Here is a 62,336-nt window from a genome sequence, read left to right as displayed (position 1 = left end):
GTTACTTGGCCCTTCATCCTGTTGAAGTATGTCATCCATTTCAGCATATCCCTTAAATAGATGTGAGACGACACAGCGATTCGTCCTCTGTTTCAGTAAACCTAGGTCCCTCCTTACTTCCTGCTCAAACTGAGGACCTAAACATTGGTCCAACAGTTTTTCCATCCGTATGACCTTTAAGTGAAGGACGTCTTTTTCCCGCTTTACTTGAAACAACTCGGACCTCAACAAGCTTACCACCTTGTTCAACTCATCAATATCACCACATGAAGAAGGAATTGACTCTGCCGAGACAACAGCAGGGCGATCCTGTGGCCAACTCCAATATGGCTGTCTCATTTTCTCTTCACTCGGACATAGCGCCCGCAACTGAACTGACTGTTTCAGAATACAGACAAGAGTCATATTAAATCATTCTACTTAATAAATTCATTCAATCTTATCAATAGTTCCAAGGGCTGCAAACCAAACCTCTTTGCTCTGGAAAAAATAATTGTTCAACTTTCTCATCTCCGGAACAGACGTAGTAGTTCTCCATCGCAAAATACGCGGGACAGCGGTCGGATCAACAACCTTGCAGTAATTCAGGTCCGCCATTCTAGGAATTAATTCATATACCCAAATCTACACAATTCAAAGGACAAAAGTCATTATTTATGTTTTAAAGATAAACAAAACATAACTGACATGAACATTATTACCATGTACCTGGAAAGCATACGTGAAACCTTTAAAACTCCAGCCACTCCTTTGTGCTTCACCATGCTTATCCTTCTTGCCCTTCTCATTTCTCCGGCTTGTTCCCGTTGCCTTACTTTTCCCCTTCCCTCTTCCTTCTTCATTTTCAAAGCTTTTCACATACTTTGTTGGTGCAGAAAATAGACTGTCTTGGTTTTTGTCAAAGGACACCGAACCCCACGGATACCTGTTGAACGCATCCAAGTCCTCTACAAGGGTCAGGTAATTTAGATTGATGTTCAAATGTTTGTCCCTTCCCAAAACCACTACCTCAGCAAAGTAAACAAGAGCTAGCTTGTAGATGTCATCTTCCTCTGTGCACCTCAGAAATGCTTCTTCTAAAGCATTGCATGTAATTCATTCGTCTATAAAATATCTTTCCCGAAGTCTGATTCCATCACTCTCTCCACTGGAAACTTCAGGCACTTCCCCAAAACGAAGCCCCGTGATCAAACAGAAATCCTGACGAGTGAACTGAGCAACGTCACACCCTAATAAGAAACTCAGTCCATCCAAGTCTTTCACACCCTGCCCCACTACTCTACGCAACACAACCCCATGCACAATCTGCCCGCTAAACTGAATCTTATCTATATTCAGAAGATGGCCAAAGCATGATGTCTTGAATTGTTCTAATTGTTCCGCACTCAACTTCGCTCGAATTGCAGCTAGAGATGAATTTGCAGCTAGAGATGAATTTGCATGTGAGCAGTTGTTCATCCGTGACGAATATGCCTCTGCCTCTGGCCATACCAGCTCCACGTTGGATCCCATTTCCTCAAATACAATGTCAAATAACGTGAACACATATACTACCATGTATTTGCACAATCACAACTAGTCAACCAGGCACATTACAAATTTTACAAAGTACATGAGCATAGGGATTACTGATCACAGGCTTTAACATCATCAACGCAATGTGACACATTTTGTGCAAATACATGTTAATGCAATGCTTATGTGAATTAAAAACAATTTCACCTGTTTTATTTATGGATCCATACTCGTGTGAGTGCAATCTAGGCAAGTTCTGCACTTCACACACATGACAATTATTGTCATCTCATACACAACACAAAATAAATAAATAAGAAATATAGTGGAAGGAAGCAAAGCAAAGCATCTACCCTGCTATCTGCTTGCTAAGCAATTGTCAGATTTCATCTTTCTTTCTAGCTTTTTCTTCAGTCATCCACAATCGTCATAGATCAACCTTTATTTCAAATGCTTTGCACTTTTATTCATGAGTTTATTATTATCTGTTCTCATTTATCATAGGCAAATTTAGTAACAAATGAAATAATATTTATTTCAAAAAATATATAAATTCTAGCGCCAGAGAGGTACTCTGCACTCTGCACTGCTTCAAATGTGGAAGTTTTTGAGGTCCTCCTCCAATTCAACACCATTATCTTATTCATATCATTACTGACATGTTATTGACATGTTATTGACATGTGATTGACTTTATTTTCATTCGTTTTTTAACATATACCCAAGCAACAATTAACATGCAATTCAAGCACAAAGAAGAGATGCCAAATCCAACAACATTGATGGTACAAATTTGGGAAAACCATCACTCTAACCCTAAACTCAAATTCCATAAATTACTCATCAAATGCTTTGCACTTCTATTCATGAGTTTATTATTATCTTTTCTCATGTTTCTCAGGCAAATTTAGTAACAAAGGAAATCATATTTATTTGAAAATATATATATATACATATTATAGCGCCAGAGAGATAATCTGCACTATGCACTGCTTCAAATGTGGAAGGTTTTGAAGGCCTCCTCCAATTCAACACCATTATCTTATTCAGATCATTATTGACATGTTATTCACTTGTTATTGACTTGATTTTCATTCTTTTTTTAACATATACCCAAGCAAAAATTAACATGCAACTGAAGCACAATGAAGAGATGCCAAATCTAACAAAATTTATGGTACAAATTGGGGAAAACCATTACTCTAACCCTAAACTCAAATTCCATAAATTACTCACCAAATGCTGGTTATTGAAAGCCGTCTGTGTGGGGTGTTTCTGTTTCTTTGCTCCACAAATGGAACCTACCACTTCCAACGAATACAGCTTCTCTCTTTCCCCTTCCACTGCTTCGCCCCTTCACTGATTTGGAATCCACACTTTTCCCCTTCTACTCAAAATAACTACTTTTGCAAGGTCCGGAGAACGTGAGTGGCCAATCGTTGCCTTCAACTGTCGTTAGCCGTTGCCTTCATTGGGTTTCTCAGACCTCTGGGTTTTAGAGAGAGAGAGTTTTTTCAGGACAGACTTCGAACTTGCTTCTTCTGCTTCTTTTTCGGACGGGTTTCCCTCTTCTTCTTCACTTTGGACGTGTTGGATATTCAATTCGGGTTTGGGTTGCCCACCTACCCAATTGTGAAACTTTATCTCAATTCTCCCCAGCCCTTGGATTCATCTAATGGCTATAAAGGGAACCCCTTATAAGTTACCCCTTATAAGTTACCCCTCATTATAGTCTGAGCGTTAATACGACGTCAGATCCCGAGCTGTTGGGCCAATTGCTTTGTCCAAGGCCCAAGAAAGAAGTTGGAAATGACAACTGTGGGAGGAGGAAAAGGGTAGGTTTTGAACCACTCCAAAACGGGGTCGTTAGTTTGCCCAATGGGTTTGCAATATCAGGAGCAGATCGTATGGGGACGTTTTGGGAATTCTTGGGAATGGAAGGCTGATCAGGTGGAAAAGGGATGACTAGGGTTTGGATTGAAGTTGGGTGTGTAGAGAATGGGGTTGAGATAGTGGAGGTTTTTGGGTGTGACTAAAATGGTGATGGTTGGGCCACGAAAAGCGAGCTGGTGTGTTAGGGTCATGTAATCGGTTAATTTTAGGGTTTGCTCACCAAAGAAAAGCCTCGGGAAAATGTCCCTCGCACGAGCTCAGATGTCCATGCCATATTGAACTGAGATTGACAAAGATAAGGATGAAGATGAGGATGCTAACCACAAGCGCACGACCAGGTAATCGTTCCTTTATCTTTATGCTGAAAAGAAGTGAATTTCATTCTGATGCTGATAATAATTGTTTGTTCAAATAATCTCGCGGGAGAATATTATCTTCTAGATCATTCAACCTTCGATCTTCCTTCTATCTCTTCCTCGATTCCTGTAAAAAAGATTGGAGTAAATAGACCAAACCCGGGGGTGTTGGCCAAAGGCCCAATTTGAGGGTTTGTAGGAAAATAATAGCTAAGTTAAGGGTACAGAGTTGTATGTATAGTATAAACCGGGTGGCAGGAGCCGTGTAGAGAAAATATGGAGAGTGGAGAGGGAGAGAGAGCTTCGGGTATTTTTCTTGAGTACTAGGAGTAGGTTTTTTGAAGTACCTTGAATGATGAATGAGGTTGTGTATATATAGGAGCCTCGGGACTAGGGTTTCGTAGAGAATATGCTGAGTTATTCTCTACCCAAGTTCGTAGGGATCGAGTCGGACTTGATAATATCTGAATTAATGATATTATCTCTTTTTAAGAAGATAATATCTGAATTAAATGATATTATCTTCTCTTTATTAGGATAATATCTGAATTAATGATATTATCTCTTTAAATAAAGATAATATCATATTAATTAAGATATTTATCCCAATTAATTAACTAGCCAGATAAACTGGTTTAATTAATTAATTTAAGAGATAATTTTCTTTTCCACGTGGCGTGCCCTGATTAGAGACGAAAATATATGTTCCCACAATAATGTTAGTGATATGGAGACTCTGATTCAAACACGATGCAAATCTGGAACACTTGAGTCAGAGGAAGCATTGGGTTACTTCAATTCCATGATTCAAACGAAACCCATTCCCTCTAATTGGACTTTTAAATGTTTGTTTGGGGCACTTTACAAGATGAAGCAATATTCTGCCCTAGTATCTATGTATAAACAGTTGATGGGTTGTCAATTCCAACCTGATGTCACTGCAATGAATATTTTCATGAATTGCTTGTGCCGTCTGAACAGGGTGGACTTGGGTTTCTCTGTCTTAGCACTTACCTTTAAATATGGTCTTGAGCCTGATGCTTATTCCCTGAATGCTTTGCTTCAAGGGCTTTGCAAGAATAGCGCCCTGTCTGAGGCAGTGGAGTTGTTCCGGAAAATTGAAGAGAAAGAATACCCAGATGTTGTCACCTACAATACTCTAATTTATGGATTGTGCCAATCAGGCAAGTGGGAAAAAGCCAAGAGCTTCTTGATTTGCATGGTTGACAGTGGAATTCCACCAGATGTATATACCTACGGTGTACTAATCAGTGCTCTTTGCAAAGAAGAAAGAATTCAAGAAGCGCTTGCTCTGTTCGAGGACATGACTGGGAAAGGCATAAATCCTAATGTTTTCATTTTCAATTCGTTAGTTTCTGCTTCATGCAAGTGTTGCAAATGGGAAAAAGCCGCACAGTTATTTCAAAACATGATTGATTGTGGTTCCTTGCCTGATATTGTAACATTCAACGCTGTGTTGGATGCTTTGTGCAAGGAAGGGAAAATGACCCGTAGAGGTCAAATGCCTAATCTTGTGACTTACAACTCCTTAATTAATGGATTGTGCCAGTCTGGCCAATGGAGAGAAGCCACAAAGTTGTTGAATAAAATGATGGGTGAAAGAATCCCACCAGGTGTTGTAACCCTTAACATTGTTATAAAATATCTTTGCAAGAACCGAAGGACCATGCTAGAGCTAATGGCTGATGGAGGTCTAAAAAACCTGACGTTGTCACTTACAACTGTTTAATACATGGCATGTGCCATACAGCTCAATCGGTAGAAGCCACAAGGTTGTTTGATGAAATGGTAGGTCGAGGGATCTTACCTGATGCCATAACGTAGAGAACACTTTTGGATGCTCTCTGCCAAGTAAGGATGACAGAGGAGGCTCGCAAAGTATTTGAGGCAAAAATTAAGTATGGTATGGAGCTTAGCACAATATCTTGCAGTATGTTGGTTAATGAATATTGTTTGCTTGGCAGGATGGATAAGGCAAAGAAGGTCTTTAATTTCTTGGTGGCTCTGGGTCATGTGCCTGATATTGCTTCTTGCTATAATGCCTTGGTGAATGGTTATGTGCAAGATAAAAGAATGGGTGAAGCTTTGAGGCTTGCTAAAGAAATGATCCAAAAAGGATTGAGGCCTGATATAGAGACACAAAAATCTTTGAAAGGTTTCCGTTGTAGAAGGCATGTTGCATCTGCATAATAAGCTTTTGACTCCTCTAATGTGAATTATTTCATGCTGAATCTCTTTACATGGTATGAAATTTAAATTGTACATAGCGGTCATATGCCATTAAACTTCTAATTGATGTTATTGGATTCCTTAATTTCATGGAACATGTTAGATGGATTTTGATATCCTAATTTTAGGGATTATGCTGCCTGTCTAGTCAGGATGCAATCCAAATAAAACCAATTCAACTATACTGCATAACGACATACTTTATTTTCCGCTACTTGCTGTCTGGAGTTGAAGACACCTCCCTTACCTTCTTGGCAACGGCCTGGGCATGGAGTTGCGAAGGCCAATTGTGATGGTGGTTGTCCTCGGTTCAATCAGGTTGCACTTTTGGGTAGGTGTTTCGAGATAACCATGGTTGGTTCAAGGCGAGGGGTTGTCAGGGGCTCAGTCCATGTGATTGTAGTGCCATGTCTGAAGTGTAGGCTATTAGAAGAGCTTTGGAGGTGGTGACTCGACATGGGTGGAGGAAAGTTATAGTAGAATCCGATGCTAAAGTGCTAATTGATGCTCTACATGGTAAGTCGCTCGTTTATGCTCTCGTGCGGGGCTTGTTACATGATATAAGGGCTCTTTCCAGGAAGTTGGTTGCTGTTAGTTTTGCGTTCATTCTGCAATATTGTAATATGGCAATCAAGGTGGTGGCTTCTTTTCCTTCCCAACTTGGTCAGTGTTAAGTGGCTGGGGTTGCCGCCATTTTGTCTTCTCCCCACACGCTACTTAATTCCAATCATTAGTACACACTGCAACATGGGTGATTGGGAAGAGTTACTTTCTCTATTTGAAAAGGTGATAGATCAAGGAGTCTAGCCAAATGTAGTCTCTTACAAAACTCTAATTTGCATGGTTGTTGTAATAAATAATAAATTTATTGTCTTTTGATTAAGAATAATAGTAATTTTCTTCTTATTATCGATATTGTTTTGCTCTGTGTTTCGTTACATATTTTCCCCTTTCTAAACTTTTTTGTTATCTCTCCGTGTGAAAAATTTTCTGTTGGCATTTCCTTAAGATGTAGGCATTTTCCAGTAACTTCTTCAGCACATTTCACTCTTTAAAGATTGTACTTTTTGTATTTTGTAAGGAAATGCTTAACAAATAGAGATTCAATGGAATCAGCTAAAGATGGTGGAAGAATATTAGAGGTAGGGGGATCGTCTTTTGCTCCTAAAATTTGGATAACATAGTTCAATCAATAAAATAAAAATAAAAAATCTATCTTCCCTTATCTTAATTTAGCTTATAAAACGTTACTTGGAAAAAAATAATAATAATAATAATAAATAAAAAGGTCACTTACTGAGAAAAGCACCCTTTTAAAAATAAATTATATTAAATTTTAGTTTTGCATTTTTTCAAATCAAAATAAAAAATTTACAATGGTGAAAAGCAAATTTAACATTTTGTTTTCCTTTCATCATTTGGTATGACAGTTGTTTTATTGTCAGCTTTTGGTTAAACCAAAAGCTGGTCGTTTCCTTTTTCCTCCACTTCACTCCCCTTGGTTTTTCTTTTCTTCCCCCTCCCTTTCTCTCTCCTCTTCCCCGCAACTTCCTCACCTTTTCATGAATTCAGATGCAAAGCAAAGAAAAAGCTTTTGCATTTGCTCACCCCTTGTAAGCAACATTCCTAGGAAACCAAGAAGTCCTGTTGTGAGCTCCCCATCATGTGAAAACGTGTCATAATTACAGGAGAAAATTTATCATTGTAAACTGGAAGTAAACTTCCCCATCTTTTCATGAATTCACATTAGATGCAAAGCAAAGTGAACGTCTTTTGCATTAGCTCACACCCAAACTCTTCAAGTAATACCAATCTGTTTTCTAACTATAGCCAAACACTAAAATAATTAGAGGTTTTTATATCTAGGTCCAAAATGATTATCTGTCATTGAATTTAGTCCACGTATTTTTTATTTTAGATATAGGTTCTTTGACTTTTATTACTTTTTTATTGTGTTGATTTTACTGATCGTTCTGATCGTGAATCGAAAGGACCCAAAAAAGACGAGTTTTTATCAGTAATAGCCACTAAAAAAAGTTGAGGTTTACTATAATTACTTTTGCATAAGAACAAGTAATTCTCTTACCAAAATATTGGCTTTCAAGATTTAAAAAAAAAAAGGAAAAGCAGAATGATTCCCCACTAGAAAAAGTTGAGGTTTACTATAATTACTTTTGCATGAGAACAAGTAATTCTCTTACCAAATATTGGCTTTCAAGGAAAAAAAAAGAAAAAGGAAAAGCAGAATAATTCCCCACTAGAAAAAGTTGAGGTTTGCTAATTGCACTCGCTCGACAGTTGCTTTCCTTTATATGACATGTGTTTACTTTTTCTTTTTTTGAGACTTTTCCTATTGAAAGGGGCAATAACATACTAAATTCACACACATAATTCTAATCTAAATTACTTTTTTGTCCATTCATCTTCCTTTCTCCAAGGGTTTTTTTTTTTCGAGGTAAAATTCTCTCTGGTCTCTGTTATGCATATAACAGCAACAATGAAAATTATTCTGAGAATATTTTATTCCCATATTATTATTTTTGGTTTAGATTAATTGGTGAGTTTTGTAAAACTTTTAAAACAATTCAGAGGTAATATCTTTAAGTTTTAAAAATCATTTTCCTTTATTGCCCATTTATTGACCATATAACACTTTTGGTCAGTTTTTGGTTTCTCTCTCAGCTCTCTCTCAACTCTATCTCATAGTTCTCTCTTCCTCTCTCAACTCTCTCTCTCTCTCTCTCTCTCTCTCTCTCTCTCTCTCTCTATGACCACGCCTCTTCTCACGAAGAAGAAGATCAAGAACAACCTACAAAACCCACAGCTTTGCCTTCAAAACCCAGTTCTTCCTGTTCCTCTCTGTTTTCTTCTCTACCCAAATCCAATTAAAAGGGTGACATTTTGAGCTATTTCCCTATAATGGAATCGTGCAAGGCCCCCAAATCCACCCCCTTTTGACTTAAAACAACAAATCCACAAACCCTAACCAGTGAGAGAGGGAGCTATTTCAATGGCGATACAGCCCTCGAGCTCGAGCAAAAGACATGCTTTAGGTGAAACGACTCAAAGCACTTCTTTGGTAAGCTTCCAATTCGCTATTTTCCCACTTCTGTTATTTGGATTAGAGGGACCTTATGGCATAGAAATAGCGACAACTTCTGTTATTTGGATAAGTTTATGTTGGTAGCTATTTTCAGGGCATTTGGGGACCTGTAAAGACATGTATTCAGAGCCAAGCTTATCTTTGTGCAATTCAGGTATGATCATAGAGTACAGATGTTATCGATGTAGCATTCACATGTAATGGGTAAAGCTCAATTTTTTGGTATGCAATCATATGGATGAATTTAACTTGATGTAAATTATATGTAAGAAAGTAAATTTTTGAGTATTGGTATCCAAATGTATGGTCCCTCCTCCTCCTTCCCTCTTCTCTCTTTTTTTCATCATGATGGGGATCAGGGAATTAAGAGTCTTGAAGACTGTTGGCCTCTTAACGCAATCCTTGTGTGTCATCCAAATAGTTAGTTTGGTTTTGGCTTAATTTTTTTGTTTGGGATTGAGAACGTTAACAGGATTTTAGATGGACATCTCATTCATCCTTCCTGTAACTACATTTCATTAATAAATCTGTGAGTGTTAGAAGAAAAATTGAAGTAAAAGAATATATTAGTGTGAGGTTGTGCTACATGCAATCAAGTTCACCATGAGGCCATTAGTTCACAGTAAAATACTGGAGGTCTTTGCCTGCCAACAATTGCAGATTTAATTTTTTTTTTCATTTGACAGATGCTGGTCCACACTCGCAAGAGATGTGTCATTTAGTGGTCTAATGGTATGTTGAATAGTGATAGTTTGTATGCATCACCCTTTTTCTTTTGGCCTTTCCCACAATTGCTTGGTAACACTGGGAAAATACGACTGCAACTCCGAATAGTCAAAATTTATTCTAATAGTATTGCTACTTCTTAACATGCACTCCCCCACACTTGGTTATTGCTAGATTTTGTCCCGAAAAGGAAAGAAATACCCTGTTCTGGTCATTGGTGAATCATAGGCAGTTAAGCTTTTTGCCTCTAAAAGATTTAGTTGTCATTATCCTGTTTCTCCCCCCTAATCTGGTTCTTATTTCTAGTATATTAGTTTTGTTTCAAATTATGATTTCATCTGCACTATGCAGGTTATGTTCTATCTGAAGGCTTGAAAGATTGAATAGAATATGGGAAGCAAAATTACATGCAATCCAAATTTCCATAGTCGTGGTATGTTTGAGGGACGCATACAAGAAGGTTTGTCTAGTGGTGGTATGTCTTAAGTCTTGTATAATTGAATTCAGTATTTTTTGTAGGGTGATATATACTTGCCTTGATTCATTGATGGATTATGGAAGTTAGACATGATAGCAAAATGGCCTACCATTTAGTAGTTTTTTATAAGGCCTAACATTTATGTCGAAAATTTTCTATGGTTCATTGGATGGATTATGGAAGTTAGACGTTATAGCAAAAGGGTTTATCAGTTTCCATCTAATGTTTTTGTTAATTTAGTACAAGGGTGGTTGGATGCACATCTCAGAGGTAGCAAATCCAGTTTTAGCTCTTACATTAATGGCAGCACTGCAAATTTCCAAGAAGGATTTAGCATGTCAGTAGATAAAAGGGATTTTACCTTTACAAAGGAGCTGCATGAGAAACTCGCACTAAATTTCTTTCCCATCCGATCTTGTCTGCTGAACAGATTGGGGAATGTTTATGTATCCAATTAAATAATTTGGACAAGATTTTAATGATGTTTTCATGTAATGTGTGTGTATGTATGTTTTTAAGACAAAGGAAATTTAATACATATGCAGATAATTTAATGCCTGGTATTGTTTTGGAACCATAATCGTTGTCAATCTCATTGTTTCTTTAGAAGATTGCTGTGAAATTGTTACTTCATTTTCTTCTTTCATTTGTTTTAAGATATTTTTGTTTGGAGAAAAAGAACTCTGTTTTTGTAATCTAAAAGACTAGGTATCTATGTCCCACATCTTGGGACTAATTGAATGTGCTTTTTGATATTGAAAGGAAGCTAGCATCTTTGGTTGAAAAAAATGAAGGTGTTCCTGCTGAAGTAATTTCTACTTGATTTCAATTTGCCTATAAAACTTGTTGACTGGTGCTCAACAAGTTGGGTTTTTGTAGCTTGAATTGGCGTATAATTTAGGTTCGCTTTTTGCATGTGAGTGTTTTAATGGATTGGATGTTCTACCTGTATGTTTGTCAAATCTCAATCATGTTTTTGAGATGAGTTGTGCAGTAGTGTTGGTTGAAATTAATATGTTATTTATTCATTGAAAGCATATTGTTTCCCGACGGTGAGTATTTGATCAAATTATAATTTGTTGCAATTTTGTCTTGACAATTTATGTTTCTTTCTCTTTTTCTTTTCAAGTTGTACAAGGAGAAGAAAAGCCGCACAACTCGTTTCCCTGTGAAGAACAAATTTGAGGTTAATAGTTACACAATGTGTTTTAGCTGGGTTTGATGGGTTTGATTTTGTTTGGTGGGTAATGCTTGATTTTTATCATTGTGATAATTGTGATGATGGGATGGATATGGAGCTTAATTTTGCTACTGGTTTGGCCAATTTTGGATTTTGGTTTTTCTTACTTTAAAACAAAAATTGTTTTTTCTTACTTTAAACAAAAATTGATTTATGACATTGGTGATTGAGTTGGAGATTTCCAAATTGGACAATTCTTATTGCTTTGCTGATATGGATCCAATATGCTTTGTTTTGGCAAAAAGGGTCCTACTTATTGTACATTATTTGTTCTTTTAGACTTGATATGTATAAGTTTAGTTTTGTCATATGCTCCTGGCTTGCTTGTTCTAACTGTGGGCACACATGAGCCGGAAAACTTTACACATAAGGCTTTACTGATGTCTTGAATGATGTCATTCAATAGTGACCTGTTTTATATAATTTGTATCTCTGCTTTATAACTACATTTGATATTTGGGGTTATATTGCATGCAGGCAAGCAACCCTGACAAGGTACGAAGTGAATATAAATCATTCTCAGGGTAAAGTACTGCCTAGTGTAAGAGTTTCAGATCCAGGCCTTCTACTTAAACCTGACGAACCAAATTTGGTATGAACTACATCTTTGAATACCTGATTGCATCTTTGAGGCCAAAGCAGAAAAAATGCTAAACTACATACAGTTTTTAAAAAAAAAAAAAAAAAAGTCGAGGCTTTATGAATTAGTTGACTATTCTTTTTATTTATTTATTTAATTTTATACTTTTATACTTTTTGTGGAGTCTTTTTCTCTTTTTTTTTTTCAAAGTTCCCCTAACTTGGCACAGATGCATGTATGCACGTGTGTACTCAGAACACAAACTCCTTTATAACTCAAAAGAACGGTCGCAAATGTTAGTTTTTAACTTGGAAAAATAAAATAAAATTGAAAGTTACTTTTGGGAAATGTTGAACTTTTATAATGAATATGGCTTCAATGTAGAAGGCTTGATAGTAAATAGAAAATCTATATGCTGGGGGTTTTCTGGCTAGCTAAAAATGTGTGAGAAATGATGAATCTATCTGATTGCAGCCTATTTAATGTTTAATACCTTCATTAAAAAAAAGGTTGTTGACAGTGCTTTGACTATCTTGCAGATTATAATGGCAAAACCAGCATGTGGCCCTAGTAAGAGAGATAAGCCATAGGGATGGATGAGGACTAATTTTGTGTGTGACAATTGACTATCTTTGCTTGTATTGTTCTATGTTAGGGATCTTTTGTTCCATTTTAGTAACAATTTTGTTTAGGAGAAAAAGAAACATATTGCAGTTCATGCTTTGTAAATGCCACTCTTCTGTTATGATGGACACGTGGTATGCCCTTGTTGGGTAGGTTTGGATTGAAACCATGGTCGAGTGCTTGAGCCATGTTTGGTGAGAAGCTTGAATGGATTTTCTTTTCTGTTGTATTTGGCCCTTGTCTTTTCAAGCATGCCAAAAATCATCCTAGTTTTGTAATATGTGGTTTGTGCCCAATTAATTTACTGTGGATCTTGCATTTTTGTACCCAATATTTGATAGCTGCCTTTTTTGAACGAAGATTCATTGAGGGAGAGAATTACTTTCCTTTTGAATATGAATCGATGTGCAACTCCAACTATCATTTCAAAGGTCAACATCAATTCATGCTAATATAAGATGGATAACAATTGTCGTGTCCATGAGATTTGAATTCATGAGCCACTTTCAACGAAGTGGAGACTGTTATTAGACTAAATGGCCATTGACATACGATATAATAGCAATATTAGGCCAATATATGTACACTATATAGGCAATATTAGGGCAATATAACCACAATACGATAGCAATAGTATTACAATATCACCTATAAAAATATAATTATTGTCCACTTATTGCTAATTTTTCACATGTTCAGAAATTTTGTTCTCTCTTAGCTCACTCAGCTCTCTCTCTGGCACATCTCTCTCTCTTCGGTATCTGTCTATCGCAGCTCTCTCTCTCTCTCTCTCTCTCTCTCTCTCTCTCTCTCTCTCTCTCTCTCTCTCTCTCTCTAGCTCTCTCTCTCTCTGCTTTCTTTCTGTAGCGCAGCTCTCTCTCTCTGTCTCTCTCTAGCTTCGTTCTGTCTCTTTCTCCCCCGATTCGCTCTCTTGCTCTCTGTCTGTTTATTCATACCTTCCTTTTTTTGTAAATGATTTTTTAGTTGTTATTATTTTTTTAGAATAATTTCTTACAATGTTTTACGGTGCAATTATGATGCACCTGACTGCCTGTTTTTGAAAGGCACGTTGTTTCTTTCTCATCCTCGTCTTCTTTTTGAATGAAGTATGGCCTAAACCGTAAACCCATTGATGAGCCGTAGTCAATATACATACAACATAATAGCAATATTAGGGCAATATACATACACTAGAGAGGCAATATTAGGGCAATATAATGGCAATACGACAGCAATAGCATCACAATATACATACAATACGGTGGCAATATGCATACAATATGTATACAATACACAGGCAATATTAGCACAATACACATGCAATAGGACCACAATATTAAGTCAATCTACATACAATACACACACATCCATTACAGACTACAATTTAGACATGGAAAATAAATCGCCACCGAACCCTAACAATACTATCCCAAGAAGCAAAAATTATTTCTTTCATAAAACTTGACAATTCAATTGTTATTACATAGTCAACCAATCTTTGCTCTATTACATACATACTTCCTACCTATAATTATAAATAATGGAGAGCTCACAAATTCTACTAATTTTGATCTTAACTTCATCAATTTGTTCTTCGTTGTATGAGTTAGCTCTCCCTTCTTGCACATTTTCCAAGCTGTTCTATTCTCCTCTCGTGTAGCAATATCAGCAACAACAGGTTATCTACAGATCTGAAATCATAACTGCAGATGATTCTCAATTAACAAAGAGGAAAACCATTTTCTTTTATAACTTTGGTTCTGAAATATATAACAAAATGCAAAGACCTTTGCTTCTGAAAAGGAGCAAAAGTTTGTCAACCAATTCATAGTAAAAACGAAGAAACTAGTGAACCTAACCAGAGAAATGCTAACCTGCAAAACCAACTCCAATACTTTAACCACATCATTAATACTTGAGATTTTCTTCTCATGGATTATGATTAGAGGATTTTCCAATTCCTATCAGCACATACACAAGTTTGAAGATAATCATCATCAAGCAAAAAGGGACTTGAGGTGCTGCTAACTTTAACAAGCAGCCCTCTAACAGTTTCAAGACATAGTTATCACTGAGTCAAACTAAAACTTACACATTTCTGATTGTTCTGGTTGGTGATGAAATAAGGGGATATGTAGCCCCTATCTAGCTTCATTCCCTCAACAACCTCCAACTCATTGTCCAATGTTTTCCCATCCTGCAGAAATTAACATAGTGTGAAGCTTACATGTTTTGGGTATCATTTGGGAATAAAAAACTAAAATAAAATTATTTGCCCTCCAATATATTTCTGTAAAAATTTCATAAGACCCATACATACCTCACTTTAAAACAACAATAAAAAGAAGCTGATATCATCCAGATTTCAGCCCTTGCAATAGGTAACTACACTAATATGCCTATGACAAATCTGCTGACTAGAAACAAACATAGGCAAATAAAGTCGCATACCCATCAGCACAGCCACTGTCCAGGTCGTGATGAGATACAAGCCAATAGACGACCACCACCAAATTGCTCTTCCAAATGTTGGTCAAGGGTGCAAATCTGTTGACACTTCTCCAACTTTCTTACTACATGGTTGTTCTTCTTCTCTCCAACTTTCTTACTACATGGTTGTTCTTCTTCACCTCCTCAGCGACGGCAACAGCAGCATCACCTTCCTATCAAACAAATAACACAAAATGTCATCAAAGACAGTAAAGTTCATTGCGCATTTGTGTGTCCAAAAGTAAAGTTCATTACCAGAAAAGCTCCTTTATTTCATTTTGCAGGCATCGTATTCTTGTTGATCAATATAATCAGAGGACTTGAGCTGCTCCAGTAGGACTACCACTGACTCAATTCGCCCAAACAAGCAAGCACTATGAGATCCTCTTGGCAAAACTAGACAACCAATAACCATAACACCCAAACCCTGTCACGAGTAGTGACTCTCCAGATTGCATGTGCATTACAGGCCACTGCCCCCCTCCATCTCAGCATGCAGGGAAACTCAACCAATTCTTCCAGCATGTGTACTTTGTCATAGATAGCATCATCCTAGCAGACAGAATCTCATGTGACAATCAAGTTCCATTTTCCAATTTTTTTTCCAATTTTTCATTATATAGCTAGAGACAACGGGGCAGATCAGTATGCAGGTCCCACAATGGATGACTGGTCTTCGATGTTGATTGCTGCTTCAGAATCTGGCTTTCCTGGTTTGACCTCTTCATTGAGTGTAAGTTTTATCTTGGGTGACAACCTCTTGATTTCCTCTATTGTATAGATAAAAATCTTCCTTACCATGCTACAGAACTCACTGCAACAAAAGTACACAGATTTTACGGGATGAATATTCAAAGGCATGAAGTTTAGATTCATTAACCTAATTACTTATGGCGGAAGTTCATAAATGGGATGGATACCCGAAATTTAAAATAAAAAAAAAAGCTTCCTACCTGTGATGAGTATATCAAACACAAGGCTTGATTAATTACAATTCCAATGCAGACCTCATTCACAAAAGTTTGAAATTACCCATTATGAAATTAAACATTTGTGAAACATTTTGCATTGTCAGTTTTATCAGATTGAACTACACTTAGTGAAGAAACAATTTTTGTTTTAAAGTAAGAAAAACCAAAATCCAAAATTGGCCAAACCAGTAGCAAAATTAAGCTCCATATCCATCCCATCATCACAATTATCACAATGATAAAAATCAAGCATTACCCACCAAACAAAATCAAACCCATCAAACCCAGCTAAAACACATTGTGTAACTGTTAACCTCAAATTTGTTCTTCACAGGGAAACGAGTTGTGCGGCTTTTCTTCTCCTTGTACAACTTGAAAAGAAAAAGAGAAAGAAACATAAATTGTCAAGACAAAATTGCAACAAATTATAATTTGGTCACATACTCACCGTCGGGAAACAATATGCTTTCAATGAATAAATAACATATTAATTTCAACCAACACTACTGCACAACTCATCTCAAAAACATGATTGAGATTTGACAAACATACAGGTAGAACATCCAATCCATTAAAACACTCACATGCAAAAAGCGAACCTAAATTATACGCCAATTCAAGCTACAAAAACCCAACTTGTTGAGCACCAGTCAACAAGTTTTATAGGCAAATTGAAATCAAGTAGAAATTACTTCAGCAGGAACACCTTCATTTTTTTCAACCAAAGATGCTAGCTTCCTTTCAATATCAAAAAGCACATTCAATTAGTCCCAAGATGTGGGACATAGATACCTAGTCTTTTAGATTACAAAAACAGAGTTCCTTTTCTCCAAACAAAAATATCTTAAAACAAATGAAAGAAGAAAATGAAGTAACAATTTCACAGCAATCTTTTAAAGAAACAATGAGATTGACAACGATTATGGTTCCAAAACAATACCAGGCATTAAATTATCTGCATATGTATTAAATTTCCTTTGTCTTAAAAACATACATACACACACATTACATGAAAACATCATTAAAATCTTGTCCAAATTATTTAATTGGATACATAAACATTCCCCAATCTGTTCAGCAGACAAGATCGGATGGGAAAGAAATTTAGTGCGAGTTTCTCATGCAGCTCCTTTGTAAAGGTAAAATCCCTTTTATCTACTGACATGCTAAATCCTTCTTGGAAATTCGCAGTGCTGCCATTAATGTAAGAGCTAAAACTGGATTTGCTACCTCTGAGATGTGCATCCAACCACCCTTGTACTAAATTAACAAAAACATTAGATGGAAACTGATAAACCCTTTTGCTATAACGTCTAACTTCCATAATCCATCCAATGAACCATAGAAAATTTTCGACATAAATGTTAGGCCTTATAAAAAACTACTAAATGGTAGGCCATTTTGCTATCATGTCTAACTTCCATAATCCATCAATGAATCAAGGCAAGTATATATCACCCTACAAAAAATACTGAATTCAATTATACAAGACTTAAGACATACCACCACTAGACAAACCTTCTTGTATGCGTCCCTCAAACATACCACGACTATGGAAATTTGGATTGCATGTAATTTTGCTTCCCATATTCTATTCAATCTTTCAAGCCTTCAGATAGAACATAACCTGCATAGTGCAGATGAAATCATAATTTGAAACAAAACTAATATACTAGAAATAAGAACCAGATTAGGGGGGAGAAACAGGATAATGACAACTAAATCTTTTAGAGGCAAAAAGCTTAACTGCCTATGATTCACCAATGACCAGAACAGGGTATTTCTTTCCTTTTCGGGACAAAATCTAGCAATAACCAAGTGTGGGGGAGTGCATGTTAAGAAGTAGCAATACTATTAGAATAAATTTTGACTATTCGGAGTTGCAGTCGTATTTTCCCAGTGTTACCAAGCAATTGTGGGAAAGGCCAAAAGAAAAAGGGTGATGCATACAAACTATCACTATTCAACATACCATTAGACCACTAAATGACACATCTCTTGCGAGTGTGGACCAGCATCTGTCAAATGAAAAAAAAAATTAAATCTGCAATTGTTGGCAGGCAAAGACCTCCAGTATTTTACTGTGAACTAATGGCCTCATGGTGAACTTGATTGCATGTAGCACAACCTCACACTAATATATTCTTTTACTTCAATTTTTCTTCTAACACTCACAGATTTATTAATGAAATGTAGTTACAGGAAGGATGAATGAGATGTCCATCTAAAATCCTGTTAACGTTCTCAATCCCAAACAAAAAAATTAAGCCAAAACCAAACTAACTATTTGGATGACACACAAGGATTGCGTTAAGAGGCCAACAGTCTTCAAGACTCTTAATTCCCTGATCCCCATCATGATGAAAAAAAGAGAGAAGAGGGAAGGAGGAGGAGGGACCATACATTTGGATACCAATACTCAAAAATTTACTTTCTTACATATAATTTACATCAAGTTAAATTCCATCCATATGATTGCATACCAAAAAATTGAGCTTTACCCATTACATGTGAATGCTACATCGATAACATCTGTACTCTATGATCATACCTGAATTGCACAAAGATAAGCTTGGCTCTGAATACATGTCTTTACAGGTCCCCAAATGCCCTGAAAATAGCTACCAACATAAACTTATCCAAATAACAGAAGTTGTCGCTATTTCTATGCCATAAGGTCCCTCTAATCCAAATAACAGAAGTGGGAAAATAGCGAATTGGAAGCTTACCAAAGAAGTGCTTTGAGTCGTTTCACCTAAAGCATGTCTTTTGCTCGAGCTCGAGGGCTGTATCGCCATTGAAATAGCTCCCTCTCTCACTGGTTAGGGTTTGTGGATTTGTTGTTTTAAGTCAAAAGGGGGTGGATTTGGGGGCCTTGCACGATTCCATTATAGGGAAATAGCTCAAAATGTCACCCTTTTAATTGGATTTGGGTAGAGAAGAAAACAGAGAGGAACAGGAAGAACTGGGTTTTGAAGGCAAAGCTGTGGGTTTTGTAGGTTGTTCTTGATCTTCTTCTTCGTGAGAAGAGGCGTGGTCATAGAGAGAGAGAGAGAGAGAGAGAGAGAGAGAGAGAGAGAGAGAGTTGAGAGAGGAAGAGAGAACTATGAGATAGAGTTGAGAGAGAGCTGAGAGAGAAACCAAAAACTGACCAAAAGTGTTATATGGTCAATAAATGGGCAATAAGTATGTATTTATAGGTGATAATTGCAAAAAAATTGGGAAGCAGTGGTATTTTTAGTTAAAATTATAAAAATGGTGGCATTTTAAGCTATTTCCCTTAATTCAATCCATTCGGTGAGGGCATAAGAGTAATTTTAGACATTAGAAAGGAATTTGGGTGTCGGGTAACTTTACTTTGGATGCCAACTTAATTTCCCCAAAAAGAGGACACGTGTAGGTTGGGAAGGAGCGAGTGTCATTGCTAGCGATTGTTGTCAGCAAACTTCTAAAAAGTTGATTAAATTTCGCCACAAGGAAGACCTTGCCATTGAAGACGCGTCGATAATGACCGGAGAGAAATCATATCATTGAGGACTTGAAGTTTCACCGAAACTTTGCTCATTTGCTCACAGCATTCCTACTTCAGTTAAAATTTCTAAGTTTGGCCCTTTCCAACTCCAATTCCAAATTTGCCGCTGACTACATTAAGTTAAAATTTCTACTCCAATTCCTACTTCACAACATTCCTCTTCAGCCAAATTTGCCGCTGACTACATTGCTAGGCATAGTTTCGTTTAAGGAGGTGTGTTTTTTTTTGTTTTTTTATTTTATAAGTAATATAGGCATTTTTGGATCAAGCAAACTTTGATTTGTAAAGTACCGGAATGAAAATTCATATATGATCTCTCCTTGCTTAGTAATAAAAGGAAATTAGGCAATAATAGATTGCAGGAATTACAAATGAAAGTACCTTTTTTATATCGATATTTGAATGAGAAAAAATAATTCTATTAACATACATATTGATTAGAGAAACACTTACATGAAACGGAGATAACACTTACATAAACGGAGATAGCATTATTTTGCTATTTCTGGTCAATTATAGTATGTCACATGTGATTACTTTTTCACGTGCTAGTCTGTGATTAGCCATGAATAGAAAAACAATGATATTCTCGTTTCATACAAGTTTTCTCTATCGATAGGCTTCCAAGGAAAAAAAAAAAAAAAACACCAAAAACAAAATGATTCCCAAATAGTAAAAAAAGTACCAAGTTGAAATTATCATTATAGACCGGAAGTTTCACCAACAATGTTCTTCACCTTTTCTCGCCCTTTGTGACCAACATTCATAGGAAACCCAAACTGTTCAAATAAGGTTGACATCTTCATGTCAGGACGTTGATAGTTTTTTTGGAGTGTCACTGTAATGACCAATATATAAGCTCAAATTATAAAATAAAATGGACTTTAGAAATACACTCAAAACTCATTTACAACATAACATAGAGACTTTGAACTTCCTATAAATTACAAAATTATCATTGATTTATTAAAACAAGCCCAACCCCAAAACCTCATAAAAAAGACTCAAAATACTAAATAGGGCATCAAAGTAATTTAATAAACAAAATTAAATTCAACACGGCCCATTGGCCTTTTTTGAGTTTTTTTTGGGTTTGTTTATAGAAATTAAATGGTGTAAGAGCATCCACAATGAGCTCCTTAAACCAGCTCCTTAGACAAATTTTAGGGAAGAATTGGAAAAATACATTTCCAACCAAGCTCCTTATCCAACTCTTAAAATATGAAGACCTCTAAGAGCCTCTAAATCTGAGGAGAGATAAAGAACTCCTAATCGTTCCCTATAATTTAATGTTGCTTTGTTTTATGCATATTTTAAACTTTTAATTAATGCTAACTATTTTTTAATATTATTGTTTATAGAGATGGACAAATTATATTGAACTAAAAAATAATTATAGTATTTATGGCTTCCTAAACTGGGGAGTATGATTGGAGTTCAAATTTTTTAGAGAGCTTCTAAAATAGCTTTTGTGTGTTTTTAGCTATATTTTAACTAAAAAATATGGAGCATCTACAATCATGCTCCCTAGAGAGCTCCTAAAGTGTTGAGCAGTAGTATTTGGGTAACATAAGAAGAAAAAGAAATTAAGCAAGAATAGATTGCAGGAATTACGAGTTGATTCCCTTATTGAAAGAAAGTACCCTTTTTAAGTGCATCACGTAAAAGAGCAGGTCGAAGTGAGAAAAACCTTGTTAAGCATTCATATTCAGATGATGAATCACGTAACAGAGCAGATCGAGGTGATAAGAATCAGTCCATAAAAATTGGAAGAGATGATGGTCAAGGTGATGCCAAGGGAAAACATGACAATTTAGAACTAGGAAAATACCACATGAAAGGTCGGAATGAATCACACTACAAGCGTCGAAATGTTGCTCCTAAACTTTCAGAAGAAGAAAGAGCTGCTAGGCTAAAGGAGATGCGAATAGATGCTGAGTTGCATAAAGAGCAAAGATGGAAGCGATTGAAGAAGGCTGAGGAGAATGATGCACTGGAAGCTACCCAGGCTGTCAAATCCAGTGGTAGGAACTTCTTGGATGCTGTTCAAACAAGTGTTTATGGTGCTGAGAGGGGAGGAAACTCAACAATTGAGGAGAGTATACGTCACCACACACATTATTTGCAGGGCAGATCTGAAGCAAGTGAACGCAATGCTTTTCGTCGGTAATGCTGTTGTGTTTGGTTGTTTGTCCGGTTCCATTAATCCAGGTGTTCAATACATGAATGTCTGCAAGAACAATTACATGCTTAGAAGATCTGAGTTTGCATCAACACTTAACCTTTCTTTCATCTAATTGAAAATATAATAAACTTGTGTGAAATCTAATAGCTTTTTTTGTATGAACAATTCACATTTTTGTATATTTTTCTATAAGCTCAAACTGGTTCAAAAGAAACCAAAATATCCACATTTTAAGCTCACTAGGCATGCTTGCAACTGCCCAATTTGATGAAATTTCTCAAATATCCACCCTGAAGTAAGGAAACTAGTAAGAGATGAGGAGGTGTAACATTGACCTGAACCTTGCACAGAAAACTAAAAGAAATAGAAATTCCCTTTGAATGTTGATCAGAGCTCTTGAGGTATGTCAGTTTCAATGGAGTAACTTAACAATGGCCAACCTTGTGGGACCTTGAGGGACCTTGGTGAATGCATCAACTCCTCCAACCGCATGAGCCACTACTGTCTCATCTTTATCCAAGTACTCCAATGAGTGTCTGCATGGACTGATGCATTCCAAATGAAAACATTTGAATTTTTTTAAGAGCATAATGAATACATAGACCAAAATTGCCAAACCTTGATTTGTTTGCACTTTTCACCATTAGTCGCCTCATGGTGCATAGAACATTCTGTCTTGCACTTTTGTTACAAACCACTGCAATGAAGATATCCGGCAAAGTGGATTTCATGAACTCAATAAAAGAATATACTGAATTTTTTATTTTATTTTATTTTATTTTTTTCATAAATAGCACCTTTTGTGGAAAAGTAATCAGAAATAAGGTCACCAAGCATTTATACTTATTCATAAGAATACTGAAAAAAACCATCCACTCACTCCCATATTCAGCAGATAGAAGAAATGCTATCTGATCATATGATCATATGACAGGAATCAAGCTGAGAGAGCACATAATTCAAAAGAATCAAGCTGAGCTTACTTCTTTCTTCATTGTCATGTCACATTGAAAAAATACTCACCCCATCCACATTTGACAAAGCTAAAAAGAAAAAGAAACATAATTGCAATTTCATCCCTCTATGAAATTACGTATGAGAACAATTTTTTAATTTTTTTGGAAAGACCATTGAAGGGGCTGGCATGGCATCACCCTTGGGTGGAGCACTGCAATGTCAGCCCAAGCCATGTAGGCACCGCCAACAGTGGCCAGCACCTGCCACCATGGTTCAGCAACAGATGGGCGCATCCCATGAGTGCTATATTGTCTTTGATGTTATAGTAATACCTCTAATTCTAAGCTTTATTAAACAATGACACTAATGAATAAAGATGTCCCGAGATAATCATGTTTTGGTACCTCAACATTCCTTAAACCTATAGTCCCCTCCAGAAGTTCCATTAGCAGCTCATGATTTACTTCCGATGGCTCAGTGGCATCTCCAACTTTTTTTGGGGAGAAAAGGTCTTCCAACTTCGGAATGTATGTCCTAAGTGACAATCTAATGCAGTTTCCCTCAACTGCATCCTCAATCCGTTCTGTGTTGTCAAGCCTACATCAATCAAACAAAAAAACTAGGAGTATAAGAGAATAACCCTATAACAAGCTAAATGAAATACACACACTCACACAAAAATAAGGCCGAAGTGGCATAATTACCATTTAAGTGTACATTCTAAATCCTGTAAAGACTTCAAAATTATATTGTTCTTCTCAATCTGATTTTCAAGTTCAAGTAGCTGCAAGTTAAACACAAGATATCTTAAAGTGGTAAAAAGGCTATGGAAATTTCTTTAACAAGCTAACTCCTTACATAAGAATCAAGACCCTCAAAATGTCTGTATATATTATTTCAGCCTTAACTAATATAATACCCTAGAAGCAGACAGTATTGTATAATATGATTTTGAATGAAACCTCAAACTTGTCTGCATTCACATTCATCGGATCCAACAGATCTTTCCGACATTTATGGTAACCACTTATGGGCGCTTTTTGGAGAAGCACCCGTCAAAGTGTTTTTCTAAGAACCACTTGCATTTTTAACAAAAATTTCAACATTCTTCTAATAAAGGTGCTTTGAACAAAAGCGGTTATGAGTATAAGTACTTCTTAGAAGCAGGCTCAAACCGTATATCATATTTAGTTTAACATAAAGTTTAGTAAATCCAAACTTGAAATACCTATATATTTTAGAATCCGGAATATTCAGAATTTTGAGATACATTTTCATTCCAATCCAATTCTTTTCAGAATTTGTGGACATCGAATTTAATTTAGACCTGCCAAAGTTGAAAATCTTTGGATCCAAATTGGCAGCAATAGGAATTTCCAATCCAACTTGCACACTCATATCAAGGACAAAACGCAATAAACAATCAAAAAGATAACCACACGCATTAGGTAGGACATATATCACACTCAAGCACACAATAAAACGTTCTCTGAATTTTCTTATCCATGAATCCAGGAAATCTCTCACTTCTAACAATTTCATTTCATTATACTCAAACATTCCAATTTCAATAAGAGACAAAGACCTTGACTCAAGTGCATGAAAAACTCCAAAGTCTTTCTTCCCCAAACCGTCTTGCAATCAAGAAAAGAAAAGTGATATGAAAGAAGTGGAAAGACTTTTCAAAGTCTGAAACTTAGTGATGAAGACTTGTGAATTTATTGTGAAGACCTTTTTTTTTTTTTTTTGGCTCTTACCTTTCAAGAATCTTCCATTCCATTAATTGTGCGCTAAAATAGCTTCCCATAAAGTACAAAAGAACATGAAATCGGTTGTTTTTTTTTTTTTTTTTTTTTTTTTTTCTTTTTGTGGGTGGGTCAATTTCTTTGTTTTTGAGTGACCATACAACCATGATTATGAGGGGAAAACAAAAGAAGAAATTATTGTCGATATGTATATATATATATATACTGAAGCAGAAGATAATTGTTGTCTAGTTAATTAACTGTGAAGTAAAGACTGGTATAGGGTAGTTCATGAGACATGGACTAGTGGAACCAATTATGTTCGCGCCTCTCCATTATCTGTTTCAATGGTCTAGTCTCCGGTGGAGTGATTGACCCGTATGCTTTAATAGAAGTAATTGATAGCTCGTGTCAGGGAAAACGCGTCAATAATTGGATTCAAAGCAAAGATAAAGCCTTTTACATTTTGCTCACTCACAATCAGACTCTTCAAGTAAGACTCATCTTTTTTCTGATGATTGCCAGCCACTGAAACAATTATGTTGGCTTCCTTGGCCAACCAACGAGCCTCTTCTTCCTCTGCTTCCTTCACCAATTCATGGAAACACGACGTCTTCCTGAGCTCCAGAGGTTTGGACACTCGCTCCAATTTCACAGGCCATTTGTATAGCACTTTATGTCAACAAGGCATTAACACTTCATGGATGATGATGAGCTCAGAAGAGGAGAAGAAATATTAAGCACGCTTCTCACAGCAATTGAAGATTCAAAGATTTCTGTGGTTGTGTTCTCTAAAAACTATGCCTCCTCAAAGTGGTGCTTGGAGGAACTTGTTAAGATTCTTGACTGCAAGAAATCAGAACAACTGGTCATACCAGTTTTTTACAAGGTGAATCCATCAGATGTACGGAATCATAGAGGTAGTTTCGGGGATGCACTGGCTAACGTGGAGTGTAAATAATATGGAGAAGGTCAACAGATGGAGGGAAGCTCTTTCACAAGCAGCAAATTTGTCAGGGTTCACTCTCTTGGACAAGTAAATTTCTAACCCCCTTATATAATGCTTGTTATTGTGTTTTGCTTTAGTTTTAAAACAAAATATAGTTTACTAATTTGGAAGATAGGAATACAATTTATGACAAGACCCGATCCTAATTCCACTTTAGAATTCGGGCCGGACCCTGTGCGTGTCCGACACCTGGCGAATGTCGGACCCTGTGCATGCACGACTAATTAATAATAATAATATATATGCTTGTGTTGTGTTGTTTTGTGTTATAGATGAAGTTCCGTGGCAATGCAAGGATTGTCTTTAGACTACCTGGCAGTAGTATGTCAAGGGTATGTCAAGGGATTATGATTATGATTAGATGAAATGGATTAGATGATATTTACCTCTCTTTGGCCGACCGTGACCTCGAAATACGTATGGACAACGACCACGGAATGAGCGATTTGTTCCCAGATTTGTACTCCGATTGGTGAGTTATTCTAGTAATAATAAATATAATTTTTCATATATATTTTAAGGTACTTTTAGCAATATGTTTCATATCAAATTAATTTAATCTCACCACTTAGTCAGTTTATGATTTTTGTTCTAAAGTTTTGTATGTCTTTTTTATTATTTTTGTACCTGAAATTTGAGAGTCAGTATTAAATTGGGAAAATGATAGTTTAGGGTGGCTAATTGAGCGAAAATTATATATTTTAAGGTAAAAATAAAATAAAATACGGGACTATTGCACATTCCTTTACATAAGAGTAAATACATTTTTATTTTTACTAGTCTTCCAAATCATACAAATGCATTTGTCAATGTGTTGTATACGGATTTTTCAATGATGCCCATATTTATATTTTTTCTGTTGTCAAAATGTGTGTATAATAACATAGAATTTTTCTATTTAAATCCCACACTTCTCCTTGTTCACCCCATTAAGCTGTTAAGTTTTATTATTGTGTAAAAAAACAAAAAAATGTCATCCAACTTAATACCTAACCCAAGTACATCTATACACACACCCTGACCACTCTTAATATTAAGTTTTAGAAAAATACAAACTCCTCTACATCCTATTGCCAGATTACTCATCTTTCAAGGATGTAAAACATTGACGAGTCTACCTTTTTAAAAGATGTGATGGGAGGTGATGGAAGGGCTGGTTGATTGCTTGGCTATATTGATCTTATTCTCTTTTCTTTGATTCATATATCCAACTTTTTAGTTCATATGTCGGCCTAATAATGAAATTTAAGAGTTTAATGATTTAAGTATTAGAGTGAACAAATAAAAGTATGGTGTTTAAATAGAAAAACTGAACCAAAAAGAATTATATTTTGAACTTTAAAATGCACCTATTGTTGTTCATTGCATTTGTTTCCCATTTGATTCATACAATTCATATGTCGGCCCCAAGGGCAAAGCTGCCATATGGTTTTCGAATAATTTTAAAGTTTTCTCTTATCTTTTTTCATTAAAAGTGTGGGGTTTAAATTTTTTTTTTTTTTTTTTTGTCTGTTGGGTGTGTATTTAAGGATAGTTTCGGAAAATAGTGGAGTTTTCTTAAAAATTATTAAATTTTGAATTAGAAGTTGGGATGAACTTAAACATTAATGAACAAAGAAAAATGCGGAGTTTAAATAGATAACTCATGAAATATCATCCGATTTGATCTTTTTTTCTTTCTTTTAAATTAATCCACCTATACTGTTTTTTTATTTTTCCAAGATATAACGAGCACAAGGATGGCGTAGGACAACGCCGGGCACGCATAGAACTCAGAGGAAGAGAGACTGCACGATTAAAATTGAAATTGATCGTTTAAATTCAACCTTTTCATTCAGTCATTCGAATATTGAAGCAGAAGAAAAAGAAGAAGAAGAAATTTCTGAACAAGAAGGGATGGCACACAGGGAGCCTTCGGAAACATAGAGAACGTGTGGAAGGCAGAGCAAAAGCACAAGGCCGAGCAGAAGAAGTTGGACAAGCTTCGCAAACAGATCGTTGAAGAGCGCAAGAGCGGTTGGAGCGGTTGAAGTTCTTGTATGATTCGGGATTGGCCGTTGGGCGCCCTGGTGGTTCCGATAGTTTCAAAACACTTGAAGCCTTACCCAAGACCGAAGAAGCGCCTTCCTCCTCTGCCGCCTCCAAGGTATTTGTATTTCTGATCTTTAATTTCGCAATTGTGTGCATTAATGATATTGTATAAAATGTAGTGCAACTACAAAGTCATGTTTCTTATGATCTTTTGTGACTACTGATTCTCCAGCAGCAGGCATCAACATCTGTGCCCGGAGCTCTGTTCGAAGAAAAGCCTCAATCTGCCAATGATGATTGAAGGAAGCTCCACTTGGATCCTTTGCTTATGATTCGGCAGCGTGAGCAGGAAACCCTTTCTCGTATTAAGAACAATCCTGTCCAGATGGCCATGATTCACAATTCTGTAAGTTTGTATTTTTTTTACTTTTCTCTTGCTCACTAATCAAGAATAAATTAGTTATGCCAGACAGCATAGTTAGACATGACTTGATGATTTTGAAGTCTGCCAATTGTATAAAATTCTACCTCTCATAGACATACAAAAAAAAATTTCTGTAGATATAAAAATATGGTCACCGGCGCCATTTTGGGGAATCATGATGTCTGATATGTGGAAGAAAAAGTAGTTTGTTGAGAAAATTAACGAGTTTGATGTGGAAGATGTAAAAGGAAACAAAATAGTCAATGATCTGATTATGATCTAATTAGGAGCAGTTGTAGGATAGAATTGTAATCAACATAAATAGGTTCTGTTTACCTAGAATAGCTTCTCTGTTTTCCTAGAATAGCTTTCATTTACTTGTCTAAAACACATGCCTCTGTATACGGTTTGACTACTCAATACAAACCCTATTCTTCATATATTTTCACATGGTATCAGAGCACCAAGACTGGTGACTATGAAAACCCACCTACCTTCCGCTACAGACACCCACAAAACTACTAAGCACACCCCCATGGGTGAACCACAACGCACAGATTCAACAATCCTCCCAATTCAACAAGCCACAGATTCAACGACCCTCACCAATTCGTCAACCATATCTGATCCTCTCGTTTTGCACCATTCCGACACACCAGGGCTCACCCTTGCCAACGCACCCCTCAAAGGAAATAACTATGGACAATGGAGTCGCTCGGTGCGTCTCAGTCTCAGTGCCAAGAATAAACTTGGACTAATCGATGGGTCTATCAAAGCACCACCATCAACTGATGCCAAATTTCCTATGTGGCAGCGTTGCAACGACATGGTATTGTCATGGCTCCTACACTCGATTCATCCCGACATTGCCAGCAGCGTCCTCTATTCTGATACAGCAGCCGCCGTTTGGAACGATCTCAAAGACAGATTTTCCCAGAGCAATGACTCCAGGATCTACCAAATTCGACAAGAAATTGTCGAATGTCGTCAAGGACAACAATCAGTCTCCATATACTATACCAAACTCAAGGCACTTTGGGATGAATTGTCTACTTATCATGAACCCCTCATTTGTGACTGTGAGGGCCTGAAAAAGCTTGCAGATCGTGAGGAAAAGGAGAAGGTCATGCAATTTCTAATGGGATTAAATGATTCTTACTCCACTGTTCGTGGCTCCATTTTGATGATGAATCCTATTCCTGATACACGAAGAGTCCATGGGTTAATTCTCCAACATGAGAGACAGATGGAAGTGGCAAGTCGCCGAGAAAATCCATCTTATTCTCACGCTATGCAGACTTCGCGTGCTCCGGCGACCACATGCTTTTTCCGCCCCTACAAACCCTCCAAATGCTCTCACTGTGACCAAGAGGGTCATTCAGTTGATCATTGCTATTACATCATTGGATTTCCAATGGGTCACAAATGGCATGGGAAGAATGTGCAACCCAGGAATAAGAAGCCACCTGCTCACAATGACAAGAGGGCTGCTGCTCACAATGTAGAATTGGAAACACCTCCTACCAAGGGTCCAACAGCTTCTGCTACTGGAGGCCCCACCTTCACAACCGAGCAATACAATCAACTCCTTGCTATGCTTCACAATAAGAACGGTAATGCCCAGCCATTTGCAAATGCGACAGGTATATTTTCCCCCACTTGCAATACTGCACATCATGATTCGCATTCTACCTTACATTGGATTGTGGATAGTGGCGCAACAGATCACATATCTCGTCTAACACCCACTCATTATACTCATATTGGGACTCAGCATGATTTTGTTGGTTTGCCTAATGGCGAGCACGTTGCCATTGAAAGTATAGGATCTGTGTGCCTGACACCTGATTTGTCTCTTGATGGAGTTCTACATGTGCCCAAATTTCGTGTGAACTTATTGTCTGTGAGTAAATTAACTCGAGCATTGAATTGTATGGTGACATTTTATCTGGATTTTTGTGTTGTGCATGACGTGGAAACGAAGAGGATGATTGGCCTGGGCAAGCATTTTGATGGGCTCTACTACCTTACGCCACAACAAAACCCCCACCTAGCTAATCATATTCACCATACCTCGGATCTCTGGCACCAACGCCTTGGGCACCCTTCCTCTGCTCCTCTCCATTTTTTATCCAAAGCCATTCCCCATATTATGTTTGATTCTACGCGTGTTTGTGATGTCTGTCCTCTTGCAAAGCAAACACGCTTGCCTTTTACTCATAGTTCAATAAAATCTACCGCACCTTTTGATCTAATACATTGTGATATATGGGGCCCACACAAAATTCCTACACATTCTGGGGCACAATATTTTTTAACTATTGTGGATGATTTTACTCGCTTCACATGGATTCATCTTATGCGTTTTAAGTCTGACACACAAACCTTGTTAAAATCATTTTTTTCTTGGGTCAAAACACAATTTAATCATGACATCAAAGTTCTCCGTGCTGATAACGGTGGTGAATTCATCTCCATGCGTTCTTTTTTGGATAGTCATGGTACCATTTTTCACCACACTTGTGCTCACACACCACAACAAAACGGGGTTGTTGAACGCAAACACCGCCATCTTTTGAATGTTGCTCGAGCCTTACGTTTTCAAGCTAATGTTCCTTTGAAATTTTGGGGAGAAAGTCTTCAAACTGCTTCTTATCTCATCAATCGACTCCCTACACCCTTACTTGCCCATAAATCCCCTTATGAACTGTTGCACGGGGTTCAACCTACCTATTCTCACCTCCGGGTTTTTGGGTGTTTATGCTATGCTACGAATCTCACTCCTATTCACAAATTTGATACTCATGCGCGTCGTTGTTTATTTTTAGGATATCCCCTTGGTCAGAAGGGTTACCTCGTCTATGATCTTGATAACCACAAAATTGTTACTTCACGTGATGTTCTATTTCATGAACACACATTTCCTTTTGCTCACTTACCCTGTGAAGACCAACAAGACCTCCCAGTTTTACCTATCCCACTTACTGACCCACACATAGCTGGGCCTAATTTTTTTGAACCATCCCAAACTCATTCTAGCCCACACACCGACCCCTCTTTAGCTGTTACACCTCCAGACCTACTGTCCTCACCTTCCAGATCTTCCATCACCACTCCAGACCTTCCTCTCGATCTCCCTGTGTCGCCTTCACAAGACCCAACCGATCCACCACATATCCCAACTCTCCCAGACATCCCTTCACCCGATCCAGACACCATCGCCACCGGCACTCCTCTTCCCCTTCGTCGTTCCAACAGACCCTCCCATCCACCGGCTCATTTTAAACACTACCAGGCCCATCATGCTGCTATGCTCTCGCCTGATCTTCCTTCTTCTTCTACGTCCGGCACCCGGTATCCCCTCCATCGGTATGTCTTTTACACTCAGTTATCTCATGCCCACCGTACTTTTGTTTCCAACATTTCTCACTTGGTTGAACCAGCAAATTATGCACAGGCAAGTCAGGATCCCAAATGGCTTGCTGCCATGAGTTCTGAGATCAAGGCCCTTGAGGACAACCGTACTTGGTCCCTTGTCCCTCTGCCCTTGGGTCATCGCCCCATTGGGTGCAAGTGGGTCTACAAGATCAAGTATCACTCGGATGGCACCATCGAGTGCTACAAAGCTCGACTCGTCGCAAAGGGGTTTACACAACGCGAGGGCATCGATTACAAGGAGACTTTTGCTCCCGTGGCCAAATTGATCACCGTCCGTTGCTTGTTATCCATTGCTGCAGTTTGCGATTGGCCTTTACATCAAATGGATGTACAAAATGCATTTTTACATGGGGATTTGCTTGAGGAGGTTTACATGTTACCACCCCTTGGTTATTGTCGACCGGGGGAGCAGATGGTTTGTCGACTCCACAAATCATTATACGGTCTTAAACAAGCCTCACGCACTTGGTTTCGTCCGTTCTCTTCTGCCATTCAAGACATTGGTTTCCAACAATCTCGAGCCGATTACTCGTTGTTCACTTTGGTTCGTGGAAACTCTATTACTGTGATATTACTGTATGTTGATGACATGATCATTACAGGAAATGATGAGCAGGAAATTCAGAATCTCAAGCAGTTTCTCAACGGATGTTTTCGGATTAAAGATCTTGGACTATTAAAATATTTTCTTGGTGTGGAAGTTGCACGCTCTAAAGGCGGGATTTCAATTTGTCAACGGAAGTACACTCTAGACAAATTGGAGGAAGCTGGTTTGCTTGGAGTGAAGCCCACTAAAGTCCCCATGGAACCTGAGTTGGTACTAACGACAACAGGTAGTGATGCCCTCAAGGAACCAGCTCAATATCGATGATTAATTGGAAAATTAATCTACCTCACCATCTCCAGGCCAGAGATTACATATGCAGTGAATACTTTGAGTCAGTTCATGCAAGAACCCAAGCTACACCACCTCAAGGCAACACGTCATCTTCTTCAATACCTGAAGAACGCACCTAGGCAAGGCTTACTGTTTTCTACAACAAGTCAGCTAAGTTTGGTTGGTTATTGTGATGCGGATTGGGCCAAGTGTCCTATGACACGACGATCAGTGACAGGATATTGCATTTTCCTTGGAAACTCACTCGTGTCCTGGAAGAGTAAGAAGCAAGTCACGGTGTCTAGATCATCAGCCGAAGCAGAATACCGTTCGATGGTTGCAGCCACTTGTGAGCTTACTTGGTTAAGATATTTGTTGAGAGATTTACGGGTACCACATTCTGGGCCAGCAAGATTGTTTTGCGACAATCAAGCAGCCTAACATATTGCTGCAAATCCGATGTACCATGAGAGAACTAAGCATATCGAGCTACATTGTCACACAGTTCGTGAAAAGATCCAAAAGGGTGAAATCAAGACAGCTTATGTGCCAACAGGAAATCAGATAGCTGACATCTTTACAAAACCGCTAAGGGCACCCATCTTTCATACGCATCTCAGCAAGTTGGGTATAATTAACATCCATACTCCAATTTGAGGGGGAGTGTAAAAGGAAATAAAATAGTCAATGATCTGATTATGATCTAATTAGGAGCAGTTGTAGGATAGAATTGTAATCAACATAAATAGGTTCTGTTTACCTAGAATAGCTTCTCTGTTTTCCTAGAATAGCTTTCATTTACTTGTCTAAAACACATGCCTCTGTATACGGTTTGACTACTCAATACAAACCCTATTCTTCATATATTTTCACAGAAGAAGTGTGTATGAAGGCAGGCTGCGAAGAAGAAAAATGATGTAACTAGCTCAGAGAGGATGTAAGTTTGAAGAAAAAAAAACATGGAGAAGAAGAAGAAAAGACCAGAACTTTTCAGTGTTAACTAAATGCTCCCTCCAGAGGGCATTTCTAGACCAACCATTCACGGGGAGCTGATGCAGAAGTTAAAGGTGTTAATGGAATTAAATTAACTTGATTGTAGTAATGGGGTAGTTTTTATTTAAGTGATGCAGCCGTGGCTTGGTTAGACAAGACTTGTTAGTTACAGAAGCCTCTTATTCTGAGGAAGATCTTTTTGTCCCTTGGATTATGACCTCGGTAGATCTATAAGTCTTCTCTATTTCTTTTTAACTTGAGTAAATAATTAGAGTTCTTCTAGCAGTAACTTCAAACAGCTGTAGCTGGGTTTCTGTTCTTGTGGCATGGCTTGCACCCACGGTTTACACCACAATAGCATTTTATTACTAAGTTTTTTTTGGGCCTTTTGCTGAGTTTATCAGGGTTTTAGTAGATGTCTATGATTAGTTTAAGAGAATGTTTGGCGTGTATATGCTGATCAAATTTTTTTTTTTTTCAATAAAAGGTTGAAGCAAAGAAACCCGCAGAGAAACTGCATGACAAGAAGGAACATTAGAAGAAGAAGCACCCTCAAAGCATAGCAAACATTCATCATCCATACAAGCATCAGATTCAGAAAATGACACTGCCGAAGTGGAAAGGAGGAAGAGTGGTCATCGTAAGATATCAAAGTATGTTAAGCATTCAGATTCGGAAGATGAATCACGTAAAAGCGCACGTCGACGTGAGAATACTTTCAAGCATTCAGATTCAGAAGATGAATCACGTATCAGAGCAAATCGAAGTGGGAAGAACCCTGTTAAAGCGTTCAGATTCCGAAGATGAATTCCGTTACAGAACATGGAGAAGTGAGAAGAACCATGTTAAACATTCAGATTCAGGAGATGAATCACGTATCAGAGCACATTGAAGTGGCAAGAACCGTGTTAAGCATTCAGATTCTGAAGATGAATTCCGTTACAGAACACGGAGAAGTGAGAAGAACCATGTTAAACATCCAGATTTAGAAAATGAATCACATAACACAGCACGCTGAAGTGAGAAGAATCCTGTTAACCATGCAGATTCTGAAGATGAATTGCGTTACAGAGCACGGAGAAGTGAGAAGAACCATGTTAAGCATTCAGGTTCAGAAGATGTATCACGTAACAGAGCACATCGAAGGGTTAAGAATTCAGATTCAGAAGATGAATCCCGTTACAGAGCATAGCGAAGTGAGAAGAACCATGTTAAACATTCAGACTCCAAAGATGAATCGCGTAAAAGAGCAGGTCGAAGTGAGAAAAACCTTGTTCAGCATTCAGATTCGGAAGATGAATCACGTAACAGAGCACGCCGAGGAGAGAAGAATCAGCCCATAAAAATTGGAAGAGATGATGGTCAAGGTAATGCCAAGGGAAAACATGACAATTTAGAACTAGAAAAATACCCCATGAAAGATCGGAATGAATCACAGTACAGGAGAAGAAAGAGCTGCTGGGCTAAGGGAGATAATCCAGTGTTTATGGTGCTGAGAGGGGAGGAAGCTCAACAATTGAGGAGTGTGTACGTCGCCGAACACATAATCTGAAGCAAGTGAATGCAATGCTTTTCGTCGGTAATGCTGTTGTGTTTTGTTGTTTATCTAGTTCCATTAATCCAGGTGTTCTAATCTTTTACCCCATTGTTCTGCATATGTTTCATATAATGACTGTTGTTGAATGCTGGAAAAGAAATATATATTAATCAATTACTCCACCCAAACATAATTCGGGCCTCTTCATGAGCAAAAGAAGTCATGACCTCCTTCCCATCCATCTTTTAACCAGAAGTCAAGATCATAATCAATTTGTTAGTGTACAACAGTACAAGATGTATATGACCAACAATGCTCTACAAGTATTTTTTCAACAGCATCCACAAAACTCGATAGAGTCTGCCGAATTCGTACAGCCAACGAATTTGCCAATTCCTAAACAATGAACAATCATGCAACCAAAAGGAGGGAAAAGTTCAGCAAAAAAGAACCAGGCATTGCAGTGGACTTTACCATTTTTTATTTTAAATTTTGAATTTATACATGTAACAGAAAGACATGACACTAGGAACCAAAAGAGACCGCAAGAAAAACATAATGCACAATTATTTGAGAAAACGCATAGTACGAAGAAACTATTATTGTAGAGACAATACATGAATGTCTGCAAGAACAATTACATGCTTAGAGGATCTGAGTTTGCATCAACATTCAACCTTTCTTTCATATTATTGAAAATAATAACCTTGTATGAAATCTAATAGCTTTTTTTGTATGAACAATTCACATATTTGTATATTTTTATATAAGCTCAAACTGGTTCAAAAGAAACCAAAATATCCAAATTTTAAGCTCACTAGGCATGCTTGCAACTGCCATCAATTTGATGAAATTTCTCAAATATCCACCCCGAAGTAAGGAAACTAGTAAGAGATGAGGAGGTGTACACTTACCTGAACCTTGCACAGAAAACTTAAAAGAAATTCCCTTTGAATGTTGGTCAGAGCTCTTGAGGTATATCAGTTTCAATGGAGAACTCAACAATGGCCAACCTTGAGGGACCTTGATGAATGCATCAACTCCTCCAACCACATGAGCCACTACTGTCTCATCTTTATCCAAGTACTCCAATGAGTGTCTGCATGGATTGATGCATTCCAAATGAAAACATTTGGATTTACTACGCTTTTGGTAATGAGCCCTTATATAATACTATTTGGAATCGTTATTACAAATATGGAATTCAATTATCTTGGAAAATATTTAAGAGCATAATGAATACATACACCAAAATTGCTAAGGAAAATGTCTCACCTTGATTTGTTTGCATTTTTCACCACTAGTAGCCTCATGGCGCATAGAACTATTCTGTCTTGCACTTTTGTTACAAACCACTGCAATGAAGATTTCCTGCAAAGTGCATTTCATGAACTCAATAAAACAATATACTGAATATGTTTTTTTTCTTTCATAAATAGCACCTTCTGTAGAAAAATAATCAGAAATAAGGTCACCAAGTATTTATACTTATTCATAAGAACATGAGCCAATTGAGCAAGTATAGAAAGATAGAAAAATAAACTACTATCTGATCATATGACCTTTAGAGGGAGCACATAATTCAATAGAAATGTCAAAGATTAAAAAAATAAAAACCTTTAGAGAGAGAAAACCTATTAAAAATATGACTAGGTAATGCAAGTGTGCGTGTGTGTTGTGATTGGCTCGATAGTTTCTGCTGTCTGCCAGGTCCTGAATTCAATCGTGGAAATCTGTCCTTTATTTTAGAGGAATTTGTTTGCTAAATGCCTTTTGATTATTGAAGCGCTACCAATTGCAGTAGAGGAAATATTTTTTAAAAAACAAAAACAAAAGAATAGCATGAAGACAACAACAAAGAAAGAAACAAATTTTAGAAATCATAAGACGGGTACTGGAAAAACAAACATCAAAGACTTTGCAGCATCAAGAATATCCTAGAAGCAAACAGTATTGTATAATATGAATGAAACCTCAAACTTATCTGAATTCACATTCATCGGATCCAACAGATCTTTCCCACATTTATGGTAATCAACATCTGCACCCAGTTTTGCTTTCTCCAGATCCTACAAATGGTACACAACTATTATCTTGAAAGATTTCATATGTGATTACCAAATAAAATTCAAACATTCCCAACTTATGGAAATAAAGATATCATATACAACCTGGGGGGTGAGGCAGTCAAGCTAAAGTGAGAAAATGAAAAGAACGAATAAACCACCAACAAGGGATCACATAATGTGCAGATTACTACACTATGGAAATCTGGGAACTTTCAACAACTGTAACATTAAAGGGATAAAGGGATAAATTACATGTGTATACACCAGATAACTGTAATTAAATTCAACCTCTATTCAGAGACTTGTAAGAAAGAGCAGATTATAGGTCTCCATTCAAACCCATTTGTATCAAACAAATTGGCTTGCATGCCTTGTCATACTACCAAAGAGTCTGATCCAAAAAAAACTAATATTGTTTCACCAACGGAAAACCAACCTTTTCTTCAACAAAATCTAACGAACATTTCAACTGTGCAAGATCAGTGCCAAGTCGATTAAACTCTGCATATACAAAAGAAAAGGTCGAAAAATAAAAAAACATCCTACATTAAATATCAATCCACATTGGCGTGGAACACTAAAGACTGAATCTTCACCTTCCCCATGGGTTCTTGGTGCTCTCAGCCTCCACAGATTTGAGCTCCTGCTCAAAACGTCCTAAGTATGCTTCTAACAAAAAGAGTGCTGCTATTTCAACCAAACTGTCTTATTTTCTCAACCCCTCATTTTCAAAATTATAAAAACAAATTTACCTCTTTATAAAATGACTTATAATAACTTAGGGAAAAAAACATTAAAATCAATTAAAAAAAAGAGAAAAAGATAATAAACAAAAAGCTATAAAGATTAACCCCACCTCACCCCATCATCTGTCTCTTCGCCTCCACCAGCTCACCCCTCCTTCTTCTCTATTTTCCCTCTTTGTTTCTTTAACAGTCACTACCCCACAATCAAAAGATCCCAAGCAGATCCACCTCCAAATTTTCAGTATTAACAATATGAAAAGACCTTTAATTGATATTTGAATCAGCTAACAATTCTAGGCTCTCAAAGTCTGCACCTCTCAAATGAGTGAGAGAGAGAGAGAGAGCGAGAAAGCAGCATCTGGGTTGAGTTCTGTGGCTAGGGTGCTGGGCTGTGGGGGGTGAATTTGATGGTTGGGGTGTGTTGAAATTGGTGGGGATGGGATCGGGTAAAACAGAGAGAAAGAGTCTCCCTTTTTTTTCTTTTCTTTTTTTATAGTATTTTATATTGTTTATTAATTAATTAATTAATAATATATTATTATTAATTTGGTGAGTGGGAAGATAATTGGTATTTTATGAATAATGGTGGGTGGAAAGATAGGATTGTGTGTTTTTTTTTTTTTTTTTAAATTTTTTTGTAAAGAGGACTTTTACTATTGAAAGAAGCGATAGCATATTAAACTTACACACACAACACGAATGCTAAGACTCGAATCCAAAACCTTTCCTGATGAGTAAATACTCCAAAAATTGTACAAATCCCATAGTGCAGTAAGTTCTAGTACTAAATGTCACAAACCCACTACTGACAGAGAGATTAAAGGAGAAGTTACTAATTTCAGAGCATTCTGATATTATCTGTTCAACTCTGCTCTGCACATTCACATGGAGAGTTAGGGAAATGCAAGGAATTGTGCAAATAGGCGGGGCGGCTGCTCAAGTCAAGCTCTATTTTTAAGGGGGTTAGGTTTATTGACCAAACAATAAAGGGTTGGTTTTATATATTTATTTTTATTTTTATTTTTATTTTTTTTTTTTTTGTGGGGGTAAACTGGAGGGGATAAACCCCGAACACAACAGCAACTAAAAGGAATCAGAACAAACTAATCTAGCTTTCGCTACACCAAGAATATCATCAAGGTGAAGAGAATCAATCCAAGCAGGACACTACTACTTTTTACGATTTGCGCGATGAAGAGAATTTTGTCGCGCAAAATTACATTTAGTCGCACAAATTTTTTTTGTTGCGCACAATCCGTCGCTCAAAGAGAGTGAAGAAAGACTTTGTGTGACCAAGTTTTTGCATTTGTCGCGCAAAACTGAGCGACGGTTAACCTTCGTCGCACAAAAGGTTTAGGGACAACACAATTGTTCGTCTCACAAACGTTTATGTGACGAACGCATGTTTGTCTCCCAAATCTTTGCGCGACAAATGCATGTTCATTGCGAGTGCACTGCGCGACGAATAATATCCGTCGCCCATTTCGTGTGGCAACTATTTGCGCGATGATTTCTATTTGTGGCGCATTTCGTGTCACCAAATTTTGCGCGACGATTATTGTTGTCGTGCAAGTGTGTCGAGCCAAAGAAAATAAACTCGCGTTTTTCTTCATCACTTTGCTCAACGACTACTTTTTTTGTCGCGCTAAGCTTTTTTGTGAGACGAAACTTCTGGTCGCGCAAGTTTTTGGTGGTTTGAGCGATGAATATTTTTTTCCGTCGCTGTATTCGTCGCACAAAAAATCATCGCGCAAATAGTAAAATGTAGTAGTGGGAGTTTCTTCAAAATAAAGGATACCCAAATCTAAGTTGTAACTCCAGTTTGCCAACCCGTTAGCCACACTATTTTTTTCTCTATCGATATGAAGGAGAGTGCAATTATCAAAATGCTTCATGAGAGCACAGCGAGCATTAATCAGGGAAGCAAAGGGGTGGTGAGCCAAGCCATCAAGATTCTTGACTAGATGGACAACCACAGCAGCATCCATTTCAATAATAAGACAGGTTATACCTTTAGTCACAGCAAGCTTAAGTCCAAAATATAACCCCCAGATTTCAGCATCCAATATATGGCCCTGGCCAAGGTTCATAGAAAAACCACCAATCCAGCTACCAGAAGCATCGCGAATCACACCCCAGCCCCAATACAACCAGAGGAGGTGCGTCTAGACCCATCAAAATTCAGTTTAAACTGAGCAGGACCATGAGGTTTCCAAGAGATAAAAGAATGCACCTTATCCACCTTAATCACAGTAGCAAGGGCGGCTTTAACCCAGTCCTTAGTAGCAGAGGGTTGGTTTATAATTCTTTTTTGCTGGAATGGAAAGTATTAAGGGAGATTCACTAATATATCCAATATAGGAGTCCAAATTATAAAAAAAACCTATATGAAATGGACTTTAGAAATACACCCAAATCTCATTTACAACATAACAAAAAAGCTTTTAACTTCTTTTAAATTACAAAACTGTCATTGATTTCTTAAAACAAACCCAACCTTAAAACCTCATTAAAAAATCCAAAATACTCAATAGGGCATCAAAGTAATTTAATAATCGAAATTAAATTTAATAGGGCCAGCTAGGCCTCATCATTTTGCCTATTGGCTCATGGGCCGATGGGGGCCCGCCCGGCCCATTGAAAAAAAGGCCGGCCCGGCCCGTTATGGGCTTTGAGATGGCCTAGCCTGCCTTGGCCCGGGCTAGGCTTGGGCTTGGGTGTCTAAAGCCCGGCCTGGCCCATAGGCTCGGCCCAATTAAGCCCAAGAAAGCCCGGCCCGGCCCGCCCACAAAAGCCCAACCCGTTAGGCCCACATACATATATAATTATTTATAAATAAGAGTTTAGGTTTAGGATTATATCACTTAAATCACATATATAATTTGTTTCATTTCATTTACTTTTCTTTACTCATTCCTAGTTTATAATTGGATGATTAGCACATTAATTTGTGTCAATTATTAATTCAACAATTATATATATATATAAATAAGATGAACAACATATCACATCATCAAATATAATCATATCACGAAACATAAGCGTACCACCAAATATAGTCATGCTTTTCTTGAACACATCACCAAATATTTGCATATTTATTCATACCATCCTTTAAAAAAATATTTTTTTTTATACTTATTATTAAAATTATCTGTTAAAACGTATTATGATCTAATTATGTAATAACCTCAAAAATAATACTTTGTTTTATTATTTTTGTGAAAAATCTTGTAAGTTGTGTGACTTTATTGGGTGTTTTATGAATTTGGTTTGATGTGAAAATATTGGAATTAAGTGAGTTTAATCTCAAATTTGGACTAAAATGCCCTTATGATTAAGTTTATGATTTTTTTTTTAATGAAGTAGGGCCCGTTTAGGTTCAGCCCGTTGGGCTTAGCCCGGCCCGACCCGATGAGCTTTCTCAAGCCCGGCTTATGGGTCGGGCTTGGGCTTTGAATTTTTTTAAAACATCCTGCCCGACCCGATATTTTCTCTCTCCTCTTTAAAGTCCAGCCCGACCAGGTCCAAGCTCATTAAATTTGGGCCGGGCTAGCTCGGCCCGGCCCATTGACTAGCCCTAGGGCTTACTATCATTTTTTGGGTTTGTTTATAGGAATTAAATGGTGTAAGATTAGTTTGCAGTTTTAGTGCTAAGAATGGGTATATGACTAAATATCTCAAGTATTAAATACGTTTATTATTTTGTAATTACGTTCCATTACAAAAAGAGTGGTGGTATGCTAGTGGTTGGCATGTGGGCTATATGGGAGTTGGTCAGGGGTTCAAAACGTCAAGCTTCCATTTTCAAAATATTTGAAGTGTTTTAAGGATAGTTTTATATAATTTTTTTTATTATAGAAAATTACACATAACCCCAATTTAAATTTTTTTTAAAAAAAAAAAAAAACTTTCTTCTTCTTTTTTCAACACCATATAGATATGGATACCTTGATTTTGGGAGTGATTTTTGTTTCTTAGATATCCAATTGGATATGGATACCTTTTTCAACACCACATGGATATGGATACCTCCGTCATATTGATATGGATTTGAATCTAATTGATAAGTAGTTTTAGTCAACCTCCTACATGAATTCACTTCGAGTGGATACTTATTTGTGTTGCGCATAACAATTGATGAGTAATTCTAATTGATCTAATTGACGAGTTGATTTGGATCTAATTGATGAGTGGAGTTGGATCTAATTGATGAGTAGTTCTAGCAACATAACAATTCTTCATCTATATATATAAAGCAAAAGGCAGAGAATGGTGAAACATTCAAAATACCAAAAAATGCCCTTGGTTAATGCAAACATTAAGAATTGAAATTATTAATTAAATGAGGATAATATGGTAAATTCACAATTTTTCGTATTAAAAAAATTAAAATTAAAAGAAAATTCAGATAATGGATCCTATTTTTATGGAACACAAATATCCATTATCTTTTTTAATTCTAAAATAAATTTAAATTTTTTATAAAAAAAACCTCTCGCATGCGCGGAAGCGTGTGCAGAGAGGCTAGTAATAAGAAAACGAGAACAAATATGTATTTTTGCTAATTCAAGTAAGCATATTAACCAATAATATATTAATATAAACTTAAAAATGAAATACATATATGACCTAGAAACAGGGGCGAACCTGGGGTGGTGCAAGTGGGGCCACCGCACAGGGCCCTCGTGACAAGATCCGACCCAAATTCTATTTTGGAATCCGTGTCGAACCCCTTGTGAGCCCAACACCTGGCAGGTGTCGAGACGAATGACTAAACTGCCATTTTTGCCCTAATTCAAAAACTGCTTTAGGAATTGACTTCTACCTGAAAACCAACAGAGTCTCCCCTGAAAAATGCTCATTTCCAATAAATTTGCACCTATAGAAAACACAATTCTATAATCACAATCATTCAACATGCAAGAATTTCATCCATACGCAATTTAACAGCGATTCAAATGGAACTCAAGCCCGTACAACATAATCAAAACCCTAACATTCACCTTGTTATACACGAGAATTAACTGTAATCCAAAAATTTGCTCAATTACAACGGTTTTACAAAGCATAATTCAACATTTTATTTTACAGCTACACCTAGGTTGCCTACCGAGGGGTCAAGCAACACGTAGTTCTTTATACAAGAAACCAAATTTCAACCCATATGTAAGCACATGAATTACACCTTCCTTAAAACCAAAGGCTTCAAACTCTAATTAATCCACTGAAACTTAAGCAAAAGATATTGATTTCAGAACAATCTTCCACCCATCACATATGTGCAGATACAAATACATATACATAATAGCTCATTAAAAATAAGTAGAAAAACGAGAAAGTTAATAAAACAATACTGGCCACGTGAAACCTTAATATCAATATCAACGATTTGAAAAAAAACATGCCTCCATCTTCTAGATGTAAAAACAAACTTATCATTTAAGACAATAGTTGTGATTTGTATAAAATCCTTGAAAACTTAGAAAACTCTCAAAATCCTTGTCTCATAAATCGAAAAACATGTATTATAACCTTCACCAATAAGTACCAAGATAAAATCATCAATTTTAGTTTAAAACATCTCAAAACTCAAATACTCTCCACCTAGGCATACCCTTATTCATAACCTGTCAATTCCACTAATATTCCGTCAATTCCATGTACCATGTCTGTTACATCCTCGCAGAACTCGAGGGACATGTAGTCAGCCTAAGAACGCATATCCTTGTAGAACTTGGGGGACACATAGTTAGCCCGAGAACGCATATCCTCGCAGAACTCGAGGGGCAAGTAGTCAGCCTGAGAACGCATATCTGTCAAATCCCCTTACAGGACCCAGGAAGATATAATCAATTTGAGAATGTAAATCCTCGCACCATACGATTCAGGCGTCTTCGAGACTCGTGGGGCATTATTATAAATAATTAGACTGTGGTGGATTTGAAAGCCATATACCAAAACTTATCACAAAATTCCTCTTATTCCATAAATCCACTGACACAAATCCCTTTTTAAAACAAGATCAATCACAACATTCCTCAATTGAATTTAACCATGCATTGCATCATCTTTCAAAATCGTTCTCAACTACATTTAAATATGCACCACATACTGTTGAGAACTAGTGTCCATAATTCATCTTTTTCAAGCCACTGAGTATTGTTGGGTTCATTTTTACACATGATTTATCATGTTATTCACCCAATATTTTTAGTTAGTTCTTGACATTTTATAGCATTTTACTTCCTTTTTGGGTTTTCATAGATTTTACCTTGGTTAGAATGAAAATGAGCTAAAAATGCATTATTAGTTATAATTTCTGTTTTTGTTCAATTATGTAGGTCAACTTCTTAACCTTGGATCAGCATGCCCCAGTACTCGGATGAGGTGAAGATCTTCATGAAACTTGTTCCAATGGATGTTGACTACAAAATATCTGAATTTGAGCTGAATTGAGCAAGTATAGCCTTTCCAACTGATCTAGCATTTTACCATAGCTCTAGAGATTTATCTTGGGCCAGTTTTTACCTCCATGATGTCATCCTGATTCTTCTTGTTACCATACCATTTGGTAACAAGAACTTACTTTGATGGAGTGCAATTTTCTGAGACAAAGAGCATCTTTGTGAAGATAAAAACCAAAAATCTCATCCTGACATAAAAAAAGAATGAATATATTATTGATGGGTGAGTTGGAAAGGAGGAGAGAGAAGGATGAGCAAAAGAAAAAGAGGCATCAGCCATTCATTGAACCATGATACATTTTTGCAGAGGATAGAGCAGAGATTGGAGATTGGTTCTGGAGAAGGAAGACAAGGTGCAGCCAAACAAGAAGTGGAAGAAGATTTCCACCATTGAAGACCTTGAGCTTCCATCACTTTCACAAAATCTGTAAACTCTTTCTAGTTATATTTTGAATTTGTATTTGAAATAAGTATGAGGAACTAAACTCCATAGCTAGGGCTTAGGTTGAAGCCCTAAACATGAATACTCTATTGTTTTGATGTTTGAGTGAATGAATGTCTAGATGTTGTTGATGAATTTCGATTCATTAAAATAATCTATCCTTGATGTATGTTTATCTTTGATTGATACCTTTGAAAGCATGCTTTTTGAGGTTGTTGGGATTATTTGTACCCTCATGTCTTCCTAAGAAACAAATGGATGAAGTGAGAATCATCCAAGTGAATTGGTTTCTTGAATGCCTAATGTAAACATCCTACTTTTAGGGTTCTTGTGATGTTCATATTCTCTTTGAACTTAATGGGTTTTCCTTGTAATTAAATCGAAGTACTAAGCACATCTAGATTGATTATAGGGAAGGCACGAGTATTGTAGCACTAGCCTCGCACTCTACTTATATTAGAGAGAATCAATGCATCTTGAGCCACTAGACACTACTACAAAAAGTGAAAAACACGACCAGAAAACAACGACGGTCTAAGTGAAAACCGCTGTGGTTTCTAAAAAGACGACGGTTCTAAAAACACCGTCGTGTAATACCACCTTAGACAACTAAAAAATGGAGATTCAAATGGCTGTTCAAAAACAACGACGTACCTAATTAAACAACCGACGCCTATTTGAAACAGATTTCCGCAGTGTAAAATCAAAGCCAACAAAGAACGGCAGAAGTTATGAATCGACCGACGTAGAAATTAAAGACGACGATTTCAATAAAAACCGCCGTTTTTACTCATAAAATAAAACGACGAGGTTTTCGTATAAAACGCCGTATAATTACAAACAAATCCACGGCTTTAAAATAAAAAATATCGCCGTATTAAAATAATTTACAACGACGGAAAATATAAATATATCGACGTCATTATCATATAGTTCTACGACGTTATCTTTAAATTGTTCTATAAAATTTAACGTCGTATTTATTAATTTTATACGTCGTACATTTAATTTAAACCGTCGTCTTAATTAGAATTTTTGTTAACAATTTTTTTCTTTGATTTTCTTATCCTACGTCGATAGATCTACTTAATGACAAGAATTGAAATAACCACGACGGTTTATATAGAAAACCGCTGACATAATCAGATTTTTCTGAGAACCCAAGGGTTACGAAATCTTAAGAGATGGAACTCTGTTCCACATCATAATCTTAACAGATGACACAGATTTGCAATCAGAGAGACAATTTTTTGGAAGTTGATGATGTGTGTGCGTTTGTGTATCTACAAATATTATACCTAACGCCGTTGCAAATTTGCAATCAGAGAGACAATTTTCAACGACGGTTATATTATACCTAACGACGTTTAAAAAAATCAACGTCCCTCAACAAATATATTACGTCGTCTTAGTCTTACTTAAGACGATGAAAAACGACGACAGTAAAAAAAACAGTCGTTGTTTTTATATTCTTATTTTATTTAAATCTGTCATCCAAAAAAGAAACTTTACATATTCCAGAATATTAATTTCCTTCGTTTTAAATTTCCTCCGGAAAAAAAAACTCTATTTATAACGCACTGTAATTGAAAAATAAACTGAAAGGTCACGGGAAAAAAAATTCTATTCATAATTTAAAAATTCAAATCCACGTCGGTTATATTAAACGTAACGACGTTAAATGAAAGAATTCCACGTCGCAAAACAAATATTTCGTCGTGTTAGTTAAAAACGACGTAGTTATATGTAACCGCCGTATTATTTTTTTGAAATGGTTTTATATGTATCAACTTTTCGACTTACACATGCACTGTTTCCAAACCCGATTAAAAATTTCAATCTCCCAGAGAAAACTTTTCGTCTTTTTTCCTTGTCAGAGCACTGTCAGAGTATTTCATCGTCTTCCTCTCGCCTTCTTCGTCGTCTCTGAACTTAAAGATCGATCGTCTTCCTCTTGCTTTCATTGCACGCAAAAGGTAAGCTTTCATTTTCACTATTTTGGTTACTGTTTTGCATGCTCATACGTTTTTTTTTTGAAAAATCTTTTTACCTTTTTTCTGGCCAAAATCATTTTACTTCTTTCCAAGTTTGATAAAATATACAGACAAAGAGGGAAAGTTTTCAACTTTGAAGACAACTACCTCAACTAAATAAGACGACGGTAGTTCTTATTTACGTGGTTAAATATGTAGACCACGACGGTTCGTCAATCGTTCTAGCGTCGTCTGAAAATTGACAAAGTTGTTTTTAAAATAATAGTCTTTTTTTTATTTGCTTGTTTAATTGCAGGTTTGATTTCTCAGAACAATGGTTTTTGTTTTTCCCTTATTTGATAAAATATAAAGAAAAAGAAACTAGGGTTGTTATCTAATATAGACGACAATATATCTTATTGTTTTACGTCGTGTGAATGTTAATACCACGACGGTTTATTACTATTGACGTCGTATGAACATAAATACCACGACGTTATATAAATAATGGTTTTACCACGACGGTGTATTACTATTGACGTCGTGTGAACATAAATACCACGACGTTATATAAATAATGGTTTTAAACATTTATTACGTCCGAGATTATTTCATTGCGTCGTTTAAAATCATATCATACGTCGTATTTTATTAATAACCGTCGTTTGTGTTCTTAATCTTTTCCTGAAATATTTTCACTTGCAGTTTTGTCTGTTAAAATGGTTTCTCAACAACAAACTAAGGATTCTGGCTCCAAGAAGCTTGGAATGGTAGCTCCTCAAGACAAGTCTTCGAAGGAGATGAAGTCTTCGAAGAAGATGAAGTTTGCTTCATCATCTGCTGAGACAGAACCAACCAGCCAGACAACAATCTCCGATGATTCAAAGACTGGTCGAGGTATGAGCACAATGCCTCGTGTTGTGAAGAGAAAGCTTCAGAAACTGAGGCCAATTGTTGAGTACAATAAAAAGGGGAAAGGTATTGGCCAAGCACATAGTGAAATGCAGTCGTACATTGGTGTCTTGGCACGCTCCAGAGTTCCACTTGTGGACAAGAAATGGTCCCAAATCCCCAAGGATATTAAGGAGCAGATATGGGAAGCAGTTGACATGGCTTTTGTCGTAGGTCAAGGGGCAAGAAATCTGTTTTAGCTTCTGCTGCCAAGAAATGGAAGGATTTCAAGTCTACACTAACGAGGCATTATATCCTTCCATACACCAATGACAAGGAGAAATTAAGCCAACCCCCGGAAACATATAAAAAAATTCATAGAGAAAGCACAATGGGATGCCTTTGTAGCTTCAAGGCTTTCCAAAGATTTTGAGTCTGTGCATTCTCAACATGCACAGATTAGGGAGAAACTCGAGTACAATCATCGATTGTCTCAAAAAGGATATGCTGGATTGGAGGATCAATTGGAGGAAACCATGCCTGGGGTAGAAATTGATCGATCTACCTTATGGAAGAGAGCTAGACAAGACAAACATGGTAACATCCCCGATCCAAAGGTGGCAGAGAAAGCAAAATTAATTGTAAGCCTACTCACTCTGTTTTAAATTTTTATTAAACTGTGAAAAATTCTTATTACGTCTTATGTTATATTTTTTCGTCGTGTGAATGATATTACCACGCCGAAACTTTTTAAAAAACGTCGTTAAAGGTCTAAATAGGAAAAACTACTCTGTTTTCTTTAATTATAGCATAAGACGTCGGTGGTTCATTTCGCGTTGTGTGAATGATATTACCACGTCGAAAATTTTTAAAACACGTCGTTAAAGGTCTAATTAGGAAACACTATGTTTTCTGTAATTATAGCATAAGACGTCGGTGGTTTATTGATTTCGTCGTTTTAAATAACTAACCACGTCGGTATAACTACAGTCGTGATAAGTTATAATAACGTCGGTTTATATGTTTTTGCGTCGTGTGAAATTATATAATACGTCGTTTGTACATAAATAACCGTCGTGTGTTTTTTTTATATCTTTGTTTTAGGATGAATTGCAGAAACAAGTCTCGGAAGGCAAAGTCAGAGTAGATGGCAGCAAAGATGTGCTGACCATGGCTTTGGGCCCCGAGCATCCCGGCAGATTGAGAGGAGTAGGTGCTGGGATTTCCCCAAGGCAGTATTTCAATTTACCCAAACCACAGAGGGTTAGCTTTGACGACCGCTTGAAGGAGAGTTTAAGAGTTCTCCTTCAAGAAGAGACTAAAAAGATGGAGGCTAAGGCAAGGGAAGAGGCCTTAAGGATGGAGGCTAGAACAAAACAATTGGTAGAGGCTGAGAGGGAGCATTTCCTTAGTCAGCTTTCCCAATTAATTCCCAATTTTGATCCAAGCCTGCTTAAACAAAGAATTAGCCAAAGCCCCAAAAATCCTATGTCTGACAAAGCTAGCTGCTCTGGAGGTGAGGTGAAATCCCTCCATTATGAGGATGATAATGCCAAAAATGGGGAACATCAGCAAGAAGAAGAGAAGGAAGAAGAAAAAAGAGATGAAGAGAAGGAAGAAGAAAAGGAGAAAGAAGATGAAGAAAAGCATGACGACAAGGTATGTTCACATAATTTTGCCTTTTTTTATTTGTTTTTCAAAATTTCAGACGTCGATATTTTTCTTTAAACCGTCGTTTGTTTAAAACTTAGACGGCGGAATTTTTTTAAGACGTAATAAAATATTCATTACGACGGTTTTTTCACCGTCGTTTAAATTCTTTTCAGACGACGTGTTTTTCCTTAAACCGTCGTCTTTATTGAATTACCACGCCATTTTTTTTATTTCTTTAAACAGGTTATTGAAGTTGGTGATTATTCAAATATGGAGGCGCCATCTTCTTTAAAAACACTTTGTCGTTATGTGGAAACGACACTCCTTCCTGAGGATAAGCTCCTGCAATTTACAATTGATAAGGAGGTGTTTGGTGGTGAACGCGATACCTTCCTCCTGCCTGAAGATATTACACAATTTGCGGGCATGGAAGAAATTGGAGCTACTGTGTTAGCTGTATATATGAGGTTTGTCATTCTAAAATAATACGTCGTTGGTTTATATATTGCGTCGTTTTAACTAACTAACCACGTTGTTAGTGTGTACCGTCGTGATAAATATATTATAACGTCGTCATCTATTTCAGTACGTCATGTGAAATTTTATAATACGTCGTTTTGTCATACATAACCGTCGTGTTTTTTTTTTGTGCTGACTTGTTTATATTATTTTATGTATTTAGGTACTTACACGATGTTTTGAAACAAGCAAATATGTGCAGCATGGTTGGCTTTATCGACCCTGCTACAGTTAGTGCCAACTCTGGCACAATAGCTGAGAGATCACGACTTGTAGCAGCTCGACTTCAGAAGACAGACGGTGAACAGATTTTCATGATGCCTTACAATCCAGGGTTAGTCTCCTTAGGATTTTGTTTTTATGATTTTCAATAAATGACAGCGTATAAACTAACCACGCCGGTGTTTTATTTTATTGAGTCGTTTGAAACTACTAACCACGTCGGTAGTTATTTATCGTCGTGATAAATATATAATGTCGTCGATTGCTACTTTATTTCGTCGTGTGAAATATTATAATACGTCGCTTTTGTAAATAACCGTCGTTTTTATATTAATTTTGTGCAGCCGTCATTGGATCTTGCTGATTGTAAGAGCAAAGAGGGAAACCGTCTATTTTCTGGATCCTCTGCCAGGTCATCGTGTGGTCGATGAAGAGGCGAAAAACATCGTGAACAGTGCTATAAAAATATATAATACCCACATAGCCCGAGCAGGACGTAAAAATGTAATTTGAAAAACTCTCTCAGGCACACCAAAGCAACCCAGCAATGTCGAATGCGGGTACTATGTGATGCGCTTCATGAGGGACATCATCAATGATCCTTCCTTGGGGTTTGAGAATAAGGTAAGAAGAAATTACCTTCATACATTTCACGTCGTTTTTTGTATTATCAACGACGGTCATGTAAAATTACCGTCGTTGAATATATATACTACGCCGGTTATGAAAAATATCGTCGTCTGTGATTGAATTTCTTTTTATTTATAAACCCTAATAGTCATTGTTTATGCAGTATGCCAAGGGAAACCAGGAAGCTTCATACCCCCAAGAAGCTATTGATGAAGTCCTGAATGAATGGGCAGAGTTTGTTTGCCAAATTATTAAACAGGGGAATAATTGAACACTTGATATTTATGTATAATGTACAAATTTTGTCTATAATATATAATGAAAAAATTTGTTGAGGTTTTCTTAAATTAAAAGAAAAAAACAAACATACAAATTGGGTAACCGACGTGTAATACTTTTCCAACGACCTAATAAAGTCAAAAACCGTCGTATTTTGTTGTTTCGCTTTAAACAAGTACGACGTAAAAGGGTAGTTAGACGACGTTCTTTGAACAATTGAGTCGTTTATGGTTTAGAACATCTTCAATTTCTTAAGGGTTCAGGGTAGTAATTTGTAACGATAGCGGTTAAGTCGTGGAATATATATTTTACGTCGGTAGTTAAATAGCCACCATGGTTTCTCATTTAAACGACGTCATTTTAACAACTTAGTCGTCTATTACAATTTACAACGTCCACAATTTATTAACACCGACGTGGTTTGTTGTTGTGATAAGAATATTTTATTATTTTTATACCAAAATATTCAAAATAAATTTAAAATAAATCAGAAAAATGAAAAGTCAACTCCTATGAAGTCATTGATATATTTTCTTCCCCATAAACCTTGAAAAAATTCATTTTGAATAACAAAAATTTAAAATGACAATCCAAAACAAAATTGTTTTGATGAGCCATAAAATCACTTCTAGTTTTATGGTTTAGGGTTTAGAGTCTAGGGTTTAGAGAATAGGGTTGTTATTTATTGGGGTTTATTTTTAAAGTATAATTTTTGGGTAGTATAGGGTATATATTAGGTTGTAAAACCATAAACCCTTTTATAAACTTAAAATTTTAAATTATATAATTTAGTTTTAAGGGTTTAGGTTATTAATTTTTAACGACGGTGGTTGAGTCGTGGAATACATATTTTACGTCGTGCAGTAAAATATCCGACATGGTTTCTTCTTTAAACGACGTCATTTTAATATTTAAGTCGTCTATTATATTTTACAACGCCTTCAATTTCTTAACCCCGACGTGGTTTGTTGTTGTGATAAGAATATTTTATTATTTTTATATCAAATTATTCAAAATAAATTTAAAATAAATCAGAAAAATGAAAAGTCAACTCCTATGAAATCATTGATATATTTTCTTCCCCCTAAACCTTGAAAAAATTCATTTTGAATAACAAAAATTTAAAATGACCTTCCAAAACAAAATTTTTTTGATGAGTCATAAAATCACTTCTAGTTTTATGGTTTAGGGTTTAGAGTCTAGGGTTTAGAGATTAGGGTTTTTATTTATTGGGGTTTATTTTTAAAGTATAATTTTTGGGTAGTCTAGGGTATATATTAGGCTGTAAAACCATAAACCCTTTTATAAACTTAATTTTTTAAATTATATAATTTTGTTTTAAGGATTTAGTGTATTAATTTTTAACGACGGTGGTTGGGTCGTGGAATATATATTTTACGTCGTGCAGTAAAATATACGACATGGTTTCATATTTAAACGACGTCATTTTAATATGTAAGTCGTTTTATATAATTTACAACGTCTTTAATTTCTTAACCCCGACGTGGTTTTTCAGTCGTCGTTATATAAAAATATTCAAAATAAATTTAAAATTAATCCAAAAAATGAAGCTTCAAAATAAACGGCCTTACGTTCTTTTTCCGAAAAATGAAGTTTCCGTCGTGGAATATTAAATTTACGTCGGTCCTTGTAGAACTTTCGCCTTGGTTTTTCTTTCGACGCTTTAAAGCGCGCGCTCTCTAAAAATTTTCGCGCGACCTAAATTTTTTAGATTTGGCTCTTATTCTTATACTTCGAACCCTGAGACCTAAAATTTTCAGATTTCGCCCAACATAACATTTCGCTCTCTCACTTCTACTCTAATTAAAAGTTGCACTCTCCAGGCTCCGTCGAATCTGTGAGCTCGTCCAACCTGTAAGTACAAACCCTATCTTCCCTTTGTAAATTCATTGAATGATATTAGGTTGTTTTGTTAAAGGGTTTTAGGTATATGCTTTTCGATCTGTTAATAATGTGCTTATAGGTATGGGTTCATGGATTTTCTGTTTAAATTGTATAAGGATTACATTATCTGTTATGTTGAATTGGGAATGGATTTAATTTTGTCGGATCTTTTAATCACCCTATGTTATGTTGAATTGGGAATGGATTTATTGTTTTCATGCTTAGTTTCATGTATATGTTGGTTTCTTGCTTGGTTTCATATATATGTTGTGTTCTTAATGGGTTTTGTGTTCTTGAAAATAAACTGAGACACGACGAATTTTTTGGCATACGACGACGATTACACGACGTTTTTTTTAAACTACCGTCGTTGTATTACTTATACACGACGGTTTTTTATAAACCGTCGTTTGTATTACTTATAATAGACGACGTCTGTTGAAAATCCGTCGCCTATATATGCCAAATACGTCTGCTTTTGTTTAAAACCCGTCGTCTCTATTGTGTATTACTTGCTATTAGATCTTTGTATAATCTGCTATAGTGATGGTCATCCAAAATTTAGAAAGAGAACAAAGTGGCTGCAGGATAAGCACAATAGCACTTTCATTCAATGGCTAAGCTTCAAGGTATATGTTGTTGAATAACATATTTCTCTTTTAATTTTCTTCTTATTTCTATGTTAGATTGAATTAAAATTTGATTAATTTGCAGGTTCAAAGTGAACTTGAGGAAGACAATCATGGCGTATCAGAAAATTTAAGGTGGCTAGCAGTTGGTCCAAACATGGCAGTGCCATTATATAGGAGCTATCTTATTAAAGGTATTAAATTCAATATCAAGGCACAAGATGATGTGCGGACAATTCAAAATAGTGGAGTTTATTTACTTGCACATACCATGCAAGTTGCTAGTGCCAAGGATAAAAACCCAATTATCTCAAATATGGGTTTCTATGGGGTCATTCAAGAAATTTGGGACCTTGACTACCAAAAGTTTACAATCCCAGTCTTTAGGTGTGATTGGATAGATAGTTCTGGTCTTGTAGTCGACGAACTTGGATTTACCCTTGTAGATTTGAGTAAAATTGGACATAGAAATGACCAATTTGTTTTGGCTTCTCAAGTCAAACAAATATTTTTTATTGACGACCCGATGCATCGTGGTTGGTCGGGAGTGTTATCAATGCCTAATAGAGAATATAATGATGTTATTGGTGATGAAGTCTTAGGTGATGTGATAATTGAGTGTGAGCCATTTACTAGAGGGATGCCAAATGTTGACACATTTGATGAACTGGTGGGTGAGTTAGGTAGTCAAAATATTCGAGGTGGGTGTGAAGATATATGGATTGAATGATGCTTATGTAATTTGCAGTGCATGACATTAATTTTGTAATATATTGTAATGTCATTTCTTCACTTTCATTATACAGGTTTTGGCCACAAAACAATCAGTGCAAAAAATACTGGATCCAGATTACATCATTATATTCTGCATAAAAAACGACGTCTGTTCAAATAAAACACGACGTTATGGTTAACCATTTATTTAGCATATTTACCGACGTCTTAAAGCAACGTAACAATGAAGAACCACGACGCTATTGTGGAGCAATTATCCAGGATATCTCGTCGGGGAAGGATTAAGAACCGCCATGTAATTCAAAATAACACGACTCCAATCCCGTAATACCGACGTCTAAAAAACGAGATAAATTATCTGAACATTAATTTGGAACCGACGTTGTTTAATACGTGCGTCGTAAATAATGACGTTGTTTAGAAGTTCAACGTCGCCTACATTAATAAGTGCGTCGTGAGTAATGAATACATATAAATACAACGTCCACTATATAAATGCCACCGACGTTTTTTCGCATTTCAACGTCAACTACATAAATACATACGTCGTATATAATGACACTGACAACTATTTACACGTCATCTTTTTTAGAAAAATCGAAGTGGAAAATTCATTTCACGACGGTTATTTTTAAATAAGAGACGTAGTAGATTTCAATAACGTCATCTTCTCATGTATTTAAAGATTTCATATTTTTTCTTGTCGTGAAAATTATATTTAACGGCGTAGTGTTTTAGTTTTCGTCGTTGTATGTCTATCTTGCGGACTTGTTCTTTCAATATGTGTCATATTTTTCCTTTTTAACGACGGTGATTTGTTTGAGTTGGTCGTCTATTCTCATCCTCGACTATTTTTTAAAATTTTAGCAGACTAAACACGCCTGTTTTTATTTGTTTTCGACGTTGTTTTATTTAACAACGTCTAATATTTATCGTCGTTGTTTGTTTCTGAAGATATGACGTATAAATTTTGTAATACGACTCCCATATATTTGTAACCGACGTTGTTTCGTTTTTCAACGCCTACTCTATAAATACATACGTCGTAAATAATGACACTGACAACTATTTCCACGTCATCTTTTATAGAAAAATCAAAGTGGAAAATTTATTTTACGACGGCTGTTTTTATATAGGCGACGTAGTAGGATTAAATAACGTCGTCTTCTTATGTATTTAAAGACGTCATATTTTTTATTGTCGTGAAAATGATATTTAACGGCTTCTTATTTTAATTTTCGTCGTTGTATGTCTATCTTGCGGCCTTGTTCTGTTAATATGTGTCATATTTTTCCTTTTTAACGACGGTTTTTTTAGAGAGTTGGTCGCCTATTCTCATCCTCGACTGCTTTTTTAGATCTTTTTGCAGTACAAAGACGTCGTTTTGTATTTGTTGATGACGTTGTATATTTTAACAACGACGGTGATTAAGCGTCGTGGTTTATGAGGGAAAAGATGACGGTGGATTCCACGACCATTGAAAAACCGAATACACGACGGTGATTTACCGTCGTCTTTTTGCTTTTTTGTAGTAGTGGATGGAAGCATATAAATTCTTTAATAATGAATTTAGAGACAATAAATACAAATGTAAGTGACCAAATAAAGAATAGAAAAATTAAAAACCACATGTCATTGACTAAGTAAGTAATTGACACAATTTAAAATATAATACCACCAAAAATTTGGAATAGATAATAATAAACATGCAAATTAAATAACAATAATGAATGAGAATAACTTACTATGAACTTGCGGGGAAATTGAGGTTGATAGATGTTGAGAAAAATATGAGCATTATGTTTTGTTTTGGAGAGATGTTGAGAAACAAGGGACGGCATGTGACCATTTGATTTTATTTGTATATATAGAAACAGGATTACCTAACTATATGTATAGAAATATGACTACAACTAATTAGTTAGGTGAGTGGATGAGTAAGTTGAAACGTGGTAAATAGTTGAAAAGTTGAAACTTGAAAACTAGCTCGCAAGTACTGTATTATATATATTACATTACATAGTTTATAATCACAAACTTATGACCAGCGTGGTGGTTAAGAGGCTGCAATTTTCAAAGTGGAGAGGGGTTCGAGCCCCAGTGTGCGCGAGAGGGTGAGTGAGTTTAATTGTTTAATTTTTGAAAGTTCATATCGCGATATTATCGATAATATCGCGATATATTGACCATTTGAAGTTGCCAATTGAACGAAAATATCGTAACTGAAATATCGGCGAAATTATCGATAAATTGACGATATATAGATGGATTTGTGCGAAAATATCGCTGGCGAAAAAAAACGATAATTTCTCCGAAATATCGGCGAAATTATCGATTGTTCATACCATGGTCAAGACTACCATGGTAGAAATAGAAAATAAAAAGGAAGGAGAATAGATATGGGCAGTGGAAACATAGAAACTATGGATGGAAATAACGATACCCACGGATGTTAAAAAGAAAAAGTAACCCAGAAGAAGTGAGAGATCGTGTGAGGATAATTTTGAAATGGAGTGGAAAGTGTGAGGAAGTTGGAGTGCAACTTATGAACATAAAAGTCACTAAAAACTATATGAAAAATGTTTATGAAAGTCTCAACAATTTCTTTTTCTTCTTTTACATTTAATACGCGCAATTAAAATAAAGAAATTGTTGAAACGGGCATCTAGCAAAATACAATTGCAATCTTTATAAGTTTCGTATACCGTGCATTATAAAAAAAGGTCGCTCGCACGATTGGAAGTGTATGCGGAGAGACTTGTCAAAATAAAAATAAAGAAACTTCTCATTCAATTTTGCCATGTCAAAATAGGTGAACATTGGCAAACCAATCATTAATTTTCCTTTTTTATAGGACTCAAAATTAGAGAGAAAAAAAGAGAGAAAAAAAAAGGGAAAAAAAATATTTTATTTGGCAGAAAATAATTACAATTAGATATTTTTCAAAACGTACTAAAAAGATAAAGAAACTTGAAATTGTCAAGACTACCGTGGTAGAAATAGAAAAGAAAATGGAAGGAGAATAGATATGGGCAGTGGAAACATAGAAACTATGGATGAAAATAACACTACCCACTGATGTTAAAAGGAAAAAGTAATCCAGAAAAAAGTGAGAGATTGTGTGAGAAGAATTGAGAAAAGGAGTGGAAAAGGTGAGGAAGTTGGGGTGCAACTTATGAACGTAAAAGTCACTAAAAACTATATGAAAAATGTTAATGAAAGTCTGTCATTAACTCTACAAGAGCCAATAAATATTTGTGAAGTCTAAGAGTCATTGCATACACCCCCCTAAGTCTCCCTATTAAGGCACTCCGAATTACGGCTACAGTGCACCATGGTATGATTGTATCTATAGAAGATGAATCACATGACTAAAAACAATTAAACATCTGACTTTGAAAATTAAAACATAACTATATAGAAAACATGAATATCATTGCTTCTTACCTAACTGACTACTCAGTTCTTCAACAGCCTGTTACTTCTCCTTTGTCTTCTATAACTCAATTTGTCATGCCTCTATAGTTTGTTTTGCTTCATTATCAACCGTAAGAATATTCATCATTTGTAAAAGTTCACTAATTGCAGTAAGGAAACGACTCACGTGTTGTGCGAGTCTCTTACACGATCGGCATGCATCATGTCGGTTGGTAGGGAGACAACGCGTATATCCCTAAAAGAGTCTCCTACAAGATCGACATGCGTCCTGCCGATCAGTAAGGAGATGACGTGTATGTCGCGCAAAAGAGTATCCTACTCGATCGACGTGCATCCTGTAGACCAACACGGGTAAGAGTCTCCTACACGATCGACTTGCGTCTAGTGGATTAGTAGGGATATGCGCGTGTCACGCCAGAGATTTTCCTACACAATCGACATGCGTCCTTCAAGTCAGTAGGGATGACGTGCATATCATGCGAAATAGTCTCCTACACGATAGGCATGTGGCCTTCCGATTGGTAGGGACACACATATCGCATGAAAAGGTCTTCTACATGGTTGATATGCGTCCTACCAATCGGTAAGCAAACTACGCGCGTGTCGACAAAAAAAAAAAAAAAAAAAAAAACTATGCACGTGTAGTGCGAGAATCCTACACGATCGGCATGCATTATGCTGATCAGTAGGGAGACAATGTGCATGGTTTCGGCCAATCGGTAGGGAGAGGGTGCGTGTATCGCATGAGAGAAAAAGTGAGAGATCGTGTGAGAAAAATTGAGAAAAGGAGTGGAAAGGGTGATGAAGTTGGGGTGCAACTTATCAACAAAAAAGTCACTAAAAACTCCTGGCATGTTGAATTTCGGCCACCTTGACACACTAACAGTAGCCTTATTAAAACCTGAAAGCGAATTTTTGCCTCATTGGCACGCTGATCAGCCTCCTTGGTAATGACAATGATAATACGTCTTCTTTTACATCTAGCAACACGAGGGAGTATCCAGAAAAGCATAACAATGGTGAAGGAGAAGGTGAGGAGGAGACATGCGGTGAGCAGAGGGATGAAACTTGCATCCATGAGTTGGGGTCTGGATCACTTGAGAAAGGAAAAATGCTTAGGGTTTAGGGAAATCTTGTTACTATGCTGAAACTAAAACACCAGACTTCCAACGCAGAAGTTCCTTCCCTGTTTTTCTTTGGTACTCATATCTATTAAAGTACATGAAAAATATTTTTCTTAGAAAAAGATTTCATTCATAAACCAAAAAGGCATATAAAGACCGACACAACAATAGCCTAGGGCGCGTCAATGGGCCGGGCCGGGCTAGCCTGGCCCAAATTTAATGGGCTTGGACCGGGTCGGGCTGAATTATTTTAAAAAATTCAAAGCCCATGTGACCTATGAGCCGGGCTTGAGAAAGCCCATCGGGCCCGACCTAAACAGGCCCTACTTCATTAAAAAAAATCATTAACTTAATCATAAGGGCATTTTAGTCCAAATTTGAGATTAAACTCACTTAATTCCAATATTTTCACTTCAAACCAAATTCATAAAACACCCAATGAAGTCACACAACTTATAAGATTTTCCACAAAAATAATAAAACCAAGTATTATTTTTGAGGTTATTACATAATTAGATCATACTACGTTTGAAGAAATAATTTTTAAAAATAATAAGTATCAAAAAAATATTTTTTTAAAGGATGGTATGAATAAATATGCAAATATTTGGTGATGTGTTCAAGAAAAGCATGATTAGATTTGATGGTATGATTATGTTTCGTGATATGATTATATTTGGTGATGTGATATGTTGTTCATCTTATATATATAATTGTTGAATTAATAATTGACACAAATTAATGTGCTAATCATCCAATTATAAACTAGGAATGAGTAAAGAAAAGTAAATGAAATGAAACACATTATATATGTGATTTAAGTGATATAATCCTAAACTTAAACTCTTATTTATACATAATTATATATGTATGCGGGCCTAACGGGCCGGGCTTTTGTGTGTGGGCCGGGCCGGGCTTTTTTTCGATGGGCCGGGTGGGCCCCCATCGGCCATGAGCCCGCGAGCCAAATGATGAGGCCTACAATAGCCTAATTAAAAGCTTCCTAAGAAATCCATAAGGGACAAACCTTAGGGTAGGAAAGAGTGACACACGCCATAATTTTGTGAGGTAGGGAGATGACATGTATGTCGTGCGAAAGAGTATCCTACACGATCGGCATGCATCATGCTGACCAACATGCATGACAGTCTTCTACACAATCGACATGGGTCTCGCGGATTAGTAGGATAATGATGTGCGTGTTGCATGAGAGATTTTCCTACACAATCGGCACGCGTGTTGCGCAATAGAATGCACTACATGATCGACATACGTCCTGCGGATCAGTACAGAGACGACGCATCTGTCGCGCGAGAGATTTTCCTACACGATCGACATGTGTCCTGCTAATTGGTACAGAGACGACGTACATATCGCGCTAAATAGTCTCTTACATGATCGGCATGCGTTCTTCCAATTTGTAGGGAGACAATGGGTATATCGAGTGAAACGGTATCCTACATGGTCGACATGCGTCTTGCCAATCAGTAAGAAAACTATGCGGTTTTAACAAAAAAAAATAAAAAAATCCTACGTGAATGTCGTGCGAGAGTCTCCTACACGATCGGTACGTGTCCTGCTGATCAGTAGGGAGATGATGCACGTGTAGCGCAAAAGAGTCTCCTACACGATCAACATGCGCCTTGGCAGTCTGCATGGGCACTCACGTGTTGTGCAAGATTCTCCTACATAATCGTCGTGTGTTTTGCCAATCGGTAGGAAGACGACGCTCGTGTCCAATAATGGTATACATTACAAGATAATAATATTTTACTTCCAAACTTGCTTTTGGGACTGATTATCCTAAAAGTTTTAGTATCGATTCTTTTCGAATTTATGGTTATGCTTAAAAAAGTTTAGTATCAAAAGGCTTAAGTTTGACCTTGCAAGTGGTTAAACGCCTTGAATTATGCCTTCATTATGGGAAACACTGATCTTATACTGAATTTTCAACTTATATTCATCAACCATCTGAAACTTCTCTTTCTATCTCTCTTGTTAATTATGTGAGTGAGATGTTAAAAAGAAAAAGTAACCCAGAAAAAGGAGAGATTGTGTGAGAAGAATTGAAAAAATGAGTGGAAACGGTGAGGAAGTAGAAAAGTCACTAAAAACTCATGGCACGTTGAATTTTGGCTACGTTGGTACGGTAACAGTAGCCTCATTAAAATCTGAACATGAATTTTGCCTCCTTAACACGTTGATTAGCTTCCTTGGCAATTCTAATGATAATACGTCTTCTTTTACATCTAGCACGACGAAGGAGTATCTAGAAAACCACAACAATGGTGAAGGAGAAGGAGTGAAGGAAACAGGTGGTCAGTAGAGGGATGAAACTTGCACCCATGAGTTGGGGCTACTTTAACATGAGTGTTTTAGTTTGGGGTTTAGGGAAATGTTGTTACTATGCTGAAACTGAAACACTGGACTTCCAAAGTGAAAGTTCCTTCCCGATTTTTTTTTTTTTTTGTTCTCCTATCTACTAAAGTACATAAAAGGTGTTTTTTTAAGAAGAATATTTCATTCATATGCTAAAAAGGCATACAGAGACTGACACGCTAATAGTAGCCTAATTAAAACCTTCCTAGGAAAACCACATGGACAAACCATAAGGTAGGAAATAGTGTGACACATGCCGTGGACTAATAAGAGAGTGCAATGCAAAACAACAAAAGACCATTACAAATCAGGAAAAGAGAACCTCAACTAGAGACCAACACAGTAGACCTACATGAGAGGACCGCAGAACATCCAATTGTTTAAAAAAGCCTTCTATGAGCAAACTCATAGTCCTCTAACACCGAGACAAAGTACTAGTAATACCAAGAGCATAAACTAGGAGAGAGCACAAAGGGGGTGTTAGATATATGCCCTAGAAGTTAATATAAAATGGAAATTTTAAGGAAATAATATATAATAATCACAGGGGCAAGAACGTTGCTTTAGACACATAACACACACAAAGTAACAAGTCCATGGATTAAGATATAAACGGAAAGTGGTCTAAAAAAGTTAGATGCACGAGACCTTTCCATACATATAAATATCGTATCCTAATATGCTCCTGGTCATAGGATCACCAATTGGACAATGGTGACTAGCAAAGACTGGTACACATTATGTCTGCTCAATTAGAAGGATGACTAGTCTCAAGTCATTCATGTAGAGACACTGAGACAGATGTGTAGGTACTCTATAGAAGATGGAGTCTACTGAACGCAATCAACTCTAGAATTCTTGTATGGAAGTCTTACTCACAAGTGTCAAACAAAGAATTCTAAGTTGTGATAATGCAAATTAATCCTTAGACCTGAGATATCACAGTTGTCTTGTGTATATGTTGTTTATTTTTGAGAGCACTATACACTCGTATCAAAATTATGTGATTTAAAGGTGTTCCTCAGGATTCTCAGTGTGTACACAGAGACAGATGAATGTACAACAACGAATCTCTGCTCTTAGTAAGAAGAGAGAATACTCTAAAAATATGATTCATGAAACTTTGGCCAAAGTATTGGATGAAAATTGAAACTAGAACGTTTGTAATTTCATCAAATTGAATCATATAATCTAGAGATGTCATATGAGGAATTTTGACACAAGTTTACCATATCCTGCGAATATACCACAAAGTATTGAATTAGAGAAGGATCGAATTGC

General features: G+C 36.6%; 1 protein-coding gene, 3 long non-coding RNA genes and 2 pseudogenes across 10 annotated transcripts; 3 read left to right on the top strand and 3 right to left on the bottom strand.

Moving 5' to 3' along the window:
• The first annotated feature begins 4,491 nt into the window (after nt 1–4,491).
• On the top strand, nt 4,492–6,049 carry LOC117614502 (annotated as a pseudogene).
• Nucleotides 6,050–8,708: 2,659 nt separating this feature from the next.
• LOC117621796 lies at nt 8,709–10,628 on the top strand. The gene is made up of 3 exons (XR_004584936.1): nt 8,709–9,093; nt 9,212–9,271; nt 10,195–10,628. It is a non-coding gene; the product is annotated as an uncharacterized LOC117621796 (long non-coding RNA).
• Nucleotides 10,629–14,196: 3,568 nt separating this feature from the next.
• On the bottom strand, nt 14,197–19,311 carry LOC117620773. 7 transcript variants are annotated; one of them, XR_004584860.1, is made up of 9 exons: nt 18,956–19,311; nt 18,778–18,837; nt 17,730–17,853; nt 16,541–16,597; nt 15,511–16,069; nt 15,375–15,428; nt 14,858–14,962; nt 14,640–14,726; nt 14,197–14,468 (listed from the first exon to the last, which is right to left on the bottom strand). It is a non-coding gene; the product is annotated as an uncharacterized LOC117620773 (long non-coding RNA). The 7 variants fall into 7 exon arrangements; XR_004584857.1 differs by having other exon boundaries at nt 15,217–15,428; nt 18,778–18,847; nt 18,956–19,310; XR_004584854.1 differs by having other exon boundaries at nt 15,217–15,428; nt 18,956–19,309.
• A 3,044-nt stretch (nt 19,312–22,355) lies between these two features.
• On the bottom strand, nt 22,356–23,914 carry LOC117614497. The gene is made up of 5 exons (XM_034343328.1): nt 23,870–23,914; nt 23,605–23,684; nt 23,305–23,497; nt 23,072–23,160; nt 22,356–22,488 (listed from the first exon to the last, which is right to left on the bottom strand). The coding sequence occupies exons 1-5, from the start codon at nt 23,912–23,914 to the stop codon at nt 22,356–22,358; spliced, it is 540 nt and encodes a 179-aa protein (XP_034199219.1).
• Nucleotides 23,915–25,114: 1,200 nt separating this feature from the next.
• On the top strand, nt 25,115–25,826 carry LOC117620766 (annotated as a pseudogene).
• A 9,331-nt stretch (nt 25,827–35,157) lies between these two features.
• Nucleotides 35,158–38,226, bottom strand: LOC117620786. The gene is made up of 7 exons (XR_004584861.1): nt 37,880–38,226; nt 37,620–37,692; nt 37,460–37,524; nt 36,928–37,023; nt 36,230–36,325; nt 35,869–36,053; nt 35,158–35,350 (listed from the first exon to the last, which is right to left on the bottom strand). It is a non-coding gene; the product is annotated as an uncharacterized LOC117620786 (long non-coding RNA).
• Nucleotides 38,227–62,336: the final 24,110 nt, after the last annotated feature.

Source organism: Prunus dulcis, chromosome 1, assembly GCF_902201215.1.
Source record: "Prunus dulcis chromosome 1, ALMONDv2, whole genome shotgun sequence".
Classification (NCBI taxonomy): Eukaryota; Viridiplantae; Streptophyta; class Magnoliopsida; order Rosales; family Rosaceae; genus Prunus; species Prunus dulcis.
The sequence above is the reverse complement of the archived record's forward strand: the minus strand, read 5'-3'. Positions and strand labels throughout refer to the sequence as shown.

Coding starts and splice junctions, on each gene's coding strand:
- LOC117614497 (XM_034343328.1), bottom strand. CDS start 23,914: ATGTCGGAAAGATCTGTTGGATCCGATGAATGTGAATGCAGACAA. Junction 23,685..23,869: donor ATGAATGTGAATGCAGACAA/GTTTGAGGTTTC, acceptor TTTAACTTGCAG/CTACTTGAACTTGAAAATCA. Junction 23,161..23,304: donor TAGGTTTAAGGAATGTTGAG/GTACCAAAACAT, acceptor CCATGGTGGCAG/GTGCTGGCCACTGTTGGCGG.